Source organism: Lemur catta, chromosome 3, assembly GCF_020740605.2.
Source record: "Lemur catta isolate mLemCat1 chromosome 3, mLemCat1.pri, whole genome shotgun sequence".
NCBI lineage: Eukaryota > Metazoa > Chordata > Mammalia > Primates > Lemuridae > Lemur > Lemur catta.
Window position 1 is genome coordinate 31,603,160 of NC_059130.1, and position 70,454 is coordinate 31,673,613.

Consider the following 70,454-nt stretch of genomic DNA (forward strand, 5'->3'; position numbering starts at 1 on the left):
GTAAATGCTCAATAAATATGTATTTAATGAATGAAAGAATGAATAGGTGAACATACTTTAAGATATGTGAACATTTTTTAACACAGATAATATTGCATTCAATTAAAAATATAATTTGATGGCGATGGGCAAATTTATAGAAGCCTACACTTCTTTCTTTCTTTTTTTTTTTTTTTTACTTCAGCTCTTCATGGGGGTACAAAAGCTCAGGTTATATACATTGTCCGTGTCCCATCCATCCCCCTGAGTCAGAGCCTCAGGCATGTCCATTCTCCAGACATTGTGCCTGGCATACACCGTGTAGTCATACCTCCATCCCCTCCCTCCCCACCTCCCTGAGTCAGCACCTTCAAGCATGACCATTCCCCAGACAGTGTGCAACGCACTAATCATGTAGGCATGCATCCATCCCCCGCCCCCGTCTCAGTCTGATATCCAATTGGTATCCTTCCCCGATGTGCATTTAGGTGATGATCAGGGAAACCAATTTTCTGGTGAGTACATGTGATACTTGTTTTTCCATTCTTCGGATACTTCTCTTAATAGAATGGGTTCCAACTCTCTCCAGGAGAACCAAAGAGATGTCGTATCATCCTTATTTCTTATAGCTGAGTAACACTCCATGGTATACATATACCATAGTTTACTAATCCATTCGTGGATTGATGGGCATTTGGGTTGTTTCCACATCTTTGCGATTGTGAATTGTGCTGCTATAAACATTCAGCTACAGGTGTCTTTGTTATAGAATGACTTTCGTTCTTCTGGGTATATGCCCAATAATGGGATTGCTGGATCGAATGGTAGGTCTACTTGAATCTGTTTCAGGTATCTCCATAATGCTTTCCACAGGGGCTGCACTAGTTTTCAGTCCCACCAGCAGTGTATGAGTGTTCCTGTCTCTCCACATCCACGCCAACATGTGTTGTTTTGGGATTTTTTGAAAAAGGCCATTCTCACCAGAGTTAAGTGGTATCTCATTGTGGCTTTAATTTGCATTTCCTTGATGATTAGGGATGTTGAGCATTAACCGGACAAGGCTGCCCACTGTCCCCATTACTTTTCAACATAGTATTGGACGTCCTTGTGAGAGCTATCAGGCAAGAGAGCAGAATTAAGTGTGTCCAAAAAGGGACAGAAGAGATCAAACTCTCACTCTTCACTGATGATATGATGTTTTATCTGGAAAACCCCAAGGACTCAACCAAGAGACTCCTGGAATTAATTAATGAATTCAGTAAGGTCTCAGGTTACAAAATCAATACACACAAATCAGAGGCATTCATATATGCCAATAACATTCAATCGGAGAACCAAATTAAGGACTCAATACCCTTCAAAACAGCAACAGAGAAAATAAAATATCTAGGAATATATTTAACTAAAGAGGTAAAGGACCTCTATAAAGAGAACTATGAAACACTAAGGAAGGAAATTGCAGAACATGTAAATAGGTGGAAAACCATGCCATGCTCATGAATTGGAAGAATCAACATTGTTAAAATGTCTATACTACCCAAAGTAATCTATAGATTCAATGCAATTCCTATTAAATTACCAACATCATTTTTCACAGATTTAGAAAAAATAATTATACACTTTGTATGGAATCAGAGAAGACCCCGTATAGCAAAAGCAATTTTAAGCAATAAAAACAAAATGGGAGGTATCGATTTGCCAGACTTCAAACTATACTACAAAGCTGTGGTTCTTAAAACTGCCTGGTATTGGCACAAGTGCAGGGACACAGACCAGTGGAATAGAACAGAAAATCCAAATATAAAACCATCCTCATATAGCCATCTAATCTTTGACAAAATAGACAAAAACATACTCTGGGGACAAGAATCCCTATTAAATAGAAGCCTACACTTCTTTCTATGGCACCCTGTGCTTTGAGGGGTCTGTATAATCCATGGAAGAACTGACATGCCAGGAACCACCCAAATACCTCCAACTGGAGCCTCAGTCTCAACATGACCCAAACTGAACTGTACATCTGTATCCTGTCTATCCCAAACCTGTGTTCTCTGCCTTCACATATGGTACCACTTTATCTCCTCCTAGTCACAATTCTTAGATTAATCCCAAATACATTTGTATTATATTTGCTGTTTGCACTCCTCTCCATTCTCACTACTGCACTAAAGTCATCTGGTCTCTTGGTTTTTTCACTCTCTGATACATTGTTTAGTGGATCCCTTTGGGATTTAGAAAATTTTCCTAACTATCAGTTTAACCAGATCATTCTCATGTTTAAGATGCTTCACTTCCTTGAAAAATAGACAATCCTTTAGCAAGGCATGCATAACCTTCTGTAGTCAGGGCTTTCGTACTTCTGCCTTGGTTCTTTGGTCCCTAAGCTCCAGTATCTGCTTCTACGATATAATAAATCTCTATACATCTTTTGTCTGTTTTAACACCAACTTTCTAATATGTTTTACCATACAATGAGGCATTTAACTCTTTCATTATTCTTTAACAAAATATATGGGATCTTATGATTTAATTTCTTTTGGATAAAATTTAAAATATATATGTCAGATTGACCTGGACTTCCTGGAACTAGAAGGCTGCCGCTCAAATTAACCTCCCCAGCCTCTCTAGCCATGTGATGCAATTGACCCTTCCATTCAATCAAAAACAAAGGAGGTCCTTCAGGAGATCTAATTGCCTTAGTCCTTGCTCTGCTTCTCCTGCAAGTATAGTGCCTGTTTCCAGGCTGGGATGTCTCCAGAACAAGCAAACTATTCTGCTAAGAGAGCAGTTCGTGGGTTGCTATCTTGGGACCAAATTCTCTTGCAGCCTGAAACTGAGTGAAACCAGTGTTTATAATTAATTATCTAATTAATTATCATTATATTTTGTATGTTTTAATTTACATGTATATTTTTTACAGACATCTTGTATTTTATTTTCTGTGTGTATTTTGGGCTGTCAATTTGAAACCATCTATGTGCTTTCCCTTTTTGAAGAGCTTCTTTAAAATTTCTTATCAGCAGTTGGATTTCTTCAATGATTTCCAGCATAATAATAGATTTGTCCATTTTTTAAAAACATACTTTTTTTTTTTTTTTACATTTTAAGTGTTTTGGAGATCTAAGCTAAATGTTTCTGCTCTCTGCCTCCTTGATTTTACTTACTTTCTACAAACATCATAACTTAAAGAATTCTTCTAGTTGCCTGCACTTTGTATTCCAGTTCTGTAACTAATAAGATGAGATTTAAGGTAAACCTTGTTCTTCTCCTTTCTTTTCATCTCCCTCCCCAGATTTTAGTAAAATAACATGAAATCTAATTCCCCAATTATTAATGTTTTTCTCAAATACTAAACAAATGTGTTAAATTTAAGAAGTATATGCTAAACAATTATTTAGAGATTACTTGTAGAAACAATTTTATAACTGTTTTTTCTGCATCATTTCTTGAGTTCTTAATTCATGGCGGGACTGCAAACTAGTGCAACCTCTATGGAAAGCTATATGGAGATACCTTAAACAGATACAAGTAGACCTACCATTTGATCCAGCAATCCCATTATTGGGCACCTATCCAAAAGAACAAAAGACATTCTATAAAAAAGACATCTGCACTCGAATGTTTACAACAGCACAATTCACAATTGCAAAGATATGGAAACAACCCAAGTACCCATCAATACATGAGTGGATTAATTCAAATTAATTTTTGAATTGATATTATGTGGAATATTTTTTTCATTTGTTGAGTGTTTAGATATGGATTAATTTTTCCCTTGTAGGAGAATAATAATTTACCTAAGTAAAGAATTTAGGATCACCGACCTTACTTCAGAAATCTGCAATATTTTTCCACTGCATCACACATGAGACATTGAAGCCAGTGTCATTCTCTTCTTTGTAAACAGTCAGTATTTTTTGTCAGAAAATTTTTAAGAATTTTCTTGAACCTTTCAATTTAGAAAAAATACTAATTGAGACTAGGTTTGGATGTTTTTCAATAATTCTCATCATGGTTCTGTTAGCCCATTCTAAAAGAAAGTAGAGGTTTGGGCTTGGATTTTGTGTTATGTTTCCTTAATGTCTGGTAATTTTTTTGAAGCTAGGTGGGCTCTGAGTAAATAGCACTTGACCAAATGCATGAAATATAAACAAAGAAATCGTATTTCAATGGTGTTAAGGTTGTCATGTGAAATATCAATGAAAAAGGAACAAAAATAAAGACTCAATACCTGTGCTTCCAGGCCATGAACTATAAAGGGGAGCCTTCATGCCTGCCCTTGATCTCTTCCTTCCCAAGGTGAAGCTAGCCCACAGGCTTACAGACATGCTCGTGTCATTTGGGTGGGGATCCGAGGCTCCTGTGTGCTCCCTCCAGACCAACCCACACAACATGGGTGAAATCCACCTGTTCTCCTGCTTTCCACCTCCATGGCAAGTCCACTCATGGACCATTTCTACAGTGACAGGTGGTTTGGCTGAGGAAACTGAGCAAAAGGACATGTCTTTAGTTGCACTCAGGATGCTTAGTGTCTTCTGATAATTATTTGAGAAGAGCAGAGTGATAAAACAGAGGAAAGACTGAGGGCACAGGGAGAACAGGCAGGACATGTGAGAAGAGCAAAAGTAGACATGGAGGCAAAAATGATGGGTTAGTAGAGCAAAGCAGGGAAGACCAACAGAGGGAGAAAGGAGGCGGGTGGCAGACAGGTGGAGGGGAAGGCCACAGAGAGGCAGGAGCAAGGAGACTGCTGGACAGGTCACTGGGTACCATCTAGTGAATTTCATCACTTCTCACAAATGAGAACATTTACAACCTAAGTGTGGATTTGATTTCTGCAAGTTCAAAAGCTAGTACATTTTTTTAGCCAGATCACAGACTTTGTTCTAAGCCAGGACTCCTTTTCCAGCAGTTAGTGCAATAGAGGAGGTTGGGCAGATGTAGACAAGAGCTGGGAGCAAACCTGGAAGCCAGACAGTGGGAGAGATGGAGGGGAAGTGAGAGACCCCGTGGGAGGCTGTGGCAAAGGGAGGCAGTGGGGCTTCTCTTGTAGGGAAGTGGGCAGAGGGAGAGGTTTGTCTGTGTGTGGGAAGGGAAGTGGGGTGACAGTGAGAGGGGGTGTGGGGAGGGGTGCTGTTGTCTGAGTTCTGAGGGCAGGTGTCCTGCAGAGTCACTGTTCCCCCGACAGAGCTCCAATGCTGCTCCTGCTCCTGCTCCTGCTCCTCTTCAGGGAGCTTTGCTGCCCTGGGGAGAGCACAGCGGGTAAGAAGAGCTCAGGTGGGAGGATACCCAGAGTAGGGCACAGGAAGGTGGAGAGGAAGCTCTGGGAAGGACCTGAGAAAGGGAGCAGTGCTGCTCTAGGATGCCCCTGGCATCTGCCCTCCAGGCTACTTCCATGCTCAGAATTCTTGTCTATAGTCCCAATTTCTGTCTCTGATATTGGGGATAGGAATTTGGCCCAGGGGAGAAACGGTAGTGAAATATGTTTAACTATATCCATCCTTCCTCTCCCCTCTGGGTTCCTCTTCTTCTCGAGGCATCTCATCTCTTATCTGTTTATACTCACTCTACTTGGCATTCCCCTCTCTTTCAGCTCCCCAAACACTAGGATCCCATCATCCAGCAGCAGAAGAGCCCCTCTCCTTCCACATGCTCCAGATTTCCTCCTTTGCCAACCACAGCTGGGTGAACACTCAGGGCTCAGGCTGGCTGGGTGAGCTGCAGACTCACTCCTGGGACAATATTGTGGGAAACATCCGCTTTCTGCGGCCGTGGTCCCAGGGAGACTTCAGCAAGCAGGAGTTGAAGAACTTACAGGCGCTGTTGCAGTTGTACTTGCGTGGTTTTGCCAGGGAAGTGCAGACCTATGCCAGTCAATTTCAATTGGAATGTAAGTTTATTGTTCTGAGCTGATAATTTGCCGGGGACTCCAACCATCTTCCAAAGGGGAAGACAGTATATAAGTTCTCAGTATCATCCAACCTTCCTGACCTTGTTTCCTGTCTCCCTTTTTCTCTCACTCCCTCCTCTGCTAGACAATTCACTAACCCCTGAACTCCCAAGCTCCCACATACAGAGAAAGTTATCTCCGCATGCCCCTGAATACACCCTGAAGTTCTGGCTCTTTGGAATAGTTGTCTCTTCTTGATTTTCTGCCCGTCATTTCTGGCCTCACACTCTGTGTTTCCCAATCAGGTTTCTGGCCTTTCTTCCCCTTGGCCTGAGTGTTCATGTGGCCTGTCCTGTACTTGCCACTCTCATATGAGTTCTTATAGACTAGCCTTCCCATCTACTCCTTCTCCAGTAATTATTTCAAAGTACCTTTATTATCTTCAATTTTTCTTCACACACTTTTCCTACCCATTTTTCACCTAAACTCTAGTCTTCCGTGTGATTTCCCAGCAAATTTTCCTTGCCTTAAATCTCATTACTCTCTAAATTGTTAATTTTTCTTTTCTGTCATTCTTTCCATATTGATTCTCTCTTCCCTCTCTATTCTCAGACCCCTTTGTGGTCCAGATATCAGCGGGCTGTAAAATGCACACTGCAAAGGCCTCAGAAATCCTCGTAAATGCAGCATATCAAGGATCAGATTTCCTCAGTTTCCAAGGAAGTTCCTGGGTGCCATCTCCAGCAGCAGGGACTCGGGCCCAGAAAGTCTGCAAGGTGCTCAATCACTACCGAGATATTAAAGAAATAGTGCAGAGCATGTTTGGTCATACCTGCCCTCGATTTCTGGCAGGCCTCCTTGTAGCCGGAAAGTCAGAACTGGAAAGACAAGGTGAGCCCAACTCTCCCTCCTGTCCTAGTCCTAGTGCTTTAACTTTTGTTCTAGAATTTACCAGTTCTCATTATTATTTTGAAACACATGAGAGGCTATGGGGTTAGATGTGTGGATTTAGGTTTGTGTTTCTTACACAAGACAAAGAAGATATTGCTCAAACTTCTAAAACATTTGAGTCCCTGAGCTCTGGGCAGGGGTTTCCCCTTAAATTCCTTTTCTCCCCATCTTCTCTTGTCCAGTGAAGCCTGAGGCCTGGCTGTCCAGTGGCCCCAGTCCTGGGCCTGGCCGTCTGCTGCTGGTGTGTCATGTCTCAGGATTCTACCCAAAACCCATTTGGGTGAGGTGGATGCGGGGTGAGCAGGAGCAGCCGGGCACTCGGTACAGTGATCTCCTGCCCAATGCTGACTGGACATGGTATCTCCAAGCGACCCTGGATGTGGCAGCTGGGGAGGCGGCTGGCCTGTCTTGTCGGGTGAAGCACAGCAGTCTTGAGGGCCATGACATCATTATCCACTGGGGTGAGAAATGTCTGGGACCCAGCTGGGAAGTCATGGAAGTCAGTCCTAGTGCTTTTGTGAGGAGCAGGGGAAGTGGGTAGGATACCTGGCACAAGAAGGCTGAAATTGGGAGAATCCAAAAAAAGAAGGGCAGGGAATGACAGTAGTTAAATTCGAAGGAAATGAAAGTAGGGGATTCGAGGTACTGAAGAGAAAAGAAGGAATGAACTGGCTACTTGATGGAAGAAGGTTGGGGAGGAATTAAAATCAGGCCTCTAGAAAGTACAAATGAAGACTCTAGGAGACCCCCCTGCCCTTGTGAGAAGGCTGAGCTGTGGTGGGACAGAGAGTATTTTATGGATTGACATTTGTATTTTGTCACCAACCAGGTGGATACTCCATCCTCCTGATATTGATCTGTTTGATGGTCGTGGTTACCCTGGTCATGTTGGTTGTAGCTGACTCATGGTTTAAAAAACAATGGTAAGCCTTTTTGTGTTCCTTGTTTCTTCAACCTCTAATTAACTCTTTCTTCTATTTTCTATCTTGTTTTTTACTTCCCCTTTTCTGTCTAATTTCCATTCTTCTTCTTCTTCTTTTTTTTTTTTTAAGGCATAGTCTCACTCTGTTGCCTGGGCTAGAGTCCTGAGGCATCAGCCTAGCTCACAGCAACCTCAAACTCCTGGGCTCAAGTGATCTTTCTGCCTCAGCCTCCTGAGTAGCTGGGACTACAGGCATTTGCCCCCATGCCTGGCTAATTTTATATATATATATATATATATATATATATATATATATATATATATTTTAGCTGTCCAGATCATTTCTCTCTATTTTTTTTAGTAGAGACGGGGTCTCACTCTTGCTCAGGCTGGTCTCGAACTCCTGACCTTGAGTGATTCTCCCACCTCGGCCTCCCAAGAGTGCTAGGATTACAGGAGTGAGCTACCACGCCTGGCCTGATTTCCCTTCTTGAGATTAAGATCCTCTTCTTTTCCCACAGCTCAGACTGGAACTTTATCTCTTCCCATGTTTCCGGAACTTCCTTTGCCATGGGAGCCAACACCCAGGACACCAGACCTTCAGGACATCACCTTTGCTTGGCACAAGAATCGTGGATCATAAAGAGATTTCTGAAGAAGTGGAAAATAAGCCTAAAGCAAATCTGGTGACTTCAGTTTCACCTTATATATAAAATCTTTGTCTGTATCTTTAACATGGTTCATGTCTAATAAAGAAAGCATGATTTTATTAAAATAGTTTGCTTTAGCAAAGATACTAGTCCTTTAGAAATGGTTTTGTTTTTTTTTTTCATTCTTCCAGCTTTGGTTACATACATATTTTTTGCTATTGATTCTTCAAGCTATAATTCAGGTGACTTTTTCTCAGGCAAGCTACTCCAGATTACCCAATTCAAAGTTTGTCTGTACTCCCCAAAATTTAACAGATCTTCATAAAGACACTCATCTCTTCCTACTCTGAGAAGTAGTTATTTAGGTTTTTGTTCTTCTCTTTTCTCTCAGTTGTTTCAAAATAGGATTTGCGTGTTTGTGTCTGTATTCATGACCAAGAGCTTTGTCTGAATTCAGAGCCAGGTTTATAAGCACGTGACCTCTGCAGGCACACAGGATCTCATGCTCTGAAGGGACTTGTATGAGGTTCAATGCTCCACTGTTGTCATCTTCAAATTCCTAACAATGTTCAAAAACAAGACACTGCATTTTCATTTTGCACTAATCCCACATATTATGTAACTGGTTCTGCCTGATGGTACTGTTTCTCAATAAACGATGATTGAAATAAATTCAGTGTCAGATCAAGTGATACTGTTTACTCCATTCCCTCTTTGATGACCCTGCATCATTTGATTCTGCTCTTAGTGAAACCCTTCCTCTCTCCCTTTGTCTGTCACCAAGGGGACAGGAGACAGGGGAGTGCCTCAGACTCCACAGTGATTGGAGTGTTAATTCACCTTGAAGGATATTTAGAGACAATAGTAACATATGAGATGTCCCTTGTCAAAGTGAGGACAGGGTTGAACTGGCATTGCTAATTCCCTGAGATTGTGGGCATCTGTGTGTGTCATTGTGGATGTGCATATTGATGGAGAAAAATTCATATTCTGAGCAAGAAGAGGACATGGGGTTTGAAGACAATGGTAATGTGCAGAGCCAGGGTTAGGGAATGAAAGCAAAGATTGATTAGACACCAGTTAAGCTATGTGTTTGCTTTTCTTTGTTATTTTGGTTTATTATTGTTATTATCATTATTATTTACAGTTTGTTTTTTCTTTAGTTTTTAATGTGCATTCTTCAATTATCTAGTTAGTTGATATACATTTGATTGAACCCTTTGGAGAGTAGAAAGTTGTTCGGCTGCAGAGTGCATACAGATGTTCAGTCAACCTCTTTCCTTGGATGGGATAATTGAGCAGATTATGTAGATTTTTACTGGAACTTTAAAACTCCCTGATGGGCATTTTCAAGTTATCAGACAAGGTTTCATAATTACATATCCAGGCTGCACTCTTACCCATAGCCATGCATTGAGGCCAGCCTTTCCACTGTTGAGAGTCCATCCCTTCTGCAGAACGTATTCAGACAGCCTATCTAGAGCCAGGCCACTAGAGTCCAGAGAGGAAGGTGGAATTTTAAGGGGTTGTTTGGAGCAGTAAATGATGAAGGTCAGGGTTTCATTATATGGTGTAAGTCCACAGGGGATGGCCTCTATCAAAATGAAGAGGTTCAAGTAGGGATCTTTCAGTTTCTGGCACAAAGTGTATAGGGAAAACATATTTCGATGTTTCCCATTTGAATAGACTTTGCCCAGTGACTCTAGTTTTTGGTCACAATAATTCTTGAACCCTTGATGGCTACACTGACTTCTCTGTCAGTGTGTCTGATCTTTCTGCCATTACATATTATGCTCTGTGATGCTAATTTTCATTCTGTCCCTCATTTATGTTGAACTTCTCAGCTCCAGTGTCACCTCCCTAGACAGACCTTTGATGATTAGTCTAATTAAAGTAGCACACTTCACCTCAGTGTCCAATATTCTTTGATTATCCTGAATATTTAATTTATTTGAAATTACCTTATTCATTATGTTTTTAATGCCTTTCTCATCTAAAATATAAGCACTATAATATCCTGGATTTTATCTATTCTGATCATATTTGTATCCCAGTGCCTAGATGACAGCCTAACATATAGTGGGTAATTAAAAATATTTTTTTAATGCACAAAGGATATTAAACTTTGACTTGCCAAAAGAGATTTTAGTGATGTCAGTCTCTGTCTGATAGGTCATAGATTTTCAGGTACTAGTATACTTCTAAAGTGCTGGTGTCACTTAAAATGCAGGTGCATCATTGATGTTGTGCAAATATGGTAGAATTGTCACTCTTAGTTCTCTCCTTCCTTCAAATTATTGCCTTTATAAGTATGGCAAGATCCTAAGATACAGATATGAACTTAGGAAGGAGAGGGAAATCCCAGAGCATCTTATCAGAATTCTCTGTACTATAAGAGGCAAGCTCAGTGAGCCACAAAGTGCAGCTTTGGTTTCTTGTCTGCTGTACATGGAATCTCGTAGGGAAAGATGAGTGTTGTCTAGTGATTTTCAGAAAACTCTAGGTTTCTGAACAAAATAGCTTAATGCATTCTAATTCAACTTCTGAGAAGGTACCGTAGTTGAGAAGTGGGCATATATTTGGGTGAGGCACAAGATATACCTCCTCTGCAGGACTGATATGGGTTATGTGCACATATACATTGGTTCTTCCCATAAATTGGCATGGAAGAGTTCAAAAACAGCCTGAGGACAGGAGACCATTTTGCAAGATACCAGCTCAGCAGGATTTGGGGAAGTTTAAATATTAGTCCACACAGTGGCAGAAAAACTCTGGGTTATTCTTGTAGACATTTAGGTGGGGTAATTTTATCAGAACTGGTTAAAGATCTGGTACTTAAGAGCAAAAAATGTAATTAAATTGCTCTAAGGTAGAGGTGTCACCTAGTACTGTAAACCATATCATTCCAGCTGGAAGCCTAGAGCACGATACTTATTGTTCTAGAGGGCCAGGGTGTTTTTCTCAATAGTTAGGGATGGATGACACTTTCCACTCCCACCAGATGCAAAACCAGAAAGGCAATCTGCTCTGTTGAAGGTTTAGACCTTGAGTTTACTGTGTCCTGTTGTGAACACAAATACAGTAGTAATGATAGAAGGTAAGTTTGGAAGAAGAGATGGAGGGAGTATTCTTGGAGGTTAGTAAATATCTCTGGGAGTGGCACTTACTTTTGGAGGGAGGATTCAGTAGGACTCATGGAATCAGAATATTCTGTAGCCTAAGCTCAGAAGAATGCTGTAACCACAAGCCCTGGATAAACCATGGCCTTGGAGAATGCCTGTCTGATATCTTCTATTTAATGAATGAGGCAAGCCGAGTGTATAAAAGACTTGATGAAGTGGAGCAACATGAACTTAAACAGGAGTTCAGGCCTCCAAGAGTATCACATGCAAATGAAGAAAGATAAATATGCAACACCTACTCTGGAGCCTGTGTTCAAGGGAAGAGGTGTGGTTAAAGGCACAGGGCTGCTGCTTCAGGTTACCCATAGAAGGTACCTATGGATTTCTGGAACTTAGACTTTGTCCTTAAGGAATTAAAACTGATTCATAATCCTTCCTCATTTATCATTTTCTCATCCTCACTTTCTTCCTTAAATGATCCATCATTTTATTATTTCCTGAAGATCAAAACTTTATTCTGTTTGCTTCATCATTCTTGCTGAATAACAAGTCACTAAAGCCTCCATTATAACTTCTCCTACATCCCATTCCCTCTTTCATGATCCTGATCCAAGTGTGAACATCATTAACAAAAATGTACTGATTCTCTTATCAATAATGTGATAATGATCACATATTGAGTATTAGCTCAATTATGCCAGCAAATAAGAGAAGTATGATTTTATATCTATAGCTGATTAAATGATAAAAATCATCTGAATGATACCAGCTATAGGCCACTCTTCTCCATACTTTATACATATTAACTCATGTAATCTTCATGGCAATCCTGAGCAGATACGATAATTTCCATTTTAGAGATGAGATGACAAAGGTCACATAACTAGTAGATATTTTAGGCAGTTCTGTGAGAAGGTGACTTTTCAGAACATAAATAAAGCAAAAGCAAGAAACAAGCCATGCAATATCTGGGACAAGAGCATTGTAGTCAAAGGAAGTACAAATAAACGTAGCATTAGACTGGCTGTCTTCTAAAAACTGTAAGAATTCTAGTGCAGCTGGATTGTAGTCAGTGATAGGATGTGTCATAGGAGATGAGGCTGGTGAGTTTGAGTCATGTGACAAAGAGGCCTTACAGGTCATTGTACAAGGATTAAAAGTCATTGCAGCATTGTGAATACATGTATAAACATTGTTAGGCAAAAGGAGATGAGTTCTTAGAAGGAGAGAGTAGAACAGTGGTTGCCAGAGGCTGGGGGGAGGAGGAAATGGAGATGTTAGAGTAAATGGGTACAAAGTTTCAGTTATGCATGATATATATATATATATATATATATATATATATATATATATATATATATGGCATAGTGCCTAGCTAAACATACTGCATTGCACACTTGAAATTTGCCAAGAGAGTAGGTCTTATGTGAAGTGTTATAATCACACACACACACACACACACACACACACACACAGAAATACTACTACTACTACTGATATAGTGAAGGGGGTGAGAGGAAATTTTGGGAAGTGTTGGGTTTATATATAGCCTTGATAGTGGTAATGTTTTCATGAGTGTATAGTTATCCCTAAATTCAGTGAGTTATATACATTAAATATGTACAGCATTTTACATATCAATCAACCCTCAATAAAGTACATTTTTTAAAAATATGAGTTCTTAAGCAGAAGTGTCACCTGGCTTTGCCATCTGTCACTACAAAATGGGGCAAGATTGTATCTATATTCAAACTGCAATGACCCCAATCTGCTTATCTGCACTAGTACAAAGTTAGTAAACTAAAAGTATGTGTCACCTGTGCTCAAAACCCAGTTTTTCAGAATCAGTTACCAAGTAACCCTTGCTTTGTTTGTTCCTCTCCAGTTTATGCTTCCATTTGCTAACTATCTTCTGTCTGTAGTGGTGCTTGGGCTAGCTTCATATTTGTTGGTACACAGGGTGAGAAAATGATATCTATACCAAGGGTCGCTACCACCTGTTTCTCCCAAACCTTGTGACTAGTCCTCAGGTGTCTTTATGGAGGGATGCTCCATGCAGAAGTATGGGTGTAGATTGGTCCTCAGTTTTCTGCCTCATTTGATACCTAGTTCCAGAAGCTGCTTTGCTTGTGTTTAGTCTCTTAAAGCCTCTCATGTACAATAAAATTAGATTCTCACTCTCACCTGCCTCTTGGGATTCAATAAAGAATCTTTTAACAACTTTTCCTTCCATTTCAATTGGCTGGTCAGATTAGCCAGTTAAATGATAACAATACATTATTAAATCGCACAGGTTTCAAAGGTTTCACATAAACTCAATTTAAATTCAAATTTTAAAGAAGACTTAAAATATGTTCTCAACCTCTGTCACTCTTAAAATTATCCTAAAACACTAGTAATGACACGTTTGCTTACCACTAAATGTGATAGGTATGTGCCCTAACACCCAGATTATGCACTGAAGGAATAGAGAATTTCCTTTAGCGGAGATGGTTCCACTTCTTGTGTCAAGAAAAATCTAGGTTGCAAACATTCCTCAAATGAAGAACAACAGTGATTCTCAAAATTTGAAGTAAAGGTGTTTAGTTTCAAAGCAAAAGATGTTTGAATATTATAGTATATGTATAATTTTTATCAGTTTTAACAAATAGAAGTGTTATGTATATAAACCTTTCTATTAGTTATAGGTTCATTTATATGTATATTTATTTGTATAAGCAGGAAAGGCTAAACACAGGAAATAATAAGCAAAGTAAATACAAAAAAGTATATATCAAAACAAATACAGGAGAGATTGTTTACCAACAATAATTATCTATATAATCACCAAGTAAAAATGCGACCCTAGAGTTAATCATTATAGTCACTGTTGAGTAGACCATCATGACTCTGTTACTAATGCCAGGAGAGGGCTTCAACTACGTGGAGGACAGCACATAATTGAGAGCTATTCAGTTACCCATCATCACCTTGGCTAGTGAGTTTTATGAATCTTATTGTTCTTAGGTAGTTCAGGCTGTATTGTTAACTATGACAAGCTATGTACCATTTTTTAGGGCATGTACGCCTCTGTTGGGTATGAGGACACAGACAGCAGAATGAAGCCAGCTGTCAGTTTTTGTTCCTGGGAGGGTGTCTTGGACAACCCCATGATGTGTCAAAAGTGTGAATCCTTCCAAGTTAGAGTGTCATTTTGAACAAATACTCAAGGACCCCAAATACCCCAATGGCATGTTCCATCTGAGGGTGATAGGCACAGAGGAACATCTAACCCAGGGGAGCACATGCAATTTTGGTCAGGGAGCAGTTCTTATAAGAGTCCATAGTCCAACTGTGCAAAGCTTATGTCTGTTTTAACCATGAGTTAAGTGGTGGTGAAAAGTTACAGGATGTATGGCCTTTCCCATACCGCCTGTGATGTTTAGGTGGCTGAATTGTCTGTCTCAGCAGTCATGGGTGGGGCAGGGGGAGGGGAGAAAAAGAATGTGGGAGGAGGAATGTCTTCACTCTGGTCATCCTTGACCCTCTCCCAGGGAAGCAGTCAGGCCAGAATCACAGGGTTCTAGAATTGCACAGATCACCAGGGACTCCCTGGACCCCTGTGGCTCCTGCAGTCTGGGCCAGAGTTGGGAAATGTCCATTTTGGGACAAGCAAGATGAACAAAGGAGAGGGGAGGACAAAGGCACCTGGTCGGTATAGAACCAATATCACACCTGCTGTATGGCTTGAGTATGTGGCACTTGAGGAACCTCGGGGTGGCTGGGATCCTGATGCCCTGTGTGCAAGAAGTTTTCCACTCACTGGGAGCAGCAGTCTCTGGGCTCCTGTTGGCAAAAAGTTTTCTCCAGCAGCTTGGATGCTCTCCAACAGTCCGAGATGCACAAGAGGGGGGATGTTAACTGCTCCACCCGCCTTTCTCACTGGTCACTAAGCCTCTTGGGACTTAATCATCACTGATGCCTTTCTCCATCCAGTTCTATTCTGCAACCTCTTCCTGCGGAGTCACCTGTAGGTTCAGGCATCCATCCTTCAGACCTTCATCTGATCTATGTTGTTATCTATCTTTGTTTTTTCTCTTTCACCTAAAACTTCTCCTTTTTACAGAGAGGCTCTGGCTGGTGGTGTTTCTGGTCTGCTATCTTGCATCTGTCTTGTTCAGTTCTTTATAGATTCTGGATATTTTTCCTTTATGAGATGTATAGATTGTGAATATTTTCTCCCAATCTGTAGGTTTTATATTTGCTCTGTTGATTATTTCCTTAGCTGTGCAGAAGCTTTTTAATTTAATCAAGTCCCATTCATTTATTTTTGTTGTAGCTATAATTGTCTTTGGGTCTTAGTGATAAATTCTTTGCCTAGACTGATACCTAGAAGAGTATTTCCTACATTTTCTTGTAGAATTCTTATGATTTCATACCTTATATTCAAGTCTCTTATCCATCTTGGATTAATTTTTGTGAGTGGTGAGAGATATAGGTCCTGTTTCATTCTTCTGCATGTGGCTTTCCAATTTTCCCAGCACCATTTACTGAAGAGGGATTCTTTTCCCCAGTTTATGTTGCTGTCTGGTTTGTCAAAGATAAGTTGGTTCTAGGTAAGTGGTTTTATATGTGGGCTATCTATTCTGTTCCATTGGTCTAAGTCTTTGTTTTTGTGTCAGTACTATGATGTTTTGATTACTATAGCCTTATAGTATAGTTTGAATTCTGGTAATGTGATTCTTCCAGCTTTGTTCTTTTTGCCTAGGATTGCTTTGTGCTCTTTTCTGGTTCCAAACAAAGCAAAGAACCATTTTTTTTCTAGATCTGTGAAATATGCCATTGGGATTTTGATGGGGATTGCGTTGAATCAGTAAGTCACTTTGGGTAGTATGGTCATTTTAACAATGTTGATTCTACTGATCCATGAGTGTAATATGTTTTTCCATTTGTTTGTGTCATCTTCAATTTCTTTCCTCAGTGTTTGTAGTTCTCCTGGTAGAGATCTTTCACCTCTATGGTTAAGTATGTTCCTAGATATTTCATTTTCTTTATAGCTATTATGAATGGTATTGAGTCTTTGATTTGCCCCTCAGCTTGACTGTTATTGGTACATAGAAATGTTACTAATTTGTGTACATTGATGTTATAACCTGAGACTTTGCTGAATTTATTTGTCAATTCCAGGAGTCCCTTGGTGGGGCCTTTGGGAATGTCTATATACAAGATCTTATCATCAGTGGAAAGTGATAATTTGACCCCCTTTTCCCAGTTGGAATACCCTACATTTCTTTCTTTATTATGATTGCTCTGGGTAGGACTTCCAGTGCTACACTGAGGAGAAGTGGTGACAGTGGGCATGCTTCTCTTATTCCAGTTTTTAAGGGGAATGTTTTCAACTATTCCCCAATTAGTATGATGTTGGCTGTGGGTTTGTCATATGTGGCTTTTATAATTTTGAGACATATTACTTCTATGCCTGTTTTGTTTAGAGTTTTTATCACCAGTGGGTGCTGGATTGTGTCAAATGCTTTTTTCCATTTATTGAGATGATTATATGGTCTTTGTTTTTGCTTCTATTTATGTGGTGAATCACATTTATTGATTTATGTATGTTGAACCATCCTTGGATTCCTGGGATGAAGGCCACTTTGTCATTGTGGATCATTTTTTTTTTTTTTTTGATGTGCTGTTCAATTCTGTTTGCTTGAATTTTACCGAGAATTTTTGCATCTATATTCATAAGGGATATTTGCCAGTAGTTTTTCTTTTTTTGTGTGTCCTTCCTTGGCTTTATTCTGAAGGTGATACTAGCTTTGTAGAATGAGCTGAGGAGGATTCCCTTCTTCTCAATGTTATGGAATAATTTCTGCAGTAAGTGTTCCAGTTCTTGTAGGTCTGGTAGAATATGGCTGTGAATCCATTCAGGTCTGGGGATTTTTGTTGTTGTTGTTGTTAGAAGTCTTTTTATTACTGATTCAATCTCACTTCTCATTATTGGTCTGTTCCAGAATTCTATTTCTTCTTGGAAGGAGTCTTGGAAGGTTATGTGTTTCCAGGAATTTGTCCATTTCCTCTAAATTTGCTAGTAAATGTGTATAGAGATTTGCCTAGTATTTACAGATGATGTTTTGTATTTCTCTGCTATTGGTTGTAATGTCTCCTTTTCATTTCTGATTGAGCTTATTTGGATCCTTTCTCTTCTATTCCTTGTTAATCTTTTAAGAGGTCTATCAATTTTGTTTATCTTTCAAAAAAAGTAACTTTTTGTTTCATTCATTGTTTGTATATTTTGTTTTACATTTCATTTAGCTCTGCTCTGACTTTTGTTGTTCGTTATTTTCTACTGGCTTTGGGTTTGGTTTGCTCTTTTCTAGTTCCTTGAGATTTGATTAGGTTATTAATCTGTGATATTTCTGACTTTTTGATGTGGGCATTAAGGCTATGAATATTCTCTCTAGGAATGGTTTTGATGAATCCCATAGATTTTAATAGCTTGTGTTCCTTTTCTTGTTCAGAGCAAGGAATCTTTTGATTTCCATCTTAATTTCATCATTGACCCAATAATCACTTAGCAGCAGTTTGTTTAATTTCCATGATTTTATGTAGAATTGAGTGTTTCTCTCAGAATTGAGTTTCTAGTTTTATTCCACTATGGTATGAGAAGATACATGGTATAATTTTGATTTTGGTTTTCTTAAGTCATGTTTTGTGGCCTAAGGTATGATCAATCTTGGAGAATGTCCCATGTGCTGGTGAGAAGAATGTATATTCAGTAGTTTTGTGGTAGAATATTCTCTACATGTCTGTTAGATCTCTTTGTTTTAAGGTCCCATGTAAGTCCAGTGTATGTTTATTTATTTTCTGCTTTGATGATTTGTCCAGGTCTTATAGTGGAGTGTTGAAGTCCATGGCAATTACAATGCTACTATTTCCTTCATTGTTTAGCTCTAGTAGAATTTGTTTTATATATCTGGGAGCTCCTGTGTTAGGTGCATATATATTTAGGATTGTTATGTCTTTTGTTTTGAATTGCTTTCTTTACCATTATATAATGATCATCTTTTTTTTTTTTACCATTTTTTGTTTAAAATCATTTTTTTCTATGAGAATGGCTACATCTGCTCTCCTTTGGTTTTTATTTGCATGGATTAATTTTTTCCATCCTTTCACATTGAGCCTGTGTGCATGCTTGTGGTTTATATGTGTCTCCTGGAGACAGCAAATACTTGAATTGTGTTTCTTCATCCATTCAGTCAGCCTATCTCTTTTGAGTGGCACATTTAAACTGCTAATGTGAAGAGATATAATTGATATGTGGGATGCTGTTCTGTTCATCATGTTGGGTATACCTTATTGCTTTGTTTTCCCTCTTGTGCTGTTATTTTATGACAGTTGTGAGCTTTAGTTGTTTTGGATGACTTCACACTTGTGGGTATCCATTGTGCTGACTTGTGTATAAAGCAGTTCTGAATATTTCCTGTAGGACAGGTCATAACCAATTCTCTCAGTGTTTGCTTGTCTGAAAAAGATTTAATTTCTCCATCAATTTTGAAACTTAGTTTTAGAGGCTGGCTGTTGCTCTGTTCAAGAAGACTGTAAATAGGACCTCACTCCCTTTTGGCTTACAAGGTTTCTGCTGAGAATTTTGCTGTAAGCCTGATGGGTTTTCCTTTGTAGGTCAGTTGTTTCTTAGATCTAGTTGTTTGGAATATTTTCTCCTTCATTTTGACTTTTGCCATGTTGATTAATACGTGTCTTGAAGATGTTCTATTTGCTATAAATCCTCCTGGTGTTTGATGACTATCTTGTATCTGAATGTCTGGATCTTTGGTAATACCAGGGAAATTTTCCTCAATAATTACCTTGAATAGATTTTCCATACTTTTAGCTCTTTCTTCTTCTCCCTCAGGGATGCCTATAATTCACATGTTAGTTTGATTGGAATAGTAAAATATCTCTCTAAAAGATTGTTCCACCTTTTTTGCTCTCCTCTCTGCCTTTTTGAATGACTGGGTTAACTCAAATGCCTTGTCTTTAGGCTCTGAGATTCTTTCTTCTCCTCAGTTTAGTCTGTTACTGAAGCTTTCTGCTGTGGTTTGAAATTCCCTAAATGACTCTTTCATTTCTTTAAGCTCTATTATAGCCTTTCTTAGCTATCTCTTTAGCGACTTTTTCATTAATTTCCTGAAATATTATTTGGCTTCCTTTTGTTGATTTTCAACCTTCTTTTTAATTTCATTTATCTTATTTGCCATCCATTTTCTGAATTTCATTTCTGTCATTTTGGCAATTTCCTTGAGGTTGGAGTTTTACTTCTATTGTGATCTCTTGCAGGTGTTAAAGTGTTTTGTTTTTTCATGTTGCTAGGGTTCTTTTGGTGGTTTCTTTCATCTGAAATGTCTCTCTCAACTCAGAGCTAATAGGTTTGCAGGGCATCTGTTATTTTCTGGGAACTCTCCTGCTTGGTTAGAAGAAGGAGAGGTCCCTAAATGGTGCCTATTTTTCCTACTCTGGAATGTTGATGTGGCAGGGGAGGGGCATGTGTACCAGATGCCTGTAATACAGCTTTTCTGCTTTGTCCTGTTCATCTGTAATTGCCACTGGTATTGCCTGAGCTGGATGATATTTGTGCTGGGTGTTGGGTTGTTCACCAGATAGTTGTAGAAAGTTTGAGTTGGCAGCTGGACAAGACACTCTCCATGGAGTCTGGCATTGTGGGGATTGCCCTGCCCAGCATCTCCCCACAGAGATGACAGTGGAAGCTGGGTGAGGCTATCTAGTCAGTGGTTGTGAGTTCCTGGACTGTTGGTATTTATTTGAAACAGGTCCCAGTGTACTGGCAGCTCAAGAGTGGGGGGTCCATGGTGAGGCGATGGACCTTTGGGCAGTTTCCCCAGCCCTGAGGCAGTGATAGAGGCTCAGAAATGGGGTCTTAGTGTCCAGGTGCAGTACTGGAACCTTGTGAGTGGTGTCCTGGGTCTGGTGGGAGCTCTGGAGTCACAGGCGCAGAGCCTCAGGCTTTGGCGTGAAAACCTCAGAGCTGGGACTGAGAAGGAGCCAGAGGCAGGGCTTCAGAGCAAGGCCTCAGAGTTGGAAGCAGGGCTGAGTGGGCGGTGGGCTGATCTGACCTGGAGAAGGCACTCAGGTACAAGCAGGTGGCTGGCCATTCTGCAGGCTCAGAGATCATGTGGATGCCAAGTCATTTGGGTGGAGGTCAGTTCAAGTGGCCCAGGGACCATGGAGTTCTCCCCACTTCCTCCATGACATGCAGAAGCAGTCTTCCAAAGCCTAACAGATGAGAGCCTGCAGCACCCCACTCAACTCCTGTGCTCACATCCCATATGGGAGGGATGCTTGGCTTCCAGTCACAGGGTACGACTCAGAGGAGCCTCCACTTGGTCTTAGTCCACTCCGTCCCAAGTCCAGTGGGGGTGATGCAAAGGCCACCACTGCAAAGCTGAGTCCCATGCTGACCTGGAACTGTGTACCCAAGAGCAAAGGCTGGATTCAGCTGAAGAAACCCAGGATTGGCTGCTGCTCAATCTGCACCATGCCTGTTGTTCAGTGCAATGACTCCACACAGACTTCAGGAAGGTCCCTGGTCCATACAGGCAGAGGCCTGTGGCAGTAGAGGAAGCCCTCTCACAACATGGCCACTGTGCCTGCAGGGTTAATGTGGTACCCCAGCACTCTATCTGTATTGGGAACCCCAGCTTAATCTCTAAGATATGGAGTGGTGCTTGTGATAAGAAATGGCCACACCCTGTTTGATGGACTTAGTAGATGCTGTAATAAGCTGCACAGTTGTTCTCCCTGTTAGTAGTTAGAGCTTGCAGGTAAAAGTCAACTGTAGTAGTGTTCTTTTGTGCCTGTAATAGGCTCTAGCCTCTTAAGGGAAGCATTTGAATGCCCTAGGCCTTCCCTGTAGCTCCCAGGGGCTTGCTTGATCTCACCACAGCAGAGGTGGAGGTAGGAGTAAGGCTGGGTGGGGTTAGGTTGGGCAAGCCTGCCTTCAGGCTCCACAGATGTATGTCCTAGAACTGTCTCAGCAGGGATTGAAGGTTGGCTCCCAGGCTGCTGGGGAAAGCTTCTGGGAAGGGAGCTGAATTGGCTTCACCAAACTGAAAACTCTGCTTGTGGGAAGGAGCCATCTGCAATTCACCAACTCGCTATTGGTAGTGAGCTCTGCCCCTCTTGCTCTACCCTTGCTCTGAGAGTCTCCCTCCAGTGTTTGGTTACAAATGCATGCCCACACTTGCCAATAAATGGCACTGTGGGCTGGGAACTTCCTTGCCCTAAGACCCACCCCAGCTCAAAAGTGAAGCTTTCTTGTAGGTGCATGGGTGCTCCACCAGATGGCCATGGCTTGGATCCACTTTTTCTTGCATTAACTTCTAAGCTCTCCCAGCCTCTGCCCATTACCCAGGTCCAAAGCTGCTTCCATATTTTTAGGTATTTATTACAACAGCAGCACTGCACTTCTCAATGCCAATTTCTGCTGTAGTCTGTTCAGTCTGCTATAAGAAAATACCTTAGACTGGGCAATTTGTAAACAACACAAATTTATTGCTCACAATTCTGGAGGCTGAGAAGTCCAATATCAAGGCAGATTCAGTATCTGATGAGGGCATGTTCTGTGCTTCAAAGATGGCACCTTCTTGTGGTGTTGTCACATGGTGGAGGGGAGAGGTGAGCTCCCTCAGTTCCTAATGAATCTGAAACAGGGAAAAATAATCCCATAACAGATGATGACCCTGGCACAGGCTATGTGGGCTCTTCATCTATTGATAAGGAAGTATTCCAGGCCTAAGGCTAATTCTTACATGGCCCAGTGTGGAGCAAAAGACCATGTGCATGAGACAGCTTTTCCCAGCAGTTATGCAATAACTAAACACAACCATGGTGTTTAAATATTTAAATTAAGCAAATATTCTAAAAAGGAGAACTAACTATGCAAACTTAAATCTTCATATCCTAGGAGATGCACATTCTAGATGGCCCTACTTATTTTATTAAATAATAAGAACTTTTGTGTAATAACTATAGTATACAAGTTTTACTAATTCTAACAGACTAAATAAATACATCAAAATGATAGCATGATATTTCAGGTACTGTCAGCTCCTCACACATTAAAAAATAAACATTTCTAGGAAAGAGGAAATGTTTAAATAATTAAAATTGATATAGAAAATATATTAAAAGCTCCATGGTAAAAGAATTAGAAGTTTATTATCAAATATACTTGGCTAAATCTTCATTAATTTACTCCTCACCCTTATTCATATTGTTATTCTTAGTAATTTTCCTATTTCTATTTTTCTTATAGGAGAAAATATACATAAAAGTAGACATATTCTTATTTATTGAAAGATACATGTACATTATAAATAACATTTATATAAATTGGTAGTTTATTTTCCTCTAGCATTTTCGTTCCTATCATTTTATTAATTTTAACAATATCTTTTTTTTTTAATTTTAGAAAGTGTATTTGAATAACCATTGATTCATTAATTGGGCAGCTCCAAACTGGAAGTGGTTACAGGACTCCTTAGAGGAAACATAGGGGAAGACTTTTATAGGACAAACATGGAAGTAAAGCAAAGAAAATATTCGATCAGTTATGGTTATACTGTTGCCTCATTTCATTATCTTGCTGGAAAGTTCTAGTTAAATAACTATAAGTTAGATGATTGCTTCTGATTGGTCAGCCTTAAGTTTTATTTTCCTTTAACATAGGCTTTTACAAAAACTAGCTCGTTAAGTTTTGTTTATGTCTGCAAATTAAGCAAGGTTAAGGTCACTTATGAGGCCTAACTGGCTTTGTTTGTTTAGATTCTTCAGGTCTGGTCCCCATTTTATTTATTTTAACAAAGCAAAACACATTTCATTATATACCACATGTATTTGCTGAAATACTTTATCTACAATTGAATCTTTTCTTTCTAGAGTAACAGAATTCTTGGGAAAATTTATTTTCAAATATAATGCCCAACATGTTACACAATATGTACATTATTTTTGAAGTGACTACTCTGTATTTTTGTAAGATACTGGTCTGCTTGAAAACCGATTTTTCTTTCACATAGAATTGAAAAGATTAAAGGTCTAGGCAGCCATTATTTCTGCTGGTAGTCTACCTGATAGTCTAGTCTAAGGAGAATAAAAATGAAGTATTGGCAGCTACAGTGGAACCAGTGTGAGGTGGATATGGAGGGCCAGACATTCTTGAAAATTTTAATCAACTGGACATCAGGAAAGAAAATGCAAAATCAATATTTATGAACTCATGACAAGCTGTGTGCATGGATATCTTCTACCACCACTGACATAGCCACCTTGTCCATCATTCCATTTCATACACACCAGCTTGGTTGGGAAGGAGGATAACTGATGGTCTCAGGGTAGGTTACCATGTCTCTTGGATTATTAAGACCATTTTGTATTTGGGGGTTCTATTGATGAACATTTATGTGAATACAATTATATTTATATTCAAGGATTGTTCTTAGAGTCTTTCCTACTTATCTTTTTTTCCAAATTTCCTTGTTGCCAATGGCCTGAACTTTCTTCCAGGTCTCTGATAATTAGGTAGGACCATACCAACTTCAATGTGTTGTGAAACTGACCCCTAAGTGTCTGTTCACCCAAATAAAGTGGGAAACCACATGTTCTGCTTGAAGATTTGCCCTGCGATGGTTCAAGTCCCTCTCTGAATGACCACAAATTCAACCTCTTCTTGGTGCTGATTTATCAAGCAGAACTAACTATAAACAATGCTTAGGGGGTTTCATTTAAAAAAACAAAAAACAAAAACAAAAAACCTACTTGCTAAAAGGACTATGATCTTATTCTGACATCTGTGTTGGAGATTCTTTTCCTTCATTATTCAAGTTCTTTTAGTTTGTTGGTTGCAAAAATAATTAATTGATTCAACTACACAAAAGGGAATGATTTTTAAAAATGATAAAAATTTAAATCTACTTTGGGGTAATAAAAAACTTAAAAGAACCTTTTACATTTCAAAATATTGGTTAAAATAAACACCTACATTTTTAATTAGAATATTAATTATTTGACATTTCTATTAATGTATGATTTTAGAAAAAATTGACATGAAAAATAAATTGGAAATTTTACAACCTCTCCTTTTAAGAAAAGCTTTCCTTTCTCCATAGTAAAGCTTTCGCTTCTCTCTCTGATACTCACATCACTTCAGAGCAAAAGATCTATGACTTTTTCTTTTGAGACATGTAATACTCACTTTCTTAGGCTACTTATCAGAGACAACAAAGATAAATTGTTTTTCTTAAAATGAGTACTATAGTTAAATATGACATTTTATAGAACACTTCAGGTAATCCTCTTTTCAAGCTTATATTTTATTTACTATTGAAATGATAATGGTTGGTGTGGAATACCTTGCCAGAGGAAGTATATTGCCAGTTTAATCTCATTATTTTTTGTTTAATCGTCCTACTTTTCTTGTGAGAAAATCACATTTAAATCACTGGAAGCAATTTTCACAGGTAGGTAGGTAGACACACTTGAAAAGGTATATAAAGGAAACCCTGAAGTTTCAAGGGTATTTTGCCTTACAGGTGACTTCCTTCATTGTTTGGGGGGTGGAAAGCTTAATTAGATCTTTCAACTGTTTAAAAAAAATTGTACGTATTTATGGGGTGTGATGTTTTGATACATGTTTACATTGTGTAATGATCAAATGTCTTTTGAGAGTTTGAAAGGAGAAGCTCCCCTATAGCAGACATGTAACCCCATGGAGAAAAGAGAGATGGCAACTTCAGCTCTGGGCCTACACAATAGAACAAATTCTGACTTAGTGTTCCTGAGGTAGCTGGTGGCTCAGACAGAGTTGTAAATGGTAATTAAAGAGGAGCAGAGCTAAACCTGAGGAGTACAAGTGTGAAGGAGTCATAATTTATCTGGGAGAAATAGACTAATATCCTTCAAAGAACCATGCCACTTGGAAAGTCCACTGTAAAGAGAATGAATCAGCACTGCCTTTCAGTCATGTGCTGATGATATTATGGATGACAGGAAGGACCAACAGCGCCTAGTGAACCAGCCGGCTCTCTGCTTTTGTATGGATACCACTCTGATTGCCCCTTTAAATGTGCAAATTCCTAGGGTTTTTGAAAACTTCAGGATAGAAGGCTGGCCTCAGGAGGGAAATAGTGAATTTCTTGCTAATAAGGCAAGGAGGGGGTTGAGAAAGAACTTGGAAAAACAAGAATTGTTATTGCATATGCACCTTAAGTTATAGAGTAAATCGTAAAATCATATAGCCTTAAATGGTTTCAAAGAAAAAATAATCAGCTATACACCCATAATATCATTATAACATAAGTTGCTTTTTTGGATATTATATTTCTATTCTCATCTATAGAAAAATATGTTTTTACATAGCTGAAAACATATAGAACCCTCTAATTTGCCCAATGTTTGTTGTTTAATCCAAAATATCTGATAGAGCTGAAAATCAAAAGGATGACTCATATAACAAAATGTTTTATTTTAACTCAAAACATTTAAATGTACATATATTTATGAATATTTTCATTTATGGATAAGGCTTTTACTTAGAATATTGGACTACTTGATAAGATTTCTTAGGAGTACTTCTAGGATAAGCCACCCATGAAGCATGACACAAATTCTTGTGAATTTAAAGATGAGCAGCATCTTAGAGACACTTGCAAAATAATCCAGGTAAATAAGATGTTCAGATTTTTATGATTTTATTTTCTACAGCATATTTAGTCTTTCCAAAACACACATTTGGCTGTATTAGAAACAAATAGGTTTCTTTTTTTTTTTTTTTTGGCAATCATGCTTCACCAGGTTACATAGTACAAAATTACATTTCACAAGTAGAGTAATTAGAATAATAAATACAACTGTTATAACTAGTTTTGAGAACAAACACAACTGACAACTTGTAGGGTCTGAAATATGCAGGCAAAATAGAAATAATCTATTAAACAAGAGTGTCGAATGCTCCATAGAAATCAAGGTGCTTTACACAGGGAATGGAGCATGCTGATTAATCTGTTAGATAAAAGTATTTTTCTTGTTTATATGTAATTTTAACAGTCATATAAATAGTAACAACATAGTTTTCCATTTGTGTGATTTAACATATTTTTAACAAATCGGGAGGATTTTATTCTAGTGTGGGTTGGGTCTCTGGGTAGAATAAGGGTATAATTAATAGTAATTGATTCTCTCAACTAGAAGACAAACACTGTGCTAATTATATAATTCACACATTCACTTGAAAAAAAAAACTCAATTGTCCAGATGAAAAAATTCAAGGCTCTTTAGTTTCAATAGTTTTAAATAACATGTCTCAAATTACATATCTTGAAAGTGAGTTAGAATTTAAACTCAATTCTGATCAGTGTTTATAATCCAAATTATTACAAGAAAATGTTAGGTTCATATGAGCACCATAGGGATGGTGAACTGAAAGATTAGGGCCATTTGTACCTCTTCAGAATACTATGTCCCATTTGACAGCAAGAATGAGGATGCCATTCTTGGTTGTTTTTAGTCCACTATAAAATTAAATTAAATTACATGAGTGACTTAAACATATCACTATGTGAAAACAAAGCATAAATTACAAACAAAAATAAAATGTATTTAATTTAAAATTAACATAGTAAAAATCTAGAATTAAGTTTTGAAAAAAATCAACAATTCTGGTAATTGTAACTAATGGTTTTGTCACTGGAAAACCTAATTCCTTAGCACTGAAATGTTGTTCTCTATCTAAGGCCTGGTTTAAATTTTCTCTCCTGTCTTCCCATCCCACTAATTCTAAACCTTTTTTCTCTCTTAGAAGGAATAAATACATGTTCTTTTGAGTCTCACGAGCCTTTATTTATGTCTTTTTAACAGATCTGATTATCTTATATTATCATATTTTTTTCTGATGTTCATCTTCTCACTTACCCACTCCCCACCTCCATAAACTGTAAATTTATTCATCTTAATTTTTTCTCTTTGGTACATAAAGAACCCACTACAAAGCGGGTTTACTAGATGAATTCCTCTGTCCTAGATAAAATGCTTCCAGTCACTTCAAATTCTGTCTTTCTTTCATCCAGAAGAGTAATCCTTGTCTTGAATTTCATTTTGGGTTGTGTCTTCCCTTGAAAAACTCTCATGCTCTTCTCGTTATACTAAGTGTGAATTCCTTTTCTTCCTTTTCCCTCCCCTCCCTTTCCCTCCCCTCCCCTTTCCTTCCCTTTTTCCTTTTCCTTTCCTCTTTTCTTTCTTTCTTTCTTTCTTTCTTTCTTTCTTTCTTTCTTTCTTTCTTTCTTTCTTTCTTTCTTTCTTTCTTTCTTTCTTTCTTTTTCTCTCTTTCTTCTTCTTTCTTTCTTGGAATTGGACAATGTAGGGTTCAGATTGACTTGAACTTTTTTATATGGTAGAAAACAAAAAGGCAACAGTAGTCTTAGTTCTTGGAAACGCTGCCCAAGATGTGTCTAAAGCATGATACAAGTCATGTCTCAAAGGTCAGGGAAAATCTCATACCTTTGCTTTCTTCCATGACTTTCCTAGTTAATTTTAAAATTTTTTTGTTAGCTCATCTTAGTTGCCACAGGTTTCCCAGAACTCTTTTTAGTGAGATTTTCACTTCCTGATTCCTCAGACTGTAGACAAGGGGATTAAGGAGGGGAGTAACCACTGTGTAGGTCACTGCCACCAACTGATCCTTGTCTGAGGCAAACCTGGACTTGGGTCGAAGGTAGATGATGGAGGCACAGCCATAGTGGACAAAGACCACAGTGAGGTGTGAGGCACAGGTGGCAAACGCCTTCCTCTTGCCCTCAGCTGAGGGGATCTTCAGGATGGTGTTAACTATGAAGCCATAGGATATGAGAATTAAGAGAAAAGGCACCATTATTACCAGGATGCTGAGGCTGAATAGAGCCAGCTCCTTCACATGGGTGTCAGTGCAGGCTAACTTGATAACAGGTGCCATGTCACAGAAATAGTCGTTGACTCTGTTGGGGCCACAAAAAGGCATGTCACAGATGAGGTTGGTGGCCACCAGAGCAATAAAAAAACCTGTAACTCCTGATAGAGAAACCAATCCCAACTCTAGCCTTTTGTTCATGATGAGTGTGTACCTCAGGGGGTGACAAATTGCTACACAGCGATCATATTCCATCACAGCGATGAGAAAGCAGTTGGTGCAGGCAAATCCAAGGAAGAAGAAAAGCTGGGTGGCACAGGCCATGAAGGAGATAGTCTTGGTGTCTGAGAGCAGGTGGACCAGCAGCTGAGGGATGATGACAAAGGTGTAGCAGGACTCAGAAAATGACAGTATGAATAGAAAGCCATACATGGGGGTGTGCAGAGTCCGGGTGAGGTGAATAACAGCCATGATGGTTACGTTGGCCACCAAAATTGTCAAGTACAGGAAGAAGAAGATGACAAAAAGCAGGAGCTGGAGCTCCGCCAGGCTGGAGAAACCCACCAGGATGAACTGCGTGACCAATGTGGTTTTGTTGAAACCTCGCATCTGGATAACTTTTCTCTGAATGAGTTTGGGAGAGACAAAGTGATAACTATTATTGCAATATAAAGATTTTTCCAATGCCTTCACTTTAAGTATAGTGTCAGACTCAAAATATTAATATCTCTTTCAGTCTAGACTTTGATAATTTTTACAAGAAATTATTAATCTGCATTAATAGTGGAATGATTGCCTATATTATAGAAATACTCAAAAGTTAAAAAGCCATTTAATATTTTCAAAAACTATTTTGATAAAATGAGAAAATTTTCTCAATTTAAGAACATTATCTTTAATATGGAAAAGATAATTTAAATTATTTTCCTTGTGCTGTATGTATCTTCTTGCATGTATATTCTGTTCTAATATGTTGGTTTCTTTCCCTAATATCAATATCCATTTAATTATTATTATAAAAGCATTAAAGGACTTGCCTCAGAGCATGGACTCAAGAGCCAGAATGCTAGAGTTTGAATCTTGCTTTTGCCACTTAGAGCTATGAATGTCAAATTGACTCAGTTTTCTTTTCATTTGTATAACAAATAATAGAACATACTATAATATATAGGGCTATTAAAAAATTAACTTAGATAATATAAGTGCTTGAAACAGCACGTTAATAACAGCAATCCATGTGTTAACTGTTTTTGCCTTTGTCATTCACATCCATGGTCACAGGAGTTGAGAGACAGGTATCCTGGTCTGATACCTGAACACTAGAAAATCCTGGACCTATGAATCAGGACACAGTTTCCCTGTATTTGAGTCTTATGTTCTTCTTGTCTGTGTAGCTTTTTTTTTTTAAGAAAAAAAAATGAGTGAAGGAATTTAAATATACATAGGTTAAATATAAGATTGTCATTTTCATGTTTTTAAAAATTAGTTATCTTTTTAAATTTTATTTTTAATTGACAAATAATAATTATAAATATTTATGGGGTAAAATATGATCTTTTGATACATGTATACATTGTGGAATGATCAAATCAGGGTTCTCTAATGAAAATTACACTTTGTTTCTCATCTAAGGAGTCTTTAGCCTTTGGGTTCTCTTTCATGATTCTACTACATGTTCTGTATGTTTATGGAATTGGGAAGGGGCATAAGCATAAAATCTGTGTCACAAGGCTATGGCATTTCTGCCTATGAAACAGAATAGATTGATGATCCCTTGGGGTAGGGGTAGAGCAGGAAGATCAAGGCTAAGATATTAGAAAAAAGGGGAGAAAATAACAAGAATTCACCTTGAATCTGTTGCAGATGAAATAAGCAGAAAGTGTCAGGGTAAAAGGAAAGAGAAGAGACTATCTCCAGAACTTTACATGATCTTGTAAAGGACATCCCTCTTTCAAGAGCCCTAATCATTTTTACTTTCAGAATCAGGTTCAGAGATTTGGGAGAAACCAGGTATAATATATACACCACTCAGCATTTCCCAGCTTGCTGGCTATTTTAATGCCTGTAAAATGTAAGGAGTTGCTTGACATAACATCCTTGTGTATGTTCACTATTCATCACCTGTGCCATGACTTATTTGCTTAGGTAGTTCCAAGCACCTGCTCTAATAGCCTTTTCCTTTATATCAGAAAACATGGTGCTTTCATGTAAGCTACCTCATTTTGAACCAAATATCCCAGTAGATAGCACAAGTGTCTTTGTCTCTATCTTGCAGGTAAGGCAAGTGCACTAAGTGCCATCTCCTAGGTAATCTGTGAGCATCTTCATCATTGTGTTTAGCCTATTGATTTAAATTCATCTCCTCATATATTTGGCTCTTTCTATAGAATTATGGCCAGAAACAATTTTGTTTTATTAATAGTAGAATCCCTAGCATGTCACATAATTTGTGGTTTATCACGCACTCAAAGCTTTTGACCTGAACAAAGTCTAAAAAATTAAATAATGTGCTCAAGTGGTAGCTCCAGTACTAGAATTTGTCTTATAACTTCTAATCAGCTTTCTACCCACCACATTTTATACCAACTGTTATTTACCCTACAATAAATTTATCTACTCATATATTTTTTCCAAGGGACTAAAACGTAGTTCCATGCTGCTTGTTCAAGTGAAACTTATTTTACCATTTCTGACTTTCCTGGAATAATTTAATTTTAATCATCCAGTTTTCTGGACCTATCAAATTTGAACTCATATGAACTTTATTTTCTTTAATCCTAAAATTATGGAGATGACAAAAAAGGACAAAGGGGTTAGGAAAATAGGTAAATTAAGGATACAGATGGTGAACACACTCAAAGATAAGGAAGGTCAAGAGGATGTTGCTTAATTTCAATCAGTTTATAAATCGAACAGCTTTCAACATCCCCCTAAATAATTAAGTTCTTCAAGAATTTGGTTCTAGGAAAGACATCCTTTATTCTTAGCCATAGCCATAGTACTGTTTGTATACTTTTTTTTCACGCTGTTTCATATACCTATTTTCCCATTGTTTTCCATTGTTTCGGATCTCCTTCATGTCTCATATTCTCCAATAAAACTTCCCTGACTACTAGAGGCCACACAGATAGAAGCTCATTCTCTTCATAACTCTTAGGGATCTTAAAATCATACACGTATGTGAATAGGTTAGATGCTATCTTGTATTACTTTATAATTAATTTGCCTATAAAGATGCCTCACATACTTACTTAGATTGTTTCTTTGGGGAAGGGGCCATAGCAATGTCTTCTAAATGATCTGCAGCCCTTCAGCCCTTACAGCAGTACTAGACACATAATAGACTCTAATTAAACAATTAATAAATGATGGCATAGTTTAATTCTCCTTTTGTTTCTGAGTTTTCTCATATACTATTATTTTTTCTAGAATGCATTCTCTGCTTTTCTACTATAATCCACAGCATTCCTAAATTTTTATTTTTCTCAAAATCATCTTTTATTAAAAAAGGGGAAATCTAGGCCGGGTGTGGTGGCTCACACCTGTAATCCTAGCACTCTGGGAGGCCGAGGCAGGTGGATCGCTCGAGGTCAGGAGTTCAAGACCAGCCTCAGCAAGAGTGAGACCCCACCTCTACTAAAAAATAGAAAGAAATTATCTGGCCAACTAAAATATATATATAGAAAAAATTAGCTGGGCCTGGTGGCGCATGCCTGTAGTCCCAGCTACTGGGGAGGCTGAGGCAGTAGGATCGCTTAAGCCCAGGAGTTGGAGGTTGCTGTGAGCTAGGCTGACGCCACGGCACTCACTCTAGCCTGGGCAACACAGTGAGACTCTGTCTCAAAAAAAAAAAAGGGGGAAATCTACACTGTTGAGATTTCCTGCCCTCCTAGTTACTTCTATTACTTGACTCCTCAACATTTCAATGTGATCTATTAAGATATGGTATGTACGTGTGTATGTGTATATGTGTTTGTATTTGTGTGTGTATGTACACTCAGTCAGAGCAGAAGCTTTTTCATTTCAAGAAAAGAGCAAATAAATTTTTACTTTAGTGCAAAATATTTTTCATAACAATATAAACAATTTATGCAAATGTATTCAAATTTGAAATCCTGGTAGACAATGTTTCTTTCTTCAGATACAAACTGACAAAGAAAATACACTTACCCACTTACAGCTAAAAAATGAAGGAAACTGGCATGTGACTTTGAGTTTGATGACTTACGGTCTTGTAGGTCTTTTAAATTTTGAAAGAGGCAGCAGAAAGTCAGTTGTAAAAGCAAGGACATTTGTCCTGAAATATTAAACAATTGGAAGAAAAGGCACTGAAACATTTCATAAAGGGTTTCTTTGGACACTTAGATGTTCAAACATTTTTCAAGTCTTAAATAAGAAGCTGAAAATAACCTGCTTTGTATTAATATGTCAATTTAGATTCTATATTTAGATTGGAGAGTATTGATAGCCTTCTGGAATTCCAAGGACTCAGGCCTTCTGAGATTTAAGAAGAACTAAAGCAAGAGAGAAAATATATGACTAAGCTTGGACAAAGATAAGAAGAAAATAATTCAGACTGCAAAAATATTTTCATCTTTGTAAAGCACTGAAAATGTAGATGAGTATTCTTTTAGCATAGGGAAGTTTAAGTACTTTTTCATGAAAAGGCTACAAAACACTGAGAGGCCAGGGGAAACCAAATTCTCCAAAGAAGTCATTTACATAAAGATTGATTTGATAAGGTTTAAGAGATGAAGGCAAGGGCTGGTGAATGCAGGTATGCTTGGCAGTTTGGGAAATTATGTAGGTAGTCTCTGTCCTGTTTTTACACCCAATGCCTGGATATAAATTCAAACAACTGAATTTCTTACCTCCCTCCTGGGAATTATTGTAAGGGAATGACTTTCATTCCACAATTATTCGTTGAGTGTCATGATTTGGAAAGCACCACATTAGGCATTATAGTGATACAGAGGTAAATAAAATGTATAAATTGATCTAATCTAGTAGAGAAGACAGATATTAAATATAAACATAGCTATGTGCAATGAGAGGCATAATAAAGCATGTGCCAATGAAAAATAGGACAGGTAGAAGGATGAGCACCCCCCAGAATATATCCACATATAAAACAAAAAAGTGAAAATCCAATAACATTAGCACTGATAATATAGGATACTAGTTCCATGTAGTCAGTTAGACATTCTATTTCTGGGTTTTCTGGGTTTTCTGTGTTCTCCTGTGCAGAAATTGTCTGTTTCTGATGAAGTCTCCCAAATGTCTAAAGGCTAGCAAAAACAGTACCAGATGGTTCCATGCTTTTACAGCCCTAAGGATCTCAGAGTCTGTCCCTTTGAAATTGTCTGTCTGCTAGGGCCAAGATCCAGGCAGGGTATGTCACAGTAGGTTTGATTTTGTAGCATATTTTACTTTCCTAGCGAGGGACATCCACTTGATCTTTCCCCTCCAGCCATTCCTTGGATTCAGCCTTTCTTATATTTCTCCCCAAGCATAGACTATCTAGTCAGATATCTTGTTCCAAGATGTTTTAGAATCTCAAAGAGTCCAAAGGTCCTTATCTAATCTCTATTTCACAGAGAAGGAAACCAAGGTGACATAACTTGCCCAATGCCCCACATAGCTGCCTGGTGGCAGAGTCAGGATTAGTATTCGGGTCACTTGGTTCTATTCCCAAACATAACTAACTGATAAATGTCCCTAAAATCTCACTCATCCCATGTTCTGGGCAAGTATTGGAAACCCCTGGCAATGGAGAAGTCTTATAGGTCCCAATGTGAGGTTTTCTGGGTCTAAACAAGTAAATAGAAAATACAGTAAATACTGACACAAGCATCAGACAAAAGGACAGCCAAGTCAGAGGCAAATGCATAATTTTGTTAAATGGAATGAAGTGAATTAGGTGATTAAAATATAACTTTAATATTTGTGTTAACGCTTGAAACTCTGACTTGGGGGGGTTGGGGGGCATGGGCAATATGCATAACCTAAACTTTTGTACCCCCATAATAAACTGAAATAAAAAAAATTTGTGTTAATATTTATGTTAAGCCTAATATATGAACCAAGGGAAAGAGACCAGAAAAAGTCCCTAGCATGGGAAAAGGGCTCTGGCATTCATTTACTGCAGATTTAGCTTCAGCAAGTATAAAAAAGGAAACTGAAGACCAAGGCCTCTGCAACCACATGTGGAAGGAAGAGTTGGTGCCCAGTCAGCACCAAATGAAGTGTACCTGATAGCCATAAACAACACCAGGCAGTTTAAACCATGTAATCAAGAAAAGCACTAGGTGGCCCAGCTCGTGACAGACTCTAGAGTCCATTCACTTTGACATTACGGTGCATAATGGTCCCCGTGGATGGCTATGAAAGTAAAACATTTAATACAAACAAATATAATGTATTAAGAAAAAAATAAAATTTCTCTATACTACCACCACACAGATGTCATGTCTATTAACAGATTGCCACATACATTTCCGCCTTTTCCATATGCGCACTGTACAGAAAACAGTTAACATGGCAGGCCTGAGCTGCTGTCCTTAGAGAGCCTGCTTGTGAGATTGACCTTTCACTGGCTTCTGAGAACTTGGCTGATGAACAGTTCTTGACTTACACATGACTTTCCCTAGTTGATAAGGGTGGCTCGCTGTGCCTCAATGTTTGTACAAAGAATGTGAAATTGTGGTACATGCTAGGCAAAGGATACCAATGTCATCAAGCCCTAATGAAAGTCTCGGATAACAAGTCTCTAATGGGTTTTCCTGGGCAGAAACACAGCCCAAATGTTGCTGCCTTTTTGTTACTGGGGGAAGAATGTACTCTGTGTGACCTTCATGGGAAGAGACAGCATAAGGACTGCACATGGATTCCTCCAGATGCCACCATGTCTAATCTAATGATTTGGTTGTGTGTATATTCTTATTAAATCCCAGTAATCCATCTTAACTGTGAAGACAACTATATTCTGAATCTTGTGAGTCCTTTTAGTGAAGCTTTGAATGTGGGGGTGGTCTTGGGACCCGCAATAAACACGCATAATATTTTTAAAAAATGAAATCATATTATTTGCACCATTTTGTAATTTACATTTTCACATAGAATACATAGTGAATATATTTTCACATGCATAAATGTAGATCTATAATACTATCATAACTTAAGGCAGAGTATTATATTTATTATTGGATTTTAAGTTTTTGTATATTTTATCACATTGTTACTTAAAAAAAAACACCATGTGATATAGCATTTAATCCTTATTCATTATTACCTCTGAGGAAATTTTAGCAGTGACATTTGTTGATCTACTCACATTTTTATGATTTTTATTACACATTGTAAATTGGCCTTTAGAAAGCATGTACCAGGGGAGCCAAGATGACAGAACAGAGATACCACCAGCCACAGCATCTCGGTAAGGAGAAGTTTTAGATGAAAGAGAAAAAAACAGGCAGACAGACAAACACACATTGGATGAGGGTCTGAAGGAAGGGTGTCTGAACCTACAGGAGACTCTGTGGGAAGAGGTTGAGGAGCAGAACTGGAAGGAGAAAAGTATCAGTGGAGATTAAATCCTGAGAGGGTTGGAGACCAGTGAGAAGGGTAGGTGGAGGAGTTAATTTCTCCCTCCCTCACATCTTGGATTATTGGCAGGCTCCTGAACTGCTGCAGAGACCTTCTGCCCACACAAGCCCAGAGAGTGCTGCCACAAGTGAGTGGGGACCTTCTGTTGGACAAGGCACCAAGATCCCAGCCACCCCAGAGTGCCTCCCACCCCACAGACCCGAGCTGGACAGCAGGCGCCATAGTGCTTCTCTACCCATCGGGTGCCTTTGTCCTCCCCAGGGGGTTTCAACCCCTCAGGTTCTATCTTGCTTGTCCCTGCACAGACATTTCCCCAACTCTGGTCCAGACTGCAGGAGCCACAGAGGTCCAGTGGGTCCCAAGTGATCTGTGTGACTCCAGAGCCCAGTCATTCCTGGTGAACTTCCTCCTGGAGAGAGGGTTGGAGATAACCAGAGTGTGCAGTTTCCTCCACTCAGACTCTTTTTCTCCCCTTCCCATCCCCCTTACAAGGCTGCCAAGAGAGACAATTGAGCTGCCACATGGAGGCTTCCACAGGGAAAGAGGTTCAGACCTTTCCTTTTGGGGTCCTGCAGTGGACTGAGGGGTGCTCCAACTGTGAGCTCCCTGTCTGTCAGCCCTTCCTGGTGCTGCTTGCCTGGTGGCCCCATCAGAGTAGAACACATCCCAAGGCAGAGGGACATTGAACCAGCTTGGCTACCCCATGGGTGACTCGGGACAAGCATCCTTCTCCCTGGCATGGTTACAGACTGATCTCCAGGGCCCTGGCAGTGGTCCTGCTGGTCAGATCCCCTTCACCCAGGCCTCGATCGTATTGCATGGGGGCACAGAGGGAATATTTGTGCATTAGTCTTGGGAAGTTTGGGTGCCTGCAGAGGCAAATCAATGGGGACAGTGCAATGTGGGTCCTAGCTGCAGCGTGCTTGTGGGGAACCCCTTCTCCCATGGGAGGGCTGCCGTTTCAGCTCAGGCTGGGATCCTAGGCAGGGAACCTTCTGGCCCACACCACAATTGTGGGGGAGCTCGGCTGGCTTGGGTTCATTCCTGCCAGCAGAGGCCCAGAAGAAACCGTGGAATGGGAAGGGTGGAAAGGAGCGAGGCCTGCTCCAGACTGCCAGACTGTGGGTCTCAGACAGCCTTGCCTCCATATGCAGAATTTCTGGTTGAGTGGGGCCACTTCAGCCCCTCCCTGGCAGCTTTGCCAAGAGTCAGGGAGCAGACTTTTGACTGCTGCCAAAGCAGATCCCTTGCCAGCATTTGTGGAATGTTAGGGCAGGCCTTCCCAGCAGGCCTAACCCAGCCCTGCCCAGCCTAACTCCTTCTCCTGCGCCTGCTGAGGTGGAGAATAAGGACTCATCTGGAAGTTTCAGGGCCCCACCCATCACCTGGGGCATTCAAGTGCTTCTCCTGAGAAGGTAGAACTGATCACAGAACCTCAAAACACTGCAGCTAGGTCCTTCTGACAAGTGCCACCTACTGACAGGGAGGTCAATTTGCATGCTCTTTACAGCATTTACTGAATCAATCACACAGGGTGTGGTTGATTCTCATCCACAGGCACCACCTATTGGCTCATAGATTAAACTGGGCATATCATGATCTAACCCAAAGAAAATTCAAAATTAAGAAGCAATAGCTGCTCCATACATTTAGGAATAACATTAATCAGGTGTCGGGCAGATGTGAGGGGGGAGGGAATGGGTGTATACATACATAATGAGTGCAATGCGCACCGTCTAGGGGATGGACAGGCTTGAAGCTCTGATTGGGAGGGGGGCAGGAAAGGGCATATATGTAACCTAAACTTTTGTACCCCCATAATATGCTGAAATAAAAAAAAAAGAAGAAGCAATAGCTGCTCCAGATAAGAAGGAATCAGCAAAAGAACTCAGCAATAGAAAGGAGAGATAATTAAAATGTCTAACTCAAGTTCTGGCTTCAATGAACATGCAGACTCCTGAGTTGCGTGGTGAATAGACTTTTTACACAGAGTTTTCAATTTGGTGAATATTTAATGGAATTTGTTTAAGTTTAACTTGCCTTTCCTGTCCAATCCATGTGATTTAAGTCTTTTATTTAACCGCTACCCCTTTGAATATCTTCAAGGTACGTTGATCAAATTTAGATTTGTGCCAGTGCATGAAAAGTTAGAAAAAAAATCTCCCATTAATACATTAGAAACACAGAAATAGATAACATTGCATAATTTTCTTACTTGAACATTATTTGGATGTATCTCAGGTACTAAACATTGTAACAGGCACTTTACAAATGACTCATGTAAAAATTATGATCTGACTATATTGAAAGCCTGAGATTCAGAAAACAGCCAGAAAGAGAGCTATCTAGAGACAGAAGCTTCCTGAGTTCCTAGAACAGAGAATTAGGGTTGTGCCATATTTTGCAGGGTTAGTTTCTAGTCTGGCTGAGATTGGGTGATAGTATTTACCAGAACCTAGAATTCTAACCACATACATACCTTCCTATAGTAGCCCTCCATAATTTTTCACTCAAATGAAAAAACTTCAATGGGCAATAATTCATGTGAGCATGGCAAGAAGTTGTGTTTTTCTGAATTTTATATTTGGAGATGAAGGAGAAGTGATCTCTGTTTTTGAACACAATGCTTAATTGTTTGATCACTTCTGTTCCAGGAATTTTTCCCTATATTTACTGTTTGGAAAGAGCCGGATCCAGAGTAATGTTGTGGCAGGGAAATTGTTTTTCCTACAACTCTACGAAGAGCTGATTTGAACTCTTTATTCCTCAAGCTGTAAATCATTGGGTTGAACAATGGAGTTAGGATAGTGTAGAATACTGATATTAGAGCATCCTGGCCTGAGGAGTAGTTGGACTTAGGCCTTAAGCAGATAAAGGAAGCACAGCCATAGTGGATAGTGACAATAATGAGGTGAGAAGCACAGGTGGAGAAAGCTTTGTGCCTGCCCAATGTGGAAGGAAATTGGAGTATGGTAGAGATAATGTGAATATAGGACACAGATATCAACAACAGGGGGATAACCAGAACCAATGTACAGAGCATGAAGATGACAATCTGACTAAAGTGGGTATGGTGAGACGCCAGCTTGAGAACAGGGGAGATGTCACAGAAAAAGTGATGTAGATGGTTGGAGGAGTGGAAGGGCAAGTGAAATACCAAGGATGTGATGATCTGTGCAACAGTGAAGCCACAGGCACAGGCAGCAGCCACTAGTCCCATACACACCCTATGTCCCATGAGCACTGTGTAGCACAGTGGGTTACAGATGGCCACATAGCGATCATAACCCATGGCAGCCAGCAGGAAGGAGTGAGAACATCCAAGGAAGAGGAAGGAAAACATCTGGGTGGCACAGCCCAGGAAGGAAATGGTCTTCTTCTGGGCCAGTAGGTCGACCAGCATCTTGGGCACAATGATGAAGGTGTAGCAAGTTTCAGAGCAGGAGAGGACAGCAAGGAAGAAGTACATGGGGGTGTGAAGGGCTCTGTCCAGCACAATGGTGGCAATGATGATGGCATTGGTGCCCAGAGTGAACAGGTAGAGGAGCAGGAAGACAACGAAGAGCAACTGCTGCAGGCTGGCCAGGGAAGAGAAGCCAATGAAGACAAACTCTCTCACCACAGTCTCATTGACCCACTCCATGGAGGGCACATCATCAAGAGAAAATTTGTGAGCAAGGAGTTAATTTCCAAAGAAATCCCTGAAAATTAGTAGAATCATGGGAAATTGATCATCACAGAGTATGTTCTCAGATTTTGAGTTCTAAACTGATCATTCCTCCTCCCTCCTGTTTTTCTAATACATGAGTTTCTACAATCAAGCAGTGCACATCAAATTTTGAGTATCCATGGTAATTCTAACACCATAGCCAAGAAATTCCCAATCTTTCTCAGATTCAGGTATCCCTTCATCTTCACTCCCATGATGAGGCTGTTACTCAGATTCTTAGCCTCTCACTCCTAGATTATCTTGCAACAGTTGTCCATTTGGCTTTCTTGTATCCATATTCTGTCAAAGAAATCTTCCCTGCAGTTGCAACATAAGCTATCTGAATACATCGCATTCATATATAACTCACCTAATCTTCAGTGGCTTTTCATTATCTATTTCCATCATTCTTCTTATACCTAAACTCCTATTTTTACTTTTAATCTCTCCATAACTCAGACTTACATTTTTATCCAATTCTGTTTGCATTACTTCCTGGCAGAAATCATCAATTCTACCTTCTTATACCCTCATTATGCTTACTCTTGCTTCTGTAGCTTTATTCTGCTCCCAAAGCCTTAAAAAAGTTCTCCTCTTTTTCTTTCTATTCATTTATTCCGAGATGGAATACACTCATACCTCCTCCCATACCTATTGCAGAGTCTTTCCTCCTGCAGGGAGAACCACAGTCTTTCTTCAGACTCTTGTCCATTTTCTTCACTTCCCCTAACTCCTATTGAGATAACACTATGGCTATTTTTCCCATTTCCACTCTTACATCTCCTTAATCCATCTTTGCCCTGATGACAGGCTAATCTTCTAAGATATAAATTGTATTATATTTCTCTACTCTTCAGCATTTTACTCATGGCTTAGCATAAATTTAAAATTCTTTATGGTTTTCAAAGTATTTAGTTGGGAAAACAAACTATAAATGTATTCATTTATAGACACTTGGGAATGTTCCACTATTGTCCAAATATGTTGTATACTTTCTTGCCTTTATTCCTTGTTCATATGAGTTTATTACCTACTTTTATTTACAGATATTTTATGGTTATTCTGAAGTCTCAGTCAAATCTACCTTTTTGGAAGCTTCCTTGCTACCTCCTGTTACAAGGAGTTGTTTCTCCCGAGGAACTCACATTAAGATATTGATTGCCAATTTTATGTGATGTTTACTTAATTTTGAAGAATTATATTGAATTATTTTTGTATTTCTTTTCTCCACTAGACTTTATATGCTTGAGGAAAAGATGTAAATTGTATGTATTTTCACCTGAAGTCTCCTTGGCATCTGGGACCATATTAAGTACCTAACAGCTTCTCAGTAAATAACTGTTATATAAATAAAAAACTAATTTGTCATGTTGCTACCTCATTTATCACACCACAGTCTTCCTAGAACTCACAGAGTAAGAGAATCCTCAGTGTTACCTCATCCTGGGCACAAGAATTCCTCAGTATCAAATATACTAAGGAGAACTAAGTTTTACCCGTTCAAACCTAAAACAAAAATCTCAGTCTATGACAGGAAAATGGTACTGAAGAGAGCTTCTGGTCATTAAAACTCTATGTATCTAGGATTATTCCCAATTCCTAGAACATTTGCTGCTCTTTAGAGCATACCAAAATGTAATTGACAAAGAAATTATAAAAATAACCTTACATTTATCCCACTTAAAAAGTATATCCTTAAAAATTATTATCTTAATATTACTAACAAAATTAATGGCAATGTATTTTACCTTAGCCGAAAGCCACTGAATCAAGAATATCAGATGACACAAAACAAGTATTAAGTAGTGTGATTATAACCATGTGTCAGGCACTAGGTATGTAATAACAATACGCGTTTAAATGAGACCCAGTCCAAAGCCTCAAGTTGCTCGTATTTCAAGGGTGAGACATCTTCAGAAGAAGATATTATTATTAAAAATGTGATTGTCTGGGGAATGGACACGCTTGAAGCTCTGACTCAGGGGGATGGGGTGGAATGGGCAATATATATAACCTGAACTTTTGTACCCCCATAATAAGCTGAAAAAAAAAATGTGATGATTGAAATTATAAATATGCATTTGAAACTATAGGAGCAGTCAGGAGATGTTTCTTGTGTGCTCACACCCTTAGAAGAGAAAAAATATATTTATATATTACTAATTTCCGGGTTTAGGTTTATTTACATATGTTATGGAAAGGTTGAACTAAAGCATGCTTCGTGAAATATCATAAGTCTAAGCACTATTTAGTTTCTATAACTTTTAATACAAATATATAAGTAGTTGAGGTAAGCACACCTACTTCTTCTTGCTTCTTGAAAAGTGCAAGGATGTTTTCTGCTTCCATATGGTAACTTAAAGCCTTCCTCTTATCCCTCAATCTCATGAATGGGACAAATATCTTCCACTTCCTCTATCTTATTCCTTAGGTTTCTTGCCCAATCTCTAATACAGCCTTTTTATTGTCTGGAAGGTTAGTGTATTTATTACTAATATACCATTATCTTTCTAATTCCATATCTCCCAATTTTTAGTACCACTAATAAATTTCTACACATATGATCTGAAATTCCTAACAAGCATATGTAAAGTCGGGTAATATAGGAATGAAATGGTTTTGAATCTTGACAGATGTAGGCTTTAATCCTAACTCTGGCAAGTTCTAATGATATGATTTTAAATTCTCTAAGGTCTATTTTCTCATTTGTATGGCAAGAATAATTCCTGCTCCCAAGGCTATTGTGAGAATCAATTGAGACCACATATATGAAAGAGACTTGTTCCATAAATTAGGAGTGCTTAATAAATATGCCTCTTTTATACTTGCTGTTGTTCTAAAGGTGTTGGGAGCAGAAATATTTTCATCAGTGATGTAAGGAGCATTTAACTCATGGAAAGTTGTAGAAGATGACTGTTCTGTACTTTCCCAGGAAGGGGAAATTTCAGAGATATTATCTGTCCTTTGAACATTTCCAGGCTTGACTGAAAGTAACTTGCAGTTCTATGGAGTTCTGTCCTGCACTGAGAGGGAAGCAGTGTCACCAACCTTGAAGTACCATGCAAATTCATCAGTACTTGCTTGCTCTGTGGTCAGTCATACATGCAGGTTATCTTCCTGGTGGAAAACAAAAAAAGATTTCCTACATTTTCTGTTTTTCAGGTAGGGAGGGGGTAGATCAATTTAGAAGATCAAATTATGATAATCTTAGTCACATAAATATATAAACTCAGAGGTTTCTCATGGATGCTTTACAATTATGGAGGATTCATATTTTATAAAATGTATTTTATCTACATTTTTGGGCATCAACCTCAGCTATTAATATTTATTGAGCTCCTAATGACTGGAGTAGATGATCTAATAATTCTCATATTTTATGATGTCTTGATTTCTATTACCTTCTAAGCACTACAGATATAAATACGAATAAAATAATTATTCCTTGCTCAGAGAAGAGAGAATCAAACAGCTACCCATATTACAAGGCAGACCATCAGAAACATTATAAAAGAAGAACAAACCAAATTTCCTGAAAATCTCAGGGAAAAAACTGCATAGTTTTCAGGGAAGGTTTTGAAGAACAAGTATTATTTGTATATCACCTGTAAGCATTTTGATAAAAATACTGGCTGAGTCTCAATGATATTACTTATGTGGACATTTTGATTGAACTAATTAATCTTTATTTTTAATGTTGATTGGTCCTTCAGAATAGAAAAGTATGCCACTGTTTTGCTGTATACACACACAGAAGCATCCCATTTATAAAAGAAAAACATAAGTTTATGCATGTGTATGAAACAACTGATGCTCATTTTCTCCCTTTTCCCATTTTTCATTTTCTTATAATAAACTTGTGGAAATCACAAATTCAGAAACAAATAAACAGGGGTTGCACTAGTTTGCAGTCCCACCAGCAGTGTATGAGTGTTCCTGTCTCTCTACATCCACGCCAACATGTATTGTTTTGGGACTTTTTGATAAAGGCCATTCTCAATGGAGTTAAGTGGTATCTCATTGTGATTTTGATTTGCATTTCCCTGATGATTAGAGATGTTGAGCATTTTTTCATATGTTTGTTAGCCATTCTTATATCTTCTTTTGAAAAATTTCTATTCATGTCATTTGCCCACTTTTTGATAGGGTTGTTTGATTTTTTTCTTACTGATTTTCCTGAGTTCTAAATATATTCTAGTTATTAGCCCTTTATTGGATGTGTAGCATGCAAAAATTTTTTCTCATTCTGACATTTGGGAATAACATCAATTGGGTGTTGGACAGATGTGGGGGGAGAGGGGATGATGTATACCTATGTAATGAGTGCGATGCACACTGTCTGGGTAATGGACATGCTTGAAGGTCTGACTTGGGAGGGTGAGGGGGTCATGGGCAATATACATAACCTAAACTTCTGTACCCCCATAATAAGCTGAAATAAAAAAAAAAGAAAAGAAAAAAAGAAACAAATATACAAAAACAAATGAAAAATAAACTCAGTTAAATTCTTCGGGGAGCATCATCCTAACCTATCAGTCTATCAATATTGCTTTTGATGGTTCCAGGAAAAAAATAGGACACAATTTTGGTATCAATTTATCAACTAAAATTCAGTTCTATCTTGTAGAAATATAACAAAACATTTATTACATGCTCTCCATCTTCTACATTGGGTGAAAATACTGTTAAACATATTTTCTCATTTGATCCTCACAAACAACCTTATGAGGTCGTTATTACTTACATACCTCCATTATAAAGATAATAAATTTGAGAATCAAAGAGGCTGGGGACTCCCCTTAGGTTCACACAGCTGGTGGAACCAGCACTAATCTGTATGTGTGTGGGGGGAATGGTGAGAAAGGGAAAGCAGTATTCTATCACCCTTTCCAGATGAAGGCATTCAAGGAAAAATATATCTGTCACAATTTTGTTATGGGCTCAGTTTCCAGCTCCACCATGTATTAGCTGTAGGAATATGATGTGTCTGAATCCATTTCCTCAACTTTATAATGGGGCTCATTCTGATTATCAGCTAACCTAACTTTCAAAATTTCTCTAAAACGGATGAGACAATGTTTTTACAATGGTTAAGGGTTACACAAATATTAATTTTGTAATTATAACTTATAATTGAGAAGGGGCAGAGAGAGCTGCTGTTTTTAAGAATATGTTTCATGGCAACTTCTGCACTTTTGTTGGTTTTGGGATGGATTTAATAGAACAAAGATGGTTTTCTTTTGCGGGACTGGGAGAAATATATTGTGGTAGTTCTTGTTTTTTACCCAGGAGGATCTCTAGATCCAAAGAGTCATAAATGTCACAGCTGTAGATGATCTTAAAGATTGAGCCTAGTAGTTTCATTGGACAAATGAAGCAATTGAGTTTCAGAGAGTGCTATGAAGATTCCAAGACCAGAATTGAGTGGATGTGTTAGCAACAGAACTGAGGTCTTTTGTCTTTAGAATAAAAATGATTCCTACAGTATTATCCTGCTTCCTGAAGACATTTGTTACATAGATAGTAACTTTCTGTTTTTATATAGGAGTTACTCAGGTGTTCTTTTTCTGAGTCTACTTGTTTTCTAAGTGCTTGTGATAGTGTTTCTGCCTGTTTCTGATTTTTGTTCCCAGAGGGCAGGGTTTCTTATGTCTTTATATTTGTTAGCCATAATTATTCGAGGAGCAATAAGTTCTCAGCCTTGTATTAGGTATTGTATCTTTGTCTAGATTCTATCTTTTCTGCCAAAAGCTCATTATTTAAGACTTTGTAATTAAAATATTGTTGAATTCCCTGTTGAATGAAATCGGAACAAGAGAGTGTCTATGTAAAGTTAGGAAGAGCAATGAGTCAGTTAATTTAAAATATGCATAAAATTTATGTGTACTGTTTTGCAGAAATGCACTTTAAAGCTTAAATAATCCTGCTTAAAATTATTTGGAGTCCACATATTTAATTGTGGTTCTCTCTTTCTGTTACTGGTAGTACACTAGCATGGGTCCACCATTCTTCTTCCTCTCTTACCTGAGATGCAAAAACGTAAGTCCTGCTGCAGGATAGATGTTTACTCTCATGTCCTGTCCATTGCCCAGTTTCTCAATGTTGTAGGTATCTAGTCCAAGCAAGATAGATGTCTGTTATTCATAGACGGGCTCTCATTTTCCTCTCTCTCTAAGAGGAGCCTGAGACATACAGTTTACAGGAGACAGAATTCAAGTTGAAGTGTTGGAAGGGGAAAAGTAAAATGGGTGAGAGGCAACTGAGCTCTTCTCAAGGGTACAGATGTGATGATGGTCTGGGATTTTAGACCCAGACCAAAGTCAAATGTAACCAGTCCCCTTCTGCCATTTTGTGCCAATTGACCAATGATCACAAGTCACAGCTAATAGTGACCATAAAGCAGTTGGCATTTTCATTATATTTATTGGAAGTGGGTGGTTCTTCTGTGGGTCTCCTGATGCCAGAGCCACTGCCACGGAGATGTTTCACTGGGTTTAATTAACAGCTGAGTTAATTGTGGAAAATAGAGGAAAGTCACCAAATGCCAAATTGCTCAAAATTGGGCCTGGGCATTAGGGCTCAGGGAGTAGAAGGCTCTAAACTACTCTCAGATGCAGCAATTTTAGAAAATTTTAGTAATTTTAAGTTAATTTCTCAATTTGTTATGTTACTGAAGGGATAAAAGACATTTATGCAGATGTTTCATGATAATAGGTATATTGTAAAACATGTTTGTTAATCTTAAAATCTGTTTTTGTACTCATAATCAAAAGATAGATCCTTGTTAGGCTAAGAGGGTAGATTGAACAATGGCTTTTTATAGTGAGGTTGTGGTCAGAATAAGTTGAAAAGAGACTCATTGCACCATCCTAACTTCTGATTTATTTTTTTCTACCTCTGTATTCCATCACCCAGAAACTAATATAGTGGTTGTTGTATGTAGGAGACACTAAATAAATATGTGCTGAATGTTGGGTAAATAAATGGTCATAGATGTCATTACTCCCAATGATATAAACATGTCAGTTAAGTAAAAAAAAAAAAATCATTCATTTTCTTCAGTATTTCTGGTTTCCACTTTCCTCATAGCTAAGGTAACAATTAATGTGATTTCAACATCACTTTCCAGGCCTGGGTCAATGGATATTGAGGACTTCTGACAATGGCTCAGTGTACACAGTAAGAGTTCACCAAGAACCTGGTTGATGGAGAAATAATGATACTGAGAACAAAAGGGTTACTGAGAGCAAGAAATGGGGTCCATCAAGAAGTAAGAAGCAAGAAAAGTGGAATTTAATACATTTGAATATGAATGCTGGACATTTTTTGTTAATTATGTCTAGTAATCATTCCCACTAGTAATAGTAACAGTACCCCAATTTTATTTTGGTTTACTTTGCTGCTTGTCTCATCTAAATGCTTCACCCTAATGTTTCAGAGAGGAGTAGGTGGCATGCACTAGTTCAGTTAGGCAGTCAGGACACTGGAGTTTTCTTATGTCCCATTCAGGATGGGCATGTGATCCAATTCTGGATAATCAGGAACAAAAATGTTCAGTCACATAAGATTTGTTTTCACATAAGAGGAAATGAATTCTCTCTTCCTCTGGACTGGATTTTGCTAGCTGAAGGTGTCAGAGACCACTATGTTTAGGCTGAAAATAGAGCCAAGCCAGAAGAAGCAGAGCTATGAGATGCATCCAGATAGTAGTCTGAACTTTGAATCAAGCTGTAATTGAAACAATTGCACCACTAGATTTCTCAGCTTACTTAGGCCAATATATTTATATTTTGCTAATGCCAGTTTGAGTTGGATTATCTGTTATTTACAACCCAAAGAATTGTAAGTAATAAGATCTTATCTCACTTCAGGATGGATTTGAGATGACTTGAAATATGTAATATGGAGGCAAATATAAATACATTAAGTAAATATATTAAAGGATTAGAGTAAATGTAAAGTAATGATATATTAATAAAGTAAATTTGGGAGGAATTATACCATAGAAATATATTCCATGAGACCCAATATATATATATATATATATATATATATATTTTTTTTTTTTTTTTTTCTATTTCAGCTCATCATGGGGGTACATAAGTTCAGGTTATATACATTGTCCATGTCCCACCCATCCCCCTGAGTCAGAGCCTCAAGCGTAATATTTACTAAATTTGGATTAAAAATTAAGCACCAAAGTTCACACTAGCTAATTCAAGAGAAAACATAAATAATTAAGAGTCATGCTGTTCATAGAAAAAAAAACACCTAGAGATGTGATTTCAAATACAGAAGTGTGGATCATACTAATGAAGCTCTAAGTAATTATTAGATATCTAAGCAGCATGGAAGAAGGACTATAAAACAGCATGGCTGTATCAGATCTTTTTTTTTTTTTTTTTTTTTTCAGCTCATCATGGGGGTACATAACTTTAGGTCATATACATTGTCCATGTCCCGCCCATCCCCCCGAGTCAGAGTCCCAAGCGCGTCCGTTCTTATTCTCCAGACAGTGCGCCTGGCACTCATCATGTAGTCATACCTCCATCTCCTCCCCCCCCACCTCCCCGGGTCTGCACCTTCAAGCATGACCATTCCCCAGAGGGCGTGCAACGCACTCGTCATGTAGGCATACACCCATCCCCTCCCCCCACCCCCCATCCCAGTCTGATATCCAATTGGTATCCTTCCCTGATGGACATTTAGGTGATGATCAGGGAAACCAGTTTTCTGGTGAGTACATGTGATGCTTGTTTTTCCATTCTTTGGATACTTCACTTAGTATAATGGGTTCCAGCTCTCTCCAGGAGAACCAAAGAGATGTCATATCATCATTATTTCTTATAGCTGAGTAGTACTCCATAGTATACATATACCACAGTTTACTAATCCATTCGTGGATTGATGGGCACTTGGGTTGTTTCCACATCTTTGCGATTGTGAATTGTGCTGCTATAAACATTCGGGTACAGGTGTCTTTGTTAAAGAATGACTTTTGTTCTTCTGGGTATATGCCCAATAATGGGATTGCTGGATCAAATGGTAGGTCTACTTGAATCCGTTTAGGGTATCTCCATATTGCTTTCCATAGGGGTTGCACTAGTTTGCAGTCCCACCAGCAGTGTATGAGTGTTCCTGTCTCTCCGCATCCACGCCAACATGTGTTGTTTTGGGATTTTTTGATAAAGGCCATTCTCACCGGAGTTAAGTGGTATCTCATTGTGGTTTTGATTTGCATTTCCCTGATGATTAGGGATGTTGAGCATTTTTTGATAGGTTTTTTGGCCATTCTTATGTCTTCTCTTGAAAAATTTCTATTCATGTCCTTTGCCCATTTTTTGATAGGATTGTTTGATTTTTTCTTGCCGATTTTCCTGAGTTCTAAATAGATTCTTGTTATCAGTCTTTTATCTGATGTGTAGTATGCGAAAATTTTTTCCCATTCTGTAGGCTGTCTTTATTTTCGTGACTGTTTCTTTGGCTGTGCAGAAGCTTTTTAATTTAATCAGGTCCCATTCATCTATTTTTGTTGTTGCTGCGATTGCCTTAGGGGTTTTCTTCATAAATTCTTTGCCTAGGCCAATGTCTGTAAGAGTCTTTCCTACATTTTCTTCTAGAATTCTAATGTATCAGATCTTAAAACATCAGACGCGAAATTTTTTCCCATTCTGTAGTTTGTCTGTTTGCTCTCATGACAGTTGCTTTGACTGTGCAGAAGCTTTTTAATTTAATCAGGTCCCATTTGTTTATTTTTGTTATTGCTGTGATTGCCTTTGGGGTCTTCTTCATAAATTCTTTGCCTAAGCCAATGGTATTGGTTTAAATTCACTTTTCAAAGTAGGAAGTAACTGGTAACATGGAAAGAGGCTACAAAAAAAAAAAAACTAAATAATCAAAATCATTGTTTAAATTTATTTATTCATTCATTGCATTTATTGTAGAGAATTTTGCTATAAAAAGAATGTTGCAAATTTTATACATATTTTCTGAATAACTACAGCATGACTTACCCTATTCTGATCATTCAGGGGATGTAAAAAAGAATGAGATATAGTTCTTGCCCTCACAAAATCTTAATGTATTTATGGGGTATGAAGTGATTAGAAAATGATAATATTCTGTATATTAAACTAATAAAAATTTATATACCTATACCATAAACTGTCCATCATTCCTTTTCTCCTGTCTTTTTAACTTAACCCTTCAATCTGATTCTTTCCTAAATTTTAAGTACATTTTATTAAAGTGTAATATACATACACAAAAGTACAAAAATCAAAATGTATACCTGAATTCACAAAGTGACACAATCACATATCCACAAATAGATTTAGAAGTAGAACATTACCCACCCTTTTGGCTGAGAAGCCATTATTTTGACCTCTATAACCATATATTGATTTTACCAACTTTTGAAATTTATGAATGAATATAATTAGAGTATATACAGTTTTTGTTTTGTCTTCTTTCACTCAAATTATGTTCGTGAGATTTTCCCATGGTATTAAATGTAGTAGTAAATATTCACTACTCTGTAACATTAAATTATATGAATGCACTTAAATTTATTTGTCTGTTTAACTATTGATGGGTATTTACATTATCTCCAGGTTTGGGTAATAATGAAAGTACTGTTAAGAACATACTCTACATGCCTTTTGGTAACATATGACTCTATTTATCTGGTCTACACTAGCTGTGGAATTGCTGGTTTACAACATACTCTTGTATCTTAAATTTTAGAAGTCTGCTGTTGGCTTGATGGGTTTTTCTTTTCAGGTTCATTGTTGATTTCAGTTTGCAGCTTATAGTAGTTTCTCCTTAGTTTCAGCTTTGGCCAGGTTGATGGCTATGTGCCTTGGAAATGTCCTATTTTCTAAATGTCCTCCTGGTATTCAATGAACATCTTTTATCTATATATCTGAACCTCTGGGGATACCAAGGAAGTTTTCCTCAATAAATTACCTGGAATAGGTTTTCCACACTTTTTCCTTTTTCTTCTTAACCCTCAGAGACACCTATAATTTATATATCAGTTTGCTTTACATAGTCCCATATTTCACTGAGTGATCATTCATTTTTCTTTACTCTTTTTCCTGCATCTTGACTGATTGGGTTTATTGAAAAGCCTTGTATTCAAGCTCTGAAATTCTTTCTTTTGCTTGGGCTAGCCTGTTGTTGAAGCTCTTGGCTGTATTTGAAATTCCCTAAATGACTTCTTCATTTATTTAAGTTCTGTTGTATTCTTTTTTATGTTATCTGTCTCTTTAGCAACTTCTTCATTCTTTTTCTTTAATGTCCTGAAATATCGTTTTGGCTTCTTTGTGTTGGTTTTCAACTCTCCCTTCAATCCTATTCATCTTATTTGTCATCCATATTCTGAATTCCATTTCTGCTATTTTGACAATTTTCTTTTGGTTGGGATTCATTTCATTTTTTAATTTAATTTTATTTTATTATTTTAGCATATTATGGGGGTACAAATGTTTAGGTTACGTATATTGCCTTTGCCTCACCTGAGTCAGAGGTTCAAGGGTGTCCATCCCACAGATGGTGCGCACCACACCCATTAGGTGTGAAAATTCCCATCCCTTCTACCGCCTCCTACCTGCCCGACACTTGATGAATGTTAGTCTACTGTGATCCTTTGGCAATTTGAACTCGCTTGTTTTTTCATATTGCCAGAGTTCTTTTGCTGGTTTCTTCTCATCTGAATCCTCTTCTTTCAGTTATGGGTAGTTAGGTTTGTGGTACACTTCTTCTCCTTTGCTGGGAACTCTCCTATTTAGTGAGAAGAAGGAGAATTCCCTAGATGGGGCATTCATGTCCTATTCTGGAGAGGGGTGGATGCACTGAGATCCTGTAATGCAGCTGTTCTGTGTTGTTCTATTCCCCCCGTGATTGTCACAGTCCAAGCTAGTGCTGGGGGATCTTCCTGTGGAGCAGTGAGTTGGTCCCCAGGCTGCTGTTGGAATCTTAGGCAGCGGCCTGGGTAAGTCCCTCTCCATGGAGATGGGCATTATGGGAGATGGCTCTGCCGGGTCTCTACACAGCGGTGGCAGTGACTGCTAGGCAAGACAATCTAGGTGGTGACTGTGGCTGTTGGGGCTGCAGGCTTTTTCCCCACCCAGGTCCAGGTGCAATGGCAACACATGGCAGGGGGCAGCTCATGGCTAGTGGGTTCACTGCAGGGCACTGGACTGCAGATGTGTTATCATATAGCTTTAGGATATGGACTTCCATGCTGCATGCAATGCCCTGGGGGTATGTTCTGTTGGGCAGTGCATGGGGTCATCAGACAAGTTCCACTGGACAGATGGCTGAGGCTCTCTCCCCATGTAGGTCCCACTGAGGCTGTTACTGTGGAACCTGTCTAGTGGTGTTGGTGCCTGCTCCAATCAGATTCCTCTGTGAGGGGGGCACTAGGCTCCTAGTCACAGGGTTCATGAGAGCATCTGCTTTCCCTGCTCCCTTCCTGGCCTGGCAGGGATGTTGTGGAAGCAGTTGCAGTAAAGCCAATCCATGTATAGTCTGGGTGCTCCCGACATGAGAGCTCAGAATGGCTTCACTTGCAGCTACCTGGGAATGGAAGCCAGCAGGTCCCTGCTGAACACGCTGTCCCATACAGCATTACTGCACAGTCTCCCAGCAATTCTCTGATCAGTATGGAGGCCTGGAGCAGTGGGTGGGGGCCCACGCGCAGCTTGGATCACAGAGTCTGCAGGGAGAGCATGGAGCCCTGGGGTTCTCTCCTTCGTCCTTTCCACATGTGTGGGCATCTCTCCAAGGTACTTTCCAATCTTGGTTAGTGGATCTCCCCAACCTCCTATCTGCTACTCTGAGTGTTCCTTGTCACTTCTCTGATGATCTACAATACTCTCTCCAAGAGGGTCCATATGTAGGTAGGCAACTAGATGTAACGTTCAATCCTCTCCTTGAGAGCAGCATGTATGGGCTGCTTCTACTCACCATCTTGGCCCCTCCATTTCATTTTTAATTCTTATATTTACCTGCATATTAGTATATAATTTATTGTGCCTCTCATTTATTTATTTTCTAGCTTTATTGAGGTATAATTGAAGAATAAAAATTATATATATTTATGATACACAATATGATGTTTTGATATACATATACATTGTGCAATGATTGACTTAATCAAGCTAATTAACAAGCCATCACTTCACACAGTTATCTTTTTTCCCCTTACTTCCTCCACCTCCTTGCCTTTGGCAGCTACCCTTCTACTCTTCGTTCCTATAAATTTAAATTTTTTAGATTCCTCATATGAGTGAGATTACACAATATTTGTCTTTCTGTTTCTGGCTTATTTCGTTTAGCATAATGTCCTTCCAGTTCATCCATGTTGTTGCAAATGGCAGGATTTTCTTCTTTTTTAAGTCTAAATAGTATTCAATTGGACATAAATATATACCACATTTACTTTAGCCATGTGTCTGTCAATAGACATTTGGCTGTTTTTATACCTTGGCTATTATAAGTCATGCTGCAATGAGCAGGTGTTTCAGATATTTCCTCAAGATAGTGACTTTATTTCATTTGGATATATATCCAGAAGTGGAACTGCTGGATCATATGGTAGTTCTATTTTTAATTTTTTAGGAATATTCATGCTCTTTTCTGTAATGGATATATAAATTTACAGTCCTACTAACAAAGTGCAAGGGTTCCCTTTTCTCCAAATTCTTTCCAACACTTGTTATCTTTTGACTTTTAGATAACAGCCATGCAGATAGGTATGAGGTAACATTTCATTTCCATTTTATTTGCATTTTCCTGACTAGTGATGTTGAACATCTTTTTATATGTGTTGTCCATTTGTACGTCTTCTTTGGAAAAATGTCTATTCAAATCCTTCAACCATTTTAAAATCAGATTATTTAATAATTGAGCCATATGTTTTATATTTTTTTAAAATGTTAACGCTTTATGAGATATATGGTTTTCAAATATTTTTCCCAGTCTTTTGTTTCCTTTTCATCTTGTGGATCATTTCCTTTTCTGTGATCTCAAGAAATTAGGTATTAAAAAATGCTCCTTAATACAATAAAGGCCATATATGCCAATTCAAAAGCTAATATAATACTCCACAGTAAAAATACTTTTCCTCTAAGGTCTGGAACAAGACAAGGGTGCCCACTCTCACCAATTCTACTGAACATAGTACTGGAAACCCTAGCCAGAGCAATTAGGCAAGAAAAAGAAATAAAAGGTATCTAAATCAGAAAAAAAAGTAAAATTTTCTCTGTTTGCAAATGACATAATCTTATATCTAGAAAACCTTAAAGACTCCACCCAAAAACTATTAGAACTAAAAAATTATTTCAGTAAAGTTGCAAGATACAAAATCAGCACATAAAAATCAGTTGTTTCTATACACTAACAACACAATATTTGAAAAAGAAATTTTAAAAAATCCATTTATAATGCAATAAGAATAATAAATATTTAGGAGTAAATTTAACTAAGGAGGTTAAAGATCTCTACACTGAAAACTATAAAATGTTGATGAAAAATATTGAACACAAAAATAAATGGAAAGATATGTTTACGGATTTGGAAGAATTAAAATTGTCAAAATGTCCATACTACCCAGGTGATTGATAGATTCAATCAAATCTCTATCAAAATTCCAATGACACTTTTCACAGAAATAGAAAGAAACAATTTTAAAATTTGTATGAACCACAAAAGACCCTTAATAGGTAAAGCAATCTTGAGCAAGAAGAATGAAGCTAGAGGAATCACACTTTCTGATATCAATTTATATTACAAACCAATAGTACTCAAAACTATATAGTACTGGCATAAAAACAGACACATAGCTCAGTGGAACAAAATAGAAAGCCCAGAATTAAATCCACATGTATATGGTGGATTTATCTTTGACAAGGGTGTCAAGAATGCATCATAGGGAAAGGACAGTCTCTTCAATAAATGGTGCCAGAAACACTGAATCTCCACATGCAAAATAATGAAATTGGACCCTTATCTTACACCATAAACAAAAACCAACTCAAAATGGATTAAAGGCTTAAACATAAGACATGAAACTGTAAAACTTCTAGAAGAAAACACGGGGGAAAATCTCTATGGAATTGGTCTTGGCAATGATTTTTTGGATATGACAACAAAATCACAGGCAACAAAAGCAAAACTAAGAAAGAGAGACTATACCAACTAAAATGTTTCTGCACAGCAAATAATCAACAACATTATTGTGTAATTTCTATGTTCCAAACAATGTTTTCAGTGGCCAAAGTTTAACTTCATCTACTACTTTGTGTGTTTTCCTTATAGTAATAAATATTAAATATTTACTATTGAATAGAAGTAGAGATGGTGGGCATTGTCTCATTTCTGATATCAATGGGAAAATTGCCATTATTTCATTATTAAATTTATTTATTATCAATTTTGAAAAATGCTCTATCAAATTAAGAAAGTTTCTACTATTTGAAGTTTTATTTCATTTCGATTAATTTGCATGATAAACATTACAGAAGTTTTTCTGCATCTATCAATACAGTCATAGTCTATGTGTGTGTGTATATATATATAATTTATGATCTGTGTCTATCCATTGTCTGTCCTATCTCTCTATTATCAACAAATCTATCAATGTATTTATCCTTTTACCATATATGAAGTAATTTTGAAATGTAAGATATGTTAAGCCAAGCTGATAAAGAAAACCGCCATTACTTGTCACATCAGCCACCTGAGACCCCCACTCCTCATGGAAGACCCGCATCAGCATAATACTAACCTACTACCTGGCCCATCAACTAATCTATTAACTGGCACATCAGCATAACACTAAAACTATTACCTGGCATATCAACTAACCTATTACCTTAGCCACCTGAGACACCACCTCTCGGACCACCCCAACTTAATAAAAGTGGGAAAAATCGGGTAGATGGGGCTCAGAATTTGGTGGTGAGACCCCTCTGAGCCTGCCAGCGAATAAACTGATTCTCTGACTTCGGGATCACCAGCTGTAACACTTGCTGTAACAAAGCTACAATTGGATAAAACCTACATTTTCATATCAGTGAATTCAATCTGGCCTTTTTAACATAAAAAAGCGCTTTCCAATGGGATTACGTTTTCTAACTTATCTTTATCAACTTCTGTTTGTCACTCTGGAGGTCTATTTTCAGGCACATAGAACACTTAAATTTGCTCATCTAAGCTATGAATTCTTTCTCTGAGTTTGTAAACTTGCCTGAAACATTCTTTACCTCCTTAGTTTTTACTTATTTTTCAAATTTGAACTTAAACATTACTTATTCTAGGAAGTCTTTCTTGATTCTCCAAGATTCAGTAGGTCACTGCATTCCAAATAATTATTTATCACACTGCATTGTAGTTTTCTTCTTCTTTGTCTGCAATGTTTTCATCTCTCTGCCTTTTTTACTCTCACTCTGCTTGGTAAGTGATAGGCGCCAAATAAGTATTTGTTAGATAAATAAATGAATAAATGAATTCTATATTACAATATAGATGGTTTTTAATCAATATTTAGTTAAATCAATAATAAAGGAACCATTACCTATCCAGAAATAAAAAAATTCATTCACTTTTGTGATCATTTTTATATAAAGATAAATTAGAAGACCTCGGATGAACTAATTTGTACCATGATTTATTAATTAAGAAAGGATTTTTTTTTTTTTTTTTGAGACAGAGTCTCGCTGTGTTGCCCAGGCTAGAGCTACTGCCGTGGCGTCAGCCTAGCTCACAGCAACCTCAAACTCCTGGGCTTAAGCGATCCTACTGCCTCAGCCTCCCCAGTAGCTGGGACTACAGGCATGCGCCACATGCCCGGCTAATTTTTTCTCTATATATATTTTTTAGTTGGCCAGATAATTTCTTTCTATTTTTTAGTAGAGACAGGGTCTCGCTCTTGCTGAGGCTGGTCTTGAACTCCTGACCTCGAGCAATCCACCCGCCTCGGCCTCCCAGAGTGCTAGGATTACAGGCGTGGGCCACCACTCCCGGTCTAAGAAAGGATTTTTGAAAGCCTTGTGTATGCCAGGTGTAGCTCTTCATTGATATCACCATCACCATCATGGTCATCCCCAATGTAAACTCAGTGCCAGTTCATGTTGGTCTCTAAAATAATAGCAAGCAATCTAGGGATTCAGGATCTAAGACGAATTTATGAACACGCTCACATCTGTAGCAAACAGAGAAGTATGTGTATCACTTGCAAATCAGAATGAAGTCCTTTTTACAGATGTGTGTATGTGTGTTGAGTAGGTGAAGCAGAGGGAAAAAGTGGTATTCTGGGAATAATGAGGGCACAGAAAATGAAATTGAAAGTTACCACTCACTCTCTTGAGTTCAATCTTTCCTATAGCAGAAAAGATTGCAGAAACTCCTAAACTCCTCTCACCAGTGAGTGGTGTCAACTTCATCTCAACAAATAAAGCTCAAATCCTAAAATTAAAAAATAAAAGAGAGAGATACATTGAGGAAGATAATTTTTATGTAAATATTATCTTAGGGTCCTTAAAAAGCAGAATTCTTTAGCAAGAATTAACATATGGTATGTTTTATACAGTTGATTGAAAATTTATTTCATAGGGTCATGTTCATCACCTAAAGTGAGATGTAAATTAACTCCCTTTTTCACTAACCAATTAAGTTCTTCTGCAAAAGAAACAAAATGTCTAAAATATACATGCATGTTCTCATTCAGCTGTTTTAATCAAAGGAATATCCTGACGGGGGTTTGGACACTGTATTCTGATAAACTAGGGATAAATTTACAACCTAATTTTATCCATGGGACACTTATTGTCAAAGCGTTGGGTGCGGCATCTGAAAAATAGAGCTACAGGTAACAAAAAAAAAAAAAAAAATCACTCTTGGCATAAAGTAAATTCAATTAAGCCTGATATTCTTTTATTCCTTTCTTTTTCTGATTCTTCCCTATTCTTCTAACCCTAGACGCTTTTCTTTATATTCTGCATTCTAGTCTCTTGTTTTATTTCTCAACATTACATATATGAGAAAAATATCAATTCTTAAAATTTATCAAGTACATATTATGTTTCAAAACAATGTGCTAGGTATTTTGTGTCATTTCCTCACTTAATTCTTACAACAACTATATTTAACAAATCTCAATTTATAGAGTTTAAGTTATTGGTTCATATTCACACAACAAGTATGTGAGGAAACCTACTTTTAAATTCAGGTTGTGCATGTCCCAAGCATGAGTTATTAAACTGCATGTTGCTCAAGTGAAAAGCTGATAAATGAAAACTTATGATATTAGTATCACATAATTTCATAGTTTTATTGAAGCACATCTATAACAAAGCCATAGTACATTCATTCAAATGTATATGATGCACCTTTATTGGTGACTGAAATTTGGCCATTTCTTTCAGTGAGTCATGAAGGAAAGAAAGGGCTGTGCTTTACTCTTCACTGTTCTCTCTACAGTAATTAGCTTAATGCTTTGCATGTAGTAGCAGATGCATGAACAACTCAGAGCTCTTGAATGGTCAGTCACTTTCATACTGCATTGAACATTAAGTCCAATCCTAGTTTATAGAATGAAGAAAATAAAATTAACGAAAGATGAAAGAGAACTAAGTTTTTAATACCTTCTATAAGATGAGCATGGAATTGTTTTACATTTATTAATTTATTCATTTCTTACAGCGGCCCACTGAGGAAGTATTAAAGGTCCCATGTTATATAAGGAATAACTGACAGTAACAGAAGTTAAAGCTGGTCCAAGGCACTTAGCTGGAAAATGATCCAAATAAAGATTCAAACCCAGATCTGTGTGACTCCAAGTCTATGTTTTCTATTGTATCATCAGTCTCTTAGAACTCTAATCCTTCTGTCTCATTTTTCCAGAAGTAAATTCATATTCTTTTTATTTAGAAATGATTTATTGCAAATATTTCTTTTTAAACCTGAAAATATATATAGAAGCATTCAGAGACTTAAATTCTCCACTGTTTCCTTCAGTGTAAGAGGGGCATCAACACTCTGAACATTGTCAAAAAGATAATACAGCATTCATAGTGTTGATCTGAGAAACCCAACATTTGCAATGTATGAAAATAGATGAAAATAGCATGGCTTGAATTCTTGAAAGTTTCTATTTTCACATGACCTTCTGGAGACCAACTAGTACAACTTTTGCACTGGATACAGGCTAAACATGAAACAGAAATTTCCAATAAATAGTATGAAGGTTTTTTTTTACTCAGCCACAAAAAATATTGTTGATCTAGCACCTCTTGTATTATCCTGAATGGAGCTGGAGTGCATTCTACTAAGTGAAGTATCACAAGAATGGAAAAACAAGCACCAGATGTACTTACCATCAAATTGGCAACAATCAACACTTATGTGCACATACAGTAGTAACATTCACTGGCTGTTGGGCAGGTGAGGGTGGGGAGGAGGGGATGGGTATATTCACACCTAATGAGTGCAGTGTGCACCATCTGGGGGATGGACACCCTTGAAACTCTGACTCGGGTGGGGCAAAGGCAATATACATAACCTAAACATCTGTACCCCTGTAATATGCTGAAATTAAAAAAAATAAGTATCAGGATTATCCGAAGTCCTTATTTCTTTTCTTTTCTTTCTTTTTCTTTCTTTCTTTCGTTTTTTTTTTTTTTTCTTTGTCAAGGAGTACTACAAAAAGGACAAACATGTTTGTAGAATGGAAGTGCTATCCAGGATGCATTCGTAAATATAATTTCCAGCTGATTCACCTAACTCAGAGTGTTTTGGGAAATGAGTATCTACTCGGAACCTTTCTCAGAGCCATATTTACTTCCTTATTTCTCAGTGTGTAGACAAGGGGGTTGAGCAGTGGGGTTATCACAGTATAGGTCACTGCCACAAGCCGGTCCTTATCTGAGGAGTACAGGGATGTGGGCCTCAGGTAGATAAAGGAAGCACAGCCATAGTGGACAATGACCACTGTGAGGTGGGAGGCACAGATGGCAAAGGCTTTACGCTGCCCCTCCACTGAGGAGATTTTGAGGATGGTGGAAACAATGAAGACATAGGAGATGAAGATCAACACAAAGGGAACCAGCAATACAAGAATGCTGAGAAAGAAGATGACCATCTCCTTCAGGTTGGTGTCTGTGCATCCCAGTTTTATGACAGGGGAAATGTCACAGAAAAAGTGGTTGATCCTATTAGAGTCACAGAAGGGCACACTGAACACCAGGATGTTGACAACCACAGAGATCAGGAAACCACAGAAGCTGGAGGCTAGAACCAACTGGATACAGGTGGCTCTGCTGACAATGAATGTGTAGTTAAGAGGGTTGCAGATGGCAACATAGCGATCATAGCCCATCACAGCAATGAGAAAACAGTTGGTACAAGCCAAGCCCACAAAGAAATAGAGCTGGGCAGCACACCCAGAGAAAGAAATGGTTGGAACTGTGGACAGCAGGTTGGTTAGCATTTTGGGTACAATGACCAAAGTGTAGCAGGTTTCAGAGCAGGAAAGGACAAAGAGGAAGAAGTACATAGGGGTGTGCAAAGCCTTTTCCAGGTGAATGACAGTCATGATGGTGGCATTGGCCATCAGAGTGCTCAGGTAGACTATCAGGAAGATACAGAAGAGCAGGATTTGCAGATCCCCCAGGTTTGAGAAGCCTATAAGGATGAACTCAGTGACCATGCTCTGGTTCTGCCTCTTCATGGGTTAGTGGGAATCAGATTTAAACAACCTGAAATTGAGAAGAGAGTATTTGACAAAAGTAAAATTATCCCAAAGAAACCATATTTGGGTTTCTGTACAAAGCTGATTAATACTGGTCTGAAAAAATGCCTAACCGACAAGTTAAGCAGACAGATTGGAGATGGGGAAAAATCAGGAGACATGAGCAGTGCCACAAATAATGCCCCAATTCAAAGATATCCAAAGAAATTTATCCTTATTTTTGTAAGGTGTTTCTATTTTTCATATTCATATATGCATAGGATGTTCATACTGTTAAATTAAAAAGTAATTTAGAGCTTAGCTGATCTAATACTGCCAACTTACTGAACAAGAAATTGTGCTCAAAAATATTAAACTATTTGCTTTACCTACCTGAGACTGAAGGTCCTTAGAAACCATCTATATTCAATACCATCTTACAAAAATCTTATTCAGAAAAACAAACACACAAATAAAAATTGATCTATCCACTCCCTCACACACGAGATTCAAATACTGCTTGTTTAGATGTAATAAAGTATTTTTATTTATTTAAATGTATTCAGATTCTACTTACCCATGCTCAATTGTGAAACCTTTGGGATAGCTCATCTATTGGGGTTTTCCCTGCTATGAGTGCATGAGAATCTGGGATTAAGAACCTAATTAAAGCTCAAATTACCCTCAGAGCATTATGAGGGTTGGCTGAGACCTCAGCCGTCTAGCTCTGCCTCAATCTCCCTTGCCCTGTAATGTTCTCAGAACAACTCTACCACTATCTGTGAGATTTGTGGTTTAATCTGGAGATCACATAATGCATAAAGCTTCATACTAGACTTAATAGACTATCTTTACGTTGGAAAAAAGATCATAAATATTCTAACTCAACCTGCACCGAATTCTGTGAATGTCTTTATACCCATCTAGGAAATATTGTCCAACCTCCAAGTTATAAGGAGCTTGTTGTTTCCCAAAACAGGCTGCTCTCTTGCTAGATAGCTTACTTGGCTAAAACTTTCTTATTATGAGATAAACTATGCCTCCTTGAAATATGTACCCATTGCTCTTGGTTTGTCCTCTGCAGACTCTCAAAAGAAGTTTCAATTCTTTCTATAAATGATAGCCCTTTTGTTATTGGAATAGGATGTTCATATCCCTTTATGGGTCCTATTTTCATCCTGACTAACATTTTTCAATCTTTCAATATTTCTCATGGAATTGTTTCTGGAATTCTTCCTGTCCTAATCACCATCTTAGGTGTTTTAGGCCTGATCTTTGGGTCACATATCTGCCCCTCAGCTGTAGATGAGCTGGCTGGCTTCAGCCACTGCACATAGTTAGCTTCTATCTCTGCTTCTATCCATAATATTACACTTCCTTTCCTATCACTCTTTATCCCTCTCAATTAATATTTATCTCTGCTTATTATTTACCTCCTGAGAGACTTCCCTGAGTAACTCTAAATGGCTTTGAATACTGTTCGAATTTACTTCTCTGTCAGTTTGTTCTGGGACCATTTGTTAGAACGGCAACAGAGAGGTTGGGAAAGATGCAGACTCTGGGGTCAGACGGCCTAGGCTGGGCCCACAGCTCTGCCACTTCATGATCTTGGAGAAATCACTTTGTGTCTCATGTTTTCATCTCTGAAATGATAATAATAACAATAGTATAAACCAAAAATTTTTCGTGAGTACCAAATGCCTACAATAAAATTCCTGACTCATAGTACATGTTCAATAAATGCAGACTGTTAGTATCTGGGCCAACCATCGTCATGTTATAAATGAAGAAACTGAGGCCAAGAGAAGCAAAATGTAATGATCCAGGGTACATAAACTATGAGTTAGGAACTGTATCCCAAATGTAATAAACTTCCCTATCCAGGGCTTTGTCTTCTGAATTCCCTGAGTCCTATTTTTAATATTTGCTTTGCAACTGTGTGCTTATATACCAATGACTTGGGAGATAGGTCAACATCTTCTTTCCTCTGTACGATCTTCATGCTGGCTTTCTGTTCCACTCTGCCACCTACTGCTGTCTCATACTTTTCCACTTTTAATCCATCATACATTTTTCCTTCTGCTAAGATACACATCAATACACAGCAGGCAGTTTTTCCTATTTTCTTGTTTAGGTTGGCTTTAGGAATATTTTGCTGCTTTATACTTTTTAAATACTTCTCTAACTTTAAACTTTCTCCCATATTCACATGGTGGTTTTGTTCAGCTGAATTTTTGCCCTCTCCATGTGATTTTTGTCCTGTCTTTCACTCTAGATTCTGGTGCTGGGACACACTTCATATGTGCATGGTTTCCACCAGTTCTTCTGCCTCTGTATCTTTCTTTAGTACACAAAGTATTTTTAGAGAGAATGGACAGATGACATTACTCAAAAGAAAGAGTCATCCTACAACTGTAGTTCAAAGGAGACACTTACATCCACAGGTAGAGCTTTAGCACAATCCCAAGTTCCTTTCTTCTGTATCCCATCAAAATCTAAAGAGGTAAGAGAAATAGACAAAGTTTTGAAAAATGTAATATTTTTCTCCCAGATATTATTGGAGAAAGTCCAGGGGCCATAAACCTTTAAAGATTAAAGATAGCTCTACCTGGTCTCTGGGCTGGAAATAACTGGATAACCCCAGTCTTAGCAGCTCTGTGCCCCTGATGGCATATGCCTCAGCAAAATACCTGGATTTTATATAGCTAGGACACCCCAGGGGATTGAGGCTTTGGAGAGAGGTTCTTCTTTGGATTCTAGACATTAAAAATGTATATTCAGTCCTAAAGAAAGAAAAAAATGAATCAGATAAATTACCTGGTTTATTTGATCTGTGTAGAAGATGGATATCTTTGAATGCTATGATTTTCTTGCATGTGTCATTCATTTTGGATCAAGGTTACATTTATCAAATGAAGTATTGAATTATTATTCCCTTAATCATTACCTTTATAGATTCTAGACATAAATAGACTGTTTTTAGGGTTAAGTAAATGACATCTTTGAAAAATTTTATGTAGTTTTCTATTTTTTTTTCTTACAATTTGCTAGTTGATTGTGAGATACTTTTTTCTATAACTCTCTGTCTTTATGCATTTAAGTTATGCCTGCATCCTAAGGGGGCACAAACTCTAACTTTTCTATGTTCCTCTACCTGCTTGATTTAGCTCTTCAAATACATTCATCAAGGTAGACTTTCATCTGTGCATCCATCGATTCATTAATTTAATCAATATGCATTGAGTACCTATAATGCTCCAAGCACTCTGGTGAATGTTTTGGTGGGGAAGGTGGCACAAAGATGAGAATGTCACAGTCTGTGCCAATACTGGTTTATGGATCATACACACCTGGCCTCCTGATGCATGGACGCAGATGTATATTATTGAGTTCTACTCCAGGATCTACTAACTAAGAAATATGTCAGGTGGGGCCTGGAATATTTTGCAATCACTCCACGTGATTTCTTTTACTCTCAGCAAGTTTAAAAATACTAGCATCTTTCTGAAAAGAGTTTGATGTTTAGAGTTGGAGATCGAGAAATAAATGGATAATTACAACAGGCAAAGGAGTCTAAGCTGGGGACAAGCACCAGGCACTATAGCATTACTGAGACAAAGCACAGTTCTCATATTAGGCAACAGGATTAGTGGGTCCCAGATTCCTCAAAATCCCTGTATGCCTTTCCCATGTAACAATTCTTCTTTTTCTGAAGGATTCAGGATTTTTGTTCTATTAGAAGAAAAAAATAATAGGTTTCTTGGTTTTAATTTTTAATTCTGAGAAATATGTTCTTAACTAATATATGTGTATATATTTGATATGGACTAATACAAATAATTTTTCACAGCATACTAGAGTCTCATTATTTCAGTGTTAATCTAATTTCTGAGATATTTAAAAGTAAGAATTATTTAAATTGTTGGATCATTTCAGAGCTCAAAAGGCTGAAAGACTACAGCAAGAAGCCTTCATTTCCAACCATTTTATCTATTGACTCTAATATTAATAGCAGCTTTCTTAACACTTACTATGATGCCATTATTATCCATTCATTAGCTCACATAGTCTCTCTGATAAGCTTATCAAGTGAGACAGTATTATTCCTATTTTTCAGAAGTCAAGTAGAGAGCACAATAGGCCTGTTGAACTGAGGAGAGTGAAATTGGATTTTGCCGAGGCTGAAGCAACTATAATTTGTGGAGCAAAATACCAGAGAAGAGGGTAAATTTAGAGAAAGAGTTCCAGAAATATCCATATGGATACTTTTACACAGAGAGCTGAACACTAAGATGTTTCAGCATAAGGTGAAACTCTCTAAGACTGGACGAAAGACTCCCAGGAGGATCTCAGCTACACAATTCCTGAACTCACACAGGGTTGGGAGATGTATGAGTTTCAACTAGCAGGGATGGAAAAACACCATAGAACAACTGGGACAATCAATATGGATCTCAAAAAGTCACACCTTAGTAATAAGGATAAACTAGTTTCCAGCAGAGGCCATATTTGAGTTGCCTTAACAAAACTTAAATGCAAGTCTCAACCTATAAATACTATTGATCTGTTGATTTTCAACAAAGGTGGAAAGCAACTTAATGAGAAAAGTCTTTTCAATGAATGATACCACCATTGCAATTTTATCACCACTCGCTCTCCAGGCTTCTTTGCTGTTGGCATAAACAAGAGAACGTTTAAGGTGGCAAAACTGGGTCAATAGTTTAGGCACATACTTTGATCAATTGTACTGCTTCTTGTTTGAGATATAATAACCTACAGTTGTGATTCAATTTCGGACATGTCATAATAAAAACCATAATGGGATACCACTATATTCATTTTAAAATTTCTATTATTTGAAATATTAATAATGGCATGTATTAAGCAAGAATGTGGAGCAACTAGGATTTTCTTACACTACTGTTGGGAGCATAAAATCACAACTATGTTGGAGAACATTTTGGTAGTTTCTTAAAAAGTTAAATAGTCAACCACCAAGTGACCTGGGCTTTCTACAACTATTTATTTATTTAAGACAAGTGAAATACATGTCCTAATAGGGAAATTTTCCCTTTATAGCCAAATCTGTTCCTTTAAAGGATGTTTATTCTTTTAACTACTTTAATATGGTGTATTTTACCCATAGTAAACAACACATATTTAAAATTATAAAAATGTACTGGATATAATTAAATGTAGATTAGAACACATATCCACACAAATACTTGCGTACAGATTTTTATACCAGTTTTACATGTTGTAGCTCAAATACCTTAATCATTGAAAGGAAAGAAAAGCAAAATCCAATATATTCATAAAAAGAAATGCATTGAGCAATAAAAAGGAACAATTACTAGTACATAAAAAGCGTATAAAATTCAAAATCATTATGCTGAGTGAAAGAAGTTACACAAAAATGAACAGATACTATATTATTACATTTATATATAATCCATGATGATTTTAAACTAAACTATAGTGACAGAAAGATCAGCGATTGACTGTAAACCAGGATAGAGAAAAGATAGATGGAAAAAGTTAATGGGATACAAATAAATGTTTACTGCTTTTACTGTGGCAGCAGTTTCACACGCACCACATGTATAAAAGTTCACTGAATTTTACATTTTAAATACATGCAGTTTACTATAGATAAAATACACATCATATTAATTTTTTTTAAGGAGCAAATTTACCTACACAGTAAAATAACTGCCTGCCAAAATAAAATTGTAAATGTAATAAGTATTCTCAAAGAACATATAAAGGAGAACCAAATGAAACTTTTGGAAATAAAATTTATAATAAAAAAATTAAAAATTTGCTGGATATAATAATTAAATATAGATTAGACACTGAAGAAAAATGATCAATGACCTTGGAGGAACAGACACAGAAAACATCCAAAAGGAAGCTCCAAGAGGAAAAAAGAGTGTCAAAAAATAAAGATGGTCCCAGTAAGCTGAAGAAACCTTGGACAGCTGCATGAAATATTCCTGGGTCTCAACTGGAGCTTGCAAGCATCCTCAAAGGAGCAAGAGACAGAGCCATTTATGATTTATTATTAACTGGTGTGTATTGCTGGCTCAGGACTTGCTGCACTTACCATCTTCCATGCAAACCCTATCCCACGCACGTGCCTTAACACTGCCTGAGATTCCAAATCTATATTCTAGCTCCAGGAAGTAGGGAAAACTCCCAAAAATAACTGAGGGGGGCATCATTTTCCCTGTAGATTGTAGAATGAAAGCTTGGTGTCAGACATTAGATTGTATTCTAGAAAATTCTTCTTGTAATGGGAACTGGAGTCATCTCACCACCAAACGGCTTATTTTATTACACACAGCTTTTAGAGTTTCACAACAATATTGTTACAGATTGAGACAGCCCTGCAGTAAAGAAATCTGTTAAACTTTTTTTTTAATGTGAGCATTTCACAATCTTAAAATGACTTAAAAAAATAAAGTACTTCTTAGCATTCCATGAAACAAACAAACAAAAAAAAAATAGCAATAGAAAGGGATTAAAAACATGCATGTGGAGTGTCAGGAGAGGAAGCAAAAAAATTATTGGGAGACATAATTGGTGAAAATTTTTCAAATTTGATACAAACATAAACTCGTAAGTCAAATAATTTAAATGAATTGAAGCAGGATATACACAAGAAAAGCAACAGCAAGGAATATCATGATCTCATTGCTGAAATAAATGATAAAGAGAAAATTTAGAAAGCAGTCAGAGAGTAAAATACACCTTATAGACAGAGGAAAACAGTTAACAAATACCAATGAATTTTCAGAAGAAAAGGGAAAGTCATCTTTAAACTAAAAATAAAAAATGTAAAATTTGAAATTCAATAAAACTGTCCCTCAAAAACCAAGGTATGAAAAACAAATGTACAGTAAGGGGTCCCACTTGAGCCTGCTGCCATCTTGAACTCAAGGGGGGCATTGGCTGCATTGTCCTGGAAAGCCAGCTCTGGTTCTGTGCCTGGAGGCAGCTCTTCAGGGGCAGTGGGGGTGGAGTAAGGGTATGGCTCAACTCCAGGTGGCTCAGCCTTTCCAGGGAGGGAAAAAAAGTTCTCGGGGGCTACTTCCTCATCACTGTCATCCTCCTCCTGTGTGACTTGCTTTGTCACCTACAGAACTATAATACAAAATATTGATGAAAGAAATCATAGGTGACACAAACACATGGAAAAACATTCTATACTCAGGGATTGGAAGAATTAACACCATTGAAATGTCCATTCCGCCCAAAAAATGTAGAGATTCAATGCAATTCCCATTAAAATTCCAATGTTATTTCTCTCAGATCTAGAAAAAAAATGATCTTAAATTTCATATGGAACCGGAAAACACCCTGAATAGCCTAAGCAATACTAAGCAAAAGAACAAATCTGGTGCCATCACATTAACTGACTTCAAATTTTACTACAAGGCTATCTTAAACAAAACAGCAGGGTACTTGGATAAAAGGAGACACATAGACCAATAGAACAGACTATAGAACTCAGAAATAAAACCATATAGCTAGGATCAATTGATTTTTGACAAAGTAGACAAAAGCATGCACTGGGGAAAGGATGCCTTATTCAATAAATGGTTCTGGGAAAACTAGATAGCCATATCCAGAAGAATGAAACTGGCTTCCTATCTCTCACTATATATAAAAATTAACTTAAGATGGATGAAAGACTTCAATGTAAGATCTGAAAGCATAAAATTTCTAGAAGTAAAAACAGGAAAAACTCTTAGACATTGATCTGGGCAAAGAATTTATGAGCAAGATCCCCAAAGCAAATACAGCAACAACAAAAATAAATAAATGAGACTTAAACTAAAAATTTTCTGCACAGCAATAGAAATAACCAACAGAGTAAATAGACAATGTACAAAAGGGAAGAAAATATTCACAAACCATACATCTGATAATGGGCTAATATCTAGAATTTACAAAGAACTCAAACAAATCCGCAAGTAAAAAACAAATAACCCCATCAAAAAATGGGCAAAAAACAGGAACTGACTCTTTTCAAAAAAAGATAGACAAATTGCCAACAAACATGAAAAAATGCTCAACATCACTAATTATCAGGGAAATGAAAATTAAAACCAAATTAAAAACAATGAGATACCACTTTATCCCTGTCAGAATCACCATTATTAAAAAATCAAAAAACAACAGATGTAGGCACAGTTGAAGTGAAAAGGAAATGCTTATACACTGTTGGTGGGAATGTAAACTTGTACAACCACTATGGAAAGCAGTATAAAGCTTTCTCAAAGAAATAAAAGTAGACCCACCATTCTATCCAGCAATACCACTACTGGGTATCTGCCCAGTGGAAAAGAAGCCTATATATACAGATAAACATACACACATATGTGTATACATACACACACACAAAAACGTGTGTGTATATGTGTGTGTGTGTGTATGTATATATATATATACATATACTCAAAGGTTTATTGCAGCACAATTCGCAATAGCAAAGATACAGAATCAAACTAAGTTGATCCATGGAAATGATGAGTGGATAAAGAAAATGTGACACATATACCATGGAGTATTACCCAGCCATAAAAAAGAATGAAATAATGTCTTTTGCAGCAGCTTGGATGGAACTGGAGATCACTATCCTAAGTGAAGTATCTCAGGAATGGAAAAAACAGATGCCACATGTTCTCAGTTATAAGTGAGAGCTAAACAAAAGGTATATATGGTCATAAAGAGTCATATTGGACATTGGAAACTATGAAGGGGGGGTGGAAGGGCAGGAATGATGAAAATCTATCCATCAAGTACAATGTACACTATTCTGGTGATGGATATACTGAAAGCCCTGACTTTAGTATGATACAATTTATCCACATGACAAAAAACACTGGTACCCCCTAAAGTTTTTGAAATAAAGCAAAAATACAGAAACAATCAAACATGGATAAAGTGTGGTGCATTCATGAAATGGAATACTATTAAACAATAAAAAGAATGAACTGGTAACTGCCACAACATGGATAAATCTCAAAAATACTATGGTAAGTCAAAGAAATAAGACACAAAAGTGAGCATACTGTATAATTCCATTTGTGTGAACCTCTGGAAGAAGCCAAACCATATTAACAGAAAACAGATTAGTGTTTTTTTCTGGGGCAGAGGCTGGGTTGGATCAACCACAAAGGGAAGCAGGAAAACTTTCTGGGGTTGTAGAAATGTTCTGTAACTTGATTAGATGTGTGCATTTGTCAAATTCACCAAACTAAATTTTAGTTGAGAACACTTTATGCTATGTAAGTTAAACCTCTATAAGATTAATTTTTATAATTAAAAGTTCTCTGAAAAAAAATAAAAGACAAGTTGGAATGCTTTTTAATTCAAAGCTTAAATACAATATTGAAACAAGTAGTCTTTCAAATCTATGAACAAAAAATATAATAGAAAAATGATGCAAATAGGAAATTTGCAAAAGATGGATAAGAATGTTTGATAAATTTATGTGAAATATTTTACTCCTACTAATAAAGAAATATAAAAGGAGACAAAATATTTTTATCTTTCATCTTGGCTAGAATTTAAAAGATTAAAAATAGTTTATATATGTTATGGAAAAATTGGCATATTCACACATTATTAGTGAAAGTATAAATTTCTATAGGCCTTGGGAAGGTAGTGTGACAAAACAATGCATATTAAAATTTGTAATGTGATTTTTATCACGAAAGCAAACAGACACCCTATAGAATGGGAGAAAGCATCTGCATGTTACACATCTGGTAAAGGGCTGATAACTAAAATCTGTATAGAACTCAGGAAAATCAGCAAGAAAAAATAACCCTATCAAAAAGTGGGCAAAGGTCATGAACACAAACTTTTCAAAAGAAGATAGACTAATGGCCAACAAACATATGAAAAAAGTGCTCAACATCTCTATCATCAGGGAAATGCAAATCAAA

General features: G+C 37.7%; 4 protein-coding genes across 5 annotated transcripts; 1 reads left to right on the forward strand and 3 right to left on the reverse strand.

Annotated features, from left to right (window-relative positions):
* The first annotated feature begins 5,172 nt into the window (after positions 1 to 5,172).
* On the forward strand, positions 5,173 to 8,536 carry LOC123635154 (T-cell surface glycoprotein CD1e, membrane-associated-like). Of its 2 annotated transcripts, XM_045547033.1 has the most exons (6): positions 5,173 to 5,241; positions 5,573 to 5,869; positions 6,482 to 6,760; positions 7,003 to 7,281; positions 7,650 to 7,743; positions 8,264 to 8,536. In XM_045547033.1, exons 1-6 carry the CDS (start codon positions 5,175 to 5,177, stop codon positions 8,430 to 8,432), a joined length of 1,185 nt encoding a protein of 394 aa, XP_045402989.1. In that variant the 5' UTR covers positions 5,173 to 5,174; the 3' UTR covers positions 8,433 to 8,536. The 2 variants fall into 2 exon arrangements, with proteins under 2 accessions (XP_045402989.1, XP_045402990.1); XM_045547034.1 differs by lacking the exon at positions 8,264 to 8,536 and having other exon boundaries at positions 7,003 to 7,177; positions 7,650 to 7,722.
* A 19,578-nt stretch (positions 8,537 to 28,114) lies between these two features.
* LOC123634633 (olfactory receptor 10T2) lies at positions 28,115 to 29,056 on the reverse strand. Its single transcript, XM_045546369.1, has one exon. The coding sequence runs from the start codon at positions 29,054 to 29,056 to the stop codon at positions 28,115 to 28,117; it is 942 nt and encodes a 313-aa protein (XP_045402325.1).
* A 9,574-nt stretch (positions 29,057 to 38,630) lies between these two features.
* On the reverse strand, positions 38,631 to 39,695 carry LOC123634802 (olfactory receptor 10K2). The gene has a single exon (XM_045546519.1). It carries the CDS (start codon positions 39,693 to 39,695, stop codon positions 38,631 to 38,633), a length of 1,065 nt encoding a protein of 354 aa, XP_045402475.1.
* Positions 39,696 to 59,550: 19,855 nt separating this feature from the next.
* Positions 59,551 to 60,495, reverse strand: LOC123634634 (olfactory receptor 10T2-like). Its single transcript, XM_045546370.1, has one exon. The coding sequence runs from the start codon at positions 60,493 to 60,495 to the stop codon at positions 59,551 to 59,553; it is 945 nt and encodes a 314-aa protein (XP_045402326.1).
* Positions 60,496 to 70,454: the final 9,959 nt, after the last annotated feature.

Coding starts and splice junctions, on each gene's coding strand:
- LOC123634633 (XM_045546369.1), bottom strand. CDS start 29,056: ATGCGAGGTTTCAACAAAACCACATTGGTCACGCAGTTCATCCTGGTG.
- LOC123634802 (XM_045546519.1), bottom strand. CDS start 39,695: ATGGAGTGGGTCAATGAGACTGTGGTGAGAGAGTTTGTCTTCATTGGC.
- LOC123634634 (XM_045546370.1), bottom strand. CDS start 60,495: ATGAAGAGGCAGAACCAGAGCATGGTCACTGAGTTCATCCTTATAGGC.
- LOC123635154 (XM_045547033.1), top strand. CDS start 5,175: ATGCTGCTCCTGCTCCTGCTCCTGCTCCTCTTCAGGGAGCTTTGCTGC. Junction 6,761..7,002: donor GTCAGAACTGGAAAGACAAG/GTGAGCCCAACT, acceptor TCTCTTGTCCAG/TGAAGCCTGAGGCCTGGCTG. Junction 7,744..8,263: donor TCATGGTTTAAAAAACAATG/GTAAGCCTTTTT, acceptor CTTTTCCCACAG/CTCAGACTGGAACTTTATCT.